This window comes from Oncorhynchus tshawytscha, unplaced genomic scaffold (assembly GCF_018296145.1).
Source record: "Oncorhynchus tshawytscha isolate Ot180627B unplaced genomic scaffold, Otsh_v2.0 Un_scaffold_1528_pilon_pilon, whole genome shotgun sequence".
Lineage (NCBI taxonomy): Eukaryota > Metazoa > Chordata > Actinopteri > Salmoniformes > Salmonidae > Oncorhynchus > Oncorhynchus tshawytscha.
This window is the reverse complement of record NW_024609832.1, coordinates 249,620-321,708: the sequence shown is the minus strand read 5'-3', so window position 1 is coordinate 321,708 and position 72,089 is coordinate 249,620. Positions and strand designations below refer to the sequence as shown.

At 41.7% G+C, this 72,089-nt stretch overlaps 3 protein-coding genes across 11 annotated transcripts; 2 read left to right on the top strand and 1 right to left on the bottom strand.

Moving 5' to 3' along the window:
- The first annotated feature begins 11,953 nt into the window (after window positions 1-11,953).
- On the top strand, window positions 11,954-26,835 carry LOC112255135. Of its 6 annotated transcripts, none has more exons than XM_042319540.1 (8): window positions 11,954-12,084; window positions 22,328-22,458; window positions 22,539-22,813; window positions 22,938-23,178; window positions 23,492-23,588; window positions 23,820-24,053; window positions 24,622-24,797; window positions 26,192-26,835. In XM_042319540.1, exons 2-8 carry the CDS (start codon window positions 22,376-22,378, stop codon window positions 26,421-26,423), a joined length of 1,338 nt encoding a protein of 445 aa, XP_042175474.1. In that variant the 5' UTR covers window positions 11,954-12,084; window positions 22,328-22,375; the 3' UTR covers window positions 26,424-26,835. The 6 variants fall into 6 exon arrangements, with proteins under 6 accessions (XP_042175474.1, XP_042175477.1, XP_042175475.1 ...); XM_042319543.1 differs by having other exon boundaries at window positions 11,964-12,084; window positions 22,367-22,458; XM_042319541.1 differs by lacking the exon at window positions 11,954-12,084 and adding an exon at window positions 12,124-12,314 and having other exon boundaries at window positions 22,367-22,458.
- Window positions 26,836-37,869: 11,034 nt separating this feature from the next.
- LOC112235118 (programmed cell death protein 10-B) lies at window positions 37,870-46,790 on the bottom strand. Of its 2 annotated transcripts, none has more exons than XM_024403511.2 (9): window positions 46,693-46,790; window positions 45,736-45,943; window positions 42,024-42,077; window positions 41,759-41,876; window positions 41,533-41,659; window positions 41,356-41,434; window positions 40,637-40,719; window positions 39,939-40,020; window positions 37,870-38,366 (listed from the first exon to the last, which is right to left on the bottom strand). In XM_024403511.2, the coding sequence occupies exons 2-8, from the start codon at window positions 45,823-45,825 to the stop codon at window positions 39,939-39,941; spliced, it is 633 nt and encodes a 210-aa protein (XP_024259279.1). In that variant the 5' UTR covers window positions 45,826-45,943; window positions 46,693-46,790; the 3' UTR covers window positions 37,870-38,366. The 2 variants fall into 2 exon arrangements, with proteins under 2 accessions (XP_024259279.1, XP_024259280.1); XM_024403512.2 differs by having other exon boundaries at window positions 45,736-45,978; window positions 46,693-46,765.
- An 11,089-nt stretch (window positions 46,791-57,879) lies between these two features.
- Window positions 57,880-67,101, top strand: LOC112235117 (inositol-3-phosphate synthase 1-A). 3 transcript variants are annotated; one of them, XM_042319536.1, is made up of 11 exons: window positions 57,880-58,155; window positions 63,316-63,438; window positions 63,535-63,696; window positions 64,401-64,449; window positions 64,858-65,051; window positions 65,188-65,337; window positions 65,438-65,653; window positions 65,911-66,075; window positions 66,268-66,381; window positions 66,496-66,713; window positions 66,884-67,101. In XM_042319536.1, the coding sequence occupies exons 2-11, from the start codon at window positions 63,325-63,327 to the stop codon at window positions 67,071-67,073; spliced, it is 1,572 nt and encodes a 523-aa protein (XP_042175470.1). In that variant the 5' UTR covers window positions 57,880-58,155; window positions 63,316-63,324; the 3' UTR covers window positions 67,074-67,101. The 3 variants fall into 3 exon arrangements, with proteins under 3 accessions (XP_042175470.1, XP_042175468.1, XP_042175469.1); XM_042319534.1 differs by having other exon boundaries at window positions 64,401-64,533; XM_042319535.1 differs by lacking the exon at window positions 57,880-58,155 and adding an exon at window positions 62,803-62,821 and having other exon boundaries at window positions 64,401-64,533.
- Window positions 67,102-72,089: the final 4,988 nt, after the last annotated feature.

Genomic DNA, 72,089 nt, shown 5'->3' with positions numbered 1-72,089 from the left:
TTGCGGTAGGAATCTGGAGATATGGGGAAAATAAGTCCGATTTGCTCTGGTTTGAGTTGCGCTGTGCAGACTGGTGAGAGTTGTCCGGGCTAAAGGTAGCCAATGACTGCTAGCAGTGGCTAGCTGACTACTAGCTAGTAGCTAGTTAGCTGGCTAGCTTCTGTTGGGGGGTTCCGGTTCAGAGGATGGATCAGCAGGGCTCCGTGTGGTTAACCAGGCCAATTGGCAAAATAGGTATAGTGGCCAAAGAATTTATCTGATGGGCCTCTTAAGCTAACAGTCTGATGTGCTCTAGACAGCTAGTGGGCCGCAGCTAGCAGGCTTGCGGTTGGGCATTCAGGGGAGTCAGTTGAAAAACCCCTCGGGCGGAAATACGTCGGTAGTCCAGTAGTGATGGGTCGACGGGGGTCCAGGTATTGTAGCCCAAGGAGTGGCTGATGGGCCTCTTCGGCAAGCTGGGAGATGGGCCTAGCAGATGGGCCTAGCAATGGCTAACTGCTACTACTAGCTAGTAGCCAGTTAGCTGGCTAGCTTTTGATGGGGGTTCTGGTTCTTAAGTATAAAAAATATCAGGTCTGTACCACATTGGGTGAGGCGGGTTGCAGGAGAGTATAATGCAACTCCTCTAGACGAGTCTCCTCTACTTCGCTCAGGAATTCTTTCATAGAGAGGGAAATATTATTAGATACAAATGTAAGTGATCAGATACATCATGCAACATGTCTACAATTGAACATTTCAGGTTTTAATAGTTATTACTGCTATCACACACACTGATGAATCAGTCTTGCCTTACGATGACATTGCAAGTGCAGCTATTGTCCTCCCCCTTAGAGCCAAGGTAACTTATGACTTGTGGTCACCATCCAACCCTGCCTACAATAAGTTTCCTACTTAATATTCTCTTACTGTATACCTGTAGCTATGTTGCATATTAATGATATATTATGCATAGCTGCAACAGTTCTCAGCATATTATGTAGGACGGTACACACTATTCAACCATGGTCCTGTAGAGCCGTTGGGTAAGCAGGGTTGAGGTTAAGCCTATCCCTTACAAGCCCTCCAGTGTTAGTCCTCATAGTGTTAGACCTCATAGTTTTAGCTGGAACAAAAGCCTGCACACCCTGTGGCTCTCCAGGAACAGAGTTGGTGACCAATGTCCTACATGCCAAGACAGGTCAGGAAAGCCTGATCCCTACTAACCAAAGTATAGGCAGGCCTACTATACTCTATAGCAGATTTAGTCTCTTGTTATTGTGGTGTTGGCCTTAAAACCACTCAAACGCCCATAAATGCAGTGTTGATGTGGACCTGTGCTCAGAGCCCAGGGTCTTGGTCCATTGGCACGAATCCCTGAAACCCAAATCAACCCCTAGCACCTGGGAACTTGTGTGCATCTGGCAGTATTGGATAGGTGTAAGCAATATGTAGCGCCATCTTGACCTCTGACAGGCCAGGTGAGATTCAGGAAATGTTCTGTGTGTGATGTGCTGTTTTTGTATTTTTACATTGGTATTGGTACACTGGATTTATTTTAGTTTAGCTGGCTGACTAAGATTTTGAGACAATCTATTTATCTATCTATCTATAGTAATTTTTCACGGTCCATTCTCATCCATGATGTCTTGCTGCTTGTGTCGCATCTAGTAAAAAAATATACTTACTTAAAATATAATACATTTTACCATCCGAATGTCACACACACACAATCCATGTCTCAATTGTCTGAAGGTTTAAAAATCCTTCTTTAACCTTCCCTTCATCTACACTAATTGAAGTGGATTTAACAAGTGACATCAATAAGGGATCATAGCTTTCACCTGGTCAGTCTATGTCATGGAAAGAGCAGGTGTTCATAATGTTTTGTACACTCAGTGTATATTCTGGCAACATAAATAATGTTTTCTTTTGGAATGGACCCGATATTCAGGTTCTCTCGGTTTACAGATAAGCCATTTAACAGACGCACTTATCCAGAGCTATTTACAGGAGAAATTAGGGTTAAGTGCCTTGCTCAAGGGAACATCGACAGACTTTTCATCTAGTTGGCTCTGGGATTTGTACCAGCAACCTTTGTTTACCAACGCTCAGAAACGCTAGGCAACCTGTCACCCCCTCATCTTTCACACCTCTATATGCAAATATGTGAAAGAACAGGTTTCTTTGTGTGTGTGTGTGTGTGTGTGCGTGTGCTTGCATGTGTGCGTGAGTGCGTCTTTTTTCAAGAGATCTTTTTTCCTAAGTAAACAGATTTGATCTGAGATAAAAACAGAATGACAGAGTGCTATAGAGAGAAAGACACAGTGAGACGGTTGATGAACTCATCTCTCATCTCAGCTCGCTGGTCACCATAGCATCTCCCACCTGTAGCACATGCTCCAGCAGGTATATCTCTCTAGTCACCCCCAAAAGCAATTCTTTCTTTGGCCGCCTGTCCTTCCAGTTCTCTGCTGCCAATGACTGGAACGAACTACAAAAATCTCTGAAACTGGAAACACTTATCTCCCTCACTAGCTTTAAGCACCAACTGTCAGAGCAGCTCACAGATTACTGCACCTGTACATAGCCCACCTATAATTTAGTCCAAACAACTACCTCTTTCCCTACTGTATTTAATTAATTAATTTATTTTGCTCCTTTGCACCACATTATTTTTATTTCTACTTTGCACATTCTTCCACTGAAAATCTACCATTCCAGTGTTTTACTTGCTATATTGTATTTACTTTGCTACCATGGCCTTTTTTGCCTTTACCTCCCTCATCTCACCTCATTTGCTCACATCGTTTATAGACTTGTTTCTACTGTATTATTGACTGTATGTTTGTTTTACTCCATGTGTAACTCTGTGTCGTTGTATCTGTCGAACTGCTTTGCTTTATCTTGGCCAGGTCACAATTGTAAATGAGAACTTGTTCTCAACTTGCCTACCTGGTTAAATAAAGGTGTTCTCAACTTGCCTACCTGGTTAAATAAAGGTGTTCTCAACTAGCCTACCTGGTTAAATAAAGGTGAAATAAAAACATGTATAAATAAAATGAAGGTAAGACTTCATACTCATCATTACAATAATGCCATGGTGCCCAAATGGTAAATCAGTGGTGCTATATAAACTCAGCATAAAAAGAAACATCCTCTCACTGTCAACTGCTTTTATTTTCAGCAAACTTAACATGTGTAAATATTTGTATGAACATAACAAGATTCAACAACTGAGACATAAACTGAACAAGTTCCACAGACAAATGGAATAGTGTGTCCCTGAACAAAGGGATGGTCAAAATCAAAAGTAACAGTCAGTATCTGGTGTGGCCACCAGCTTCATTAAGTACTGCAGTGCATCTCCTCCTCATGGAATGGACCAGATTTGCCAGTTCTTGCTGTGAGATGTTACCCCACTCTTCCTGCAAATTCTCGGACATTTCTGAGGGGAATGGCCCTAGCCCGCACCCACAGGTCCCAGACATGCTCGATGGGATTGAGATCCGGGCTCTTCGCTGGCCATGGCAGAACACTGCCATTCCTGTTTTGCAGCAAATCACACACAGAACGAGTATGGCTTGTGGTATTGTCATGCTGGAGGGTCATGTCAGGATGAGCCTGCAGGAAGGGTACCACATGAGGGAGGAGGATGTATTCCTTGTAACGCACAGCGCTGAGATTGCCTGCAATGACAACAAACGCAGTCCGATGATGCTGTGACACACCGCCCCAGACCATGACAGACCCTGCACCTCCAAATCGATCCCACTCCAGAGTGCCGGCCTCGGTGTAACACTCATTCCTTCGACAATAAACACAAATCCGACCATCATCCCTGGTGAGAAAAAAACGTGACTCGTCAGAGAAGAGCACTTTTTGCCAGTCCTGTCTGGTCCAGCGACGGTGGGTTTGTGCCCATAGGCGACGTTGTTGCCAGTGATGTCTGGTGAGGACCTTCCTTACAACAGGCCAACAAGCCCTGTCCAGCCTCTCTCAGCCTATTGCGGACAGTATGAGCACTAATGGAGGGATTGTGCATTCCTGGTGTAACTCGGGCTGTTGCCATCCTGTACCTGTCCCGCAGGTGTGATGTTCAGATGTACTGACCCTGTGCAGGTGTTGTTACACGTGGTCTGTCACTGCGAGGACGATCAGCTGTCCGTCCTGCATCCCTGTACCGCTGTCTTAGGAGTCTCACAGTACGGACATTGCAAATTATTGCCCTGGCCACATCTGTAGTCCTCATGCCTCCTTGCAGCATGCCTAAGGCACATTCACACAGATGTGTAGGGTCCCTGTGCATCTTTCATTTGGGGTTTTTCAGAGTCAGTAGAAAGGCCTCTTTAGTGTCCTAAGTTTTCATAACTGTGACCTTAATTGCCTACCGTCTGTAAGCTGTTAGTGTCTTAACGTCCGTTCCACAGGTGCATGTTCATTATTTGTTTATGGTTCATTGAACAAGCATGGGAAACAGTGTTTAAACCCTTTACAATGGAGATCTGAGAAGTTATTTGGATTTTTACGAATTATGTTTGAAAGATAGGGTCCTGAAAAAGGGACGTTTCTTTTTTTGCTGAGTTTAGATGCTACAGCTGCTTGCTACAGCTGCTTGCTATAGCTGCTTGCTATAGCTGCTTGCTACAGCTGCTTGCTACAGCTGCTTGCTATAGCTGCTTGCTATAGCTGCTTGCTACAGCTGCTTGCTATAGCTGCTTGCTACAGCTGCTTGCTACAGCTGCTTGCTACAGCTGCTTGCTACAGCTGCTTGCTATAGCTGCTTGCTACAGCTGCTTGCAATAGCTGCTTGCTACAGCTGCTTGCTATAGCTGCTTGCTACAGCTGCTTGCTACAGCTGCTTGCTATAGCTGCTGCTTGCAGCAATATTTTTTAAAGGTATTTGCATATTTTACTGAACAGATGGCAGCAGGGAAACGTTGTGTCAGTAGTTGACCCGGATTCTAACCGACACCAACACCGTAGACGTGTGCCAGAAGCCACTAGACATCATGTCACTAGCTTTGTTTCCATTAACTTGTTCAGTGCATTTCTTTGGACATTTAGAACGTTTGCATAGAAAATAGATGTGACAATTGCCTGCTAGGGTGCGTTTCCATTTGACTACAGTATCTTGTGTCCATAAAAACAGCTGAACGTAATGATGTCACACCACTTTTTTGGCAAAAACACAACAGTATCAAATAAAGTGTTTCCATTACCCATTTAGACAAATTGAGCATTAATACATTTGGCGACAGCCTGTATGTCCTCCAACCTACTGTATCTGTTTCATGTCTCAGGTGTAGCCAATGAAAGCCAGCATGTATAGAATGCAATAATGAACTCATATTTGCCATAAAACATCCCCACAGCATGATGCTGCCACCACCATGCCTCACCGTAAGGATGGTGCCAGGTTTGCTCCAGACGTGATGCTTGGCATTCAGGCCAAGAGTTCAATCTTGGTTTCATCTGAGCAGAAAATCTTGTTTCTCAAAATCTTATCTGAAAGTCTTTAGGTGCCTTTTGGCAGACTCCAAGTGGTCTGTCATGTGCTTTTTGCTGAGGAGTGGCTTCCGTCTGGCCACTCTACCATAAAGGCCTGATTGGTGGAGTGCTGCAGAGATGGTTGTTCTTCTGAAAGGTTCTCCCATCTCCACAGAAGAACTCTTTAGCTCTGTCAGAGTTACCACCGGGCTATTGGTCACCTCCCTGACCAAGGCTCTTCTCCCCCAATTGCTCAGTTTGGCCGGGCGGCCAGCTCTAGGACGAGTCTTGGTGGTTCCAAACTTCTTCCATTTAAGAATGATTGAGGCCACTGTGTTCTTGGAGACCTTCAATGCTGCAGACATTTTTTGGTACCCTTCCCCAGATCTGTGCCTCAACACAATCCTGTCTTGGAGCTCTAAGGACAATTCCTTAAACCTCATGGCTTGGTCTTGCTCTGACATGCACTGTCAACTGTAGGACCTTATATAGACAGGTGTGTGCCTTTCCAAATCATGTCCAATCAATTGAATTTAACAGAGGTGGACTCCATTCAAGTTGTAGAAACATCTCAAGGATGTTTGATGGAAACAGGATGCACCTGAGCTCAATTTCGAGTCTCATAGCAAAGGGTCTGAATACTTATGTAAATAAGGTATTTCTGGTTTTTATTTTTTATTAATTTGCAAACATTTAGGCCCGTGACCTAAAAAAAATGAGGAAAATAATGTTCCTCTGGTTTTTGCCTGCCATATCAGTTTTGTTATACGCACAGACGTTATTTTAACAGTTTTCGAAACGGTGTTTTCGGTCAGAGTGTTTTCTATCCAATGCTACCAAGTATATGCATATGCTAGCTTCTGGGCCTGAATAACAGGCAGTTTACTTTGGGCATGTCAGTCATCCGAAATTACGAACAATGACCAGTATGCTAATGAAGTTAAGTATATTTTAGCAATTACATTTACTTTTGATACTTAAGTATATTTAAAACCAGATAGACTTTTACTCAAGTAGTATTTTACTGGGTCTTTCACTTTTACTTGAGTCATTTTCTATTAAGGTATCTTTACTTTTACTCAATGTCACGTATACTCTGGCGCTCGAGGTCACCCGTCTGCTTATTATTACGCACACCTGTCACCATCGTTACACGCACCAGCGCCTTATCAGACTCACCTGGACTCCATCACCTTCCTGATTACCTTCCCTATAACTGTCACTCCCTTTGGTTCTTTCCTAAAGCATTATTGACTCTGTTCATGTTTCATGTCTGTACGCTTTTTGTGGTTCTTGTTTTGTTCCATGTTCGTTTATTTATTAAATTATTCACTCCTTGTACTTGCTTTCCGACTCCCAGCATACATGTTACAGAATAACGCCTCACCAAAGGGGAGCATCGGAGTGTTTTTTGTTTTGTAGGTGACGTCTGGTCCGGGTTCCCATGCCTCAGCAGAAGCGATCGGCCCAGTCCTGGTCCCTGGTCGGCATCCTGTGGCTGGAGCCGCACGTCAAGGAGAGGGTACTGTCACATATACTCCCACTCCGGAACTCAAGGTCGCCAGTCTGCTTATTACGCACACTTGTCACCATTGTTACACGCACCCTGCCTCATTAGACTCACCTGGACTCCATCACCTTCGTATAACTGTCACTCCCTTTGGGTCTTTCCCAGGTGTTATTGACTCTGTTTTAGTTTCATGTCTGTATGCTTTTCGTGTTTCTTGCTTTCCAAGTTTATTTATTAATTAAATTATTCACTCCTTGGACTTGCTTCCTGACTCCCAGCGTACACATTACACTCAAGTATGAGAATTGAGTACTTATTCCACCACTGCTTGTGTTGTGTCTCTGGCTATCATTAAATGCGAAGACTTATTTTATCAAATCAATTCTCTGTAATTATTGTTATGTGATTAAACTAATCATGTACATTTTCCGAATATAACTCTTCAGATATTTTAATATCTGATCAATTAGACTTCTATTAATGAATTATTCTTTACCTTACGTCAGTCTCATTTTAAACGTCATAGAATTCTTGGTAATCTACACGCAAACAGCCTAAACCATGAATCATCCATACACCAATTGGCTTAATCATTTATTTACTAACTAACTAAATAATCACAGAAATACATAAACAAACAAACCGTATGTATTGGTTACTAACAATGATAGGGAAGATCCCCTAGTGGGCTAAGTCGATATGACAGCTTGGTGGACAATGGAAAGGGGGTGTGGACTGAGAAAGAAGCGGGAAAGACAAAATTGCTTCACTACACACAGTGGATAATTATATTATTGAAATGCTAATCCTTTGCACATGATCGGCCGCTCATTTGGGAAAAATTGCAATAAATATATTTATGCCCATATGTCGTTGTTGTCTTCTCTGTTGGAATCGGCGGTCCGTCTGCTGGAGAGTCAGTTCATCAGAGAGTCTCTGGTTACTTCCCCAGAAGTTACAATATCTTTCGTGGTTGTAGCTTTATCAGCGGCTCTGGATTGTGTCTGTTATAATGGATACGTCAGGCGTCCATTGTTCTTAGGATAGATGTTTCGGGGGTTGTCGGTATTCTCATCCTAGGTTTACATCATTTCTAGCTACAGTCTAGTAATTTTATTTAAGATTTTCTCTTATTCTGTAGGGATCGTTTAAAACTCAAAACAGATCATGAAAAAGGCAGTTTTTAAAAAACTTTTAGAATATTTTCAATTCACTAAGTACAACACACAAAATCACAGAGTGACTTTTTCACCAAACCTAATCAGTGTTTAATCTAGAAATACATTTCATATAAAGGTATTGCCTTTCACAATGCTCAAAATAATTGTCATATAATCGTCTTCTCATTTGTTTAAATACATTTGACTATCACTTAATCCAACTGTGCTTAATGGTTAATCACTTAACTGTTTGGTGAATCTATAGATTGTGAACTGGTTTGTATACTACCGTAATACAGATTTTGAGTACTGCAGAAATAAAAAGTGTTTGTAAAGTATAAACATCTAAATTACATACATGATACAAGATAACCATACATAATGACTACTCAATATTGCTTATTGATTTCACATAGTGGTAACCACAATTGGTCACCATATAAAAGGGTGTGTGAACTTTGCATATTCTTTCAACATGGAACAGGATAGACAGCAAGGGAGAGAAAGATATCAAAAATCTTGTAGACAAGGGGCCCGTCAGAAAGGTGGGTATGGGCCCCATCAAAGAGGTCAAAGAGGTGGGTATGAGCCCCATTAAAGAGGTCAAAGATGTGGGCATGGGCCGCATCAAAGAGGTCAAAGAGGTGGGTATGAGCCCCATTAAAGAGGTCAAAGATGTGGGCATGGGCCCCATCAAAGAGGTCAAAGATGTGGGCATGGGCCCGGTCAAAGAGGTGGGTATGGGCCCCATCAAAGAGGTCAAAGAGGTGGGTATGAGCCCCATTAAAGAGGTCAAAGATGTGGGCATGGGCCCCATCAAAGAGGTCAAAGAGGTGGGTATGAGCCCCATTAAAGAGGTCAAAGATGTGGGCATGGGCCCCATCAAAGAGGTCAAAGATGTGGGCATGGGCCCGGTCAAAGAGGTGGGCATGGGCCCCATCAAAGAGGTCAAAGATGTGGCCATGGGCCCCATCAAAGAGGTCAAAGATGTGGGTATGAGCCCCATCAAAGATGTCAAATATGTGGGTATGAGCCCCATTAGAGAGGTCAAAGAGGTGGGTATGAGCCCCATTATAGAGGTCAAAGATGTGGGTATGGGCCCCATTAGAGAGGTCAAAGAGGTCAAAGACGTGGGCATGGGCACCGTCAAAGAGGTGGACATTAGAAAGAGGGAGGCAGACGGTAGGGAACTGATACTCTGAATGATCGGCTATGAAAAGACCACTGACATTTACTCCTGAAGTGCTGACCTGTTGCACCCTCTACAACCACTGCAATTATTATTATTTGACCCTGCTGGTCATCTATGAACATTTGAACATCTTGGCCATGTTCTGTTATAATCTCCACCCGACACAGCCAGAAGAGGACTGGCCACCCGTCATAGCCTGGTTCCTCTCTAGGTTTCTTCCTAGGTTCCGGCCTTTCTAGGGAGTTTTTCCTAGCCACCGTGCTTCTACACCTGCATTGCTTGCTGTTTGTGGTTTTAGGCTGGGTTTCTGTACAGCACTTTGTGACATCAGCTGATGTAAGAAGGGTTTTCTAAATACATTTGATTGATTGATTGAGTGTTGTGTCTAATGAAGTCCGGGCCATTGTTGTTGACCATGTGGTAAACAGAGGCCTTACCATGGCAGAGGCTGCCCGACTAGTTCATTCCAATCTGAAAAGATCAACTGTCAATTACATCATAAAAACATTTTGCCAAAAGAAACAGTACGTCTGCAGGATATGCACTATGCTTTACCATTACATTTACAGTAAATTACATATTGTAATGCATGTAAGTTCAGAAAACATGTAACAGTACTCTTACAGTGTGATCTATTGACAGTACACTCTGTTGTACCCTCAAAATGGACAGAAAACCCCATGGTGGAGGCCGTGGCTGTGTGCTGACCAACGAGCAGGAGAGGGTGGAAATGATGAGAACCAGAAATGACATCTGGCTGTCAAAAAATAAAGCAGGCCATTGAGGAGAACAATGACACCTTTGCCAATGTGGCATCCATCAGCGTACCAACAATCGGCCACCTTATGAAGTGGCACCAGGTGTACCTGCGTGTCCATTTCACTTTTGATTATACATCAGATAGATATTATGAAAATTATAGACTTTCTGTCAATGTTGTTGAGTAATGTAAGTGTATTGCCTAATGTGAAAAATGTGTAATCTACTGTAATTTACTGTTCTCTAGCATATTACTTTCAGAACTTCTAAGGGCGATTTGAAACACATATCCTGCATTGTTTGCTCTTGGATTGTTGGATTAACTGATAGTTAAAATGACTAAATTGAAAAGATATCATGTTGTGTTTTGGTGATGATTGATCAAGACAAAGGAGATGATTGTGGACTACAGGAAAAGAGGATCGAGCACGCCCCCATTCTCATAAACGGCTGCAGTGGAGCAGGCCGAGAGCTTCAAGTTCCTTGGTGTCCACATCACCAACAAACTAACATGGTCCAAGCACACCAAGACAGTCGTAAAGCGGGCACGACAAAACCCATTCCCCCTCAGGAGACTGAAAAGGTTTGTCATTGGTCCTCAGATCCTCAAAAGGTTCTACAACTGTATCATCCTGACTGGTTGCATCACTGCCTGGTATGGCAACTGCTCGGCCTCCGACCGCAAGGCACAACAGAGGGAAGTGCGAACGGCCCAGTGTATCACTGGGGCTAAGCTTCCTGCCATTCAGGACCTCTATACCAGGCAGTGTCAGAGGAAGGCCCTAAAAATTGTCAAAGACTCCAGCCACCCTAGTCATTGACTGTTCTCTCTGCTACCGCATGGCAAGCGATACCGGAGCGCCAAGTCTAGGTCCAAGAGGCTTCTAAACAGCTTCTACCCCCAAGCCATAAGACTCCTGAACATCTAGTCAAATTCACTAAGTGCCACACCAGTGCCAATCTCTGTTGTCATCTATGCATAGTCACTAACAACTCTACCTACATGTACATACTACCTCAACTAACCGGTGTCCCCGCACATTGACTCTGTACCGGCACCCCCCTGTATATATTATTTTTTACTTGCTGCTCTTTAATTACTTGTTACTTGTTATATCTCTTATTTTTATCCATATGTTTTTAAACTGCACTGTCGGTTAGGGGCTCGTAAGTAACATTTCACTGTAAGGTCTACAATAAAATTTGATTTGATTATACCAATGTTCTCATTACATTTCACAATAAACGTATATTTTGAATCAATGTGTGTGTGGTAGAGATGTTTACAATCTAAATGCACAATGACAGGTTTTGAATGAAAGACTGGCTGCGTTACAAGTGTAACCCGTTTGGAGTTTGTGAAAATGTACCACATACTTGTGAAAATAGTACCAAAGCAATTAAAACAAACTGTAGCGTTAGTGCGTGTGTGTGTGTGTGTGTGCGTGTGTGTTTGCGTACGTAGGCGTGTGCTGTTCATCAGCATTGAAACTGGCATTACTGTCTCAAGTTCACCTGACAGACAGACAAATGGACAGGCAGACAGACAGCATTAGCCTAGGCTACGACAAGACAGACAATTATGAGAGCTTGGGAACAGGAAGTTCTATCTGCAAAAAGATGATTCTGAGGAGGTTCTGAACACTCATTGGTTTGAATGGTGTCAGTAATTTGCATATTTTGAAATGAACATGAATTGTGGTATTAATATAGGTAGAGAACATTGAACAGAACAAGGCTATGTCAATGACTACACTTACACCTGAATGCAGATAGAACCCTATAGCCTCAAACTCTACAAACTGGTTCTACCAGCAAAGATGTGCTGTGGGACAGGTTTTTCCTCTTGGCAACAAGCGCCAGTTTGCGATGTATAGGGGGAAACACCCATATGAGATGTCCTTTCCAGGCTCTAGGCTTCCTCAACATTGTGTAAATGAAGTGTATTTCTCCAATTACAGTACAGCTTCCACCATCGGCAGTGTGACGCACAGGTGAGTGAGAGAGAGAGAGAGAGAGACAGAGAAAGAAAGACAGAGAGAGAAATAAAGAAAGACAGAGAGAGGCTACTGTCGCATCCTGTAGTAGGCTATGATATCCACACCATTTCCATGGTCTGGCTGCATCTGGTGGATTTGACTAAACAATTTGAAATTTGAATCTATTTACACATCACTACCTTTTTGTGGATACAATTTGGTCCTTTTCCTGGACTTACGCACAGGTATATTCAGTGCCTTCTTGAAATTGATTGATGTTGGTGCCAGAAATGTATACGATTTTCTAAAAACCATGAACAACTGGCTTCTAGCTGTTTTCAAGAGATTGTTAAATACATTGTATAACTATTTGATTTGAATAACATTACCTCTAGAATTGCATAGTCAGAACTACCAGACAGTTCTGATTATTCCACATTTATCTCTATCATCAGAGTTATACAGCAAGTCACTGTTTATCTCTATCATCAGAGTTATACAGCTAGTAACTGTTTATCTCTATCATCACAGTTATACAGCTAGTAACTGTTTATCTCTATCATCAGAGTTATACAGCTAGTAACTGTTTATCTCTATCATCAGAGTTATACAGCTAGTAACTGTTTATCTCTATCATCAGAGTTATACAGCTAGTAACTGTTTATCTCTATCATCAGAGTTATACAGCTAGTAACTGTTTATCTCTATCATCAGAGTTATACAGCTAGTAACTGTTTATCTCTATCATCAGAGTTATACAGCTAGTAACTGTTTATCTCTATCATCAGAGTTATACAGCTAGTAACTGTTTATCTCTATCATCAGAGTTATACAGCTAGTAACTGTTTATCTCTATCATCAGAGTTATACAGCTAGTAACTGTTTATCTCTATCATCAGAGTTATACAGCTAGTAACTGTTTATCTCTATCATCAGAGTTATACAGCTAGTAACTGTTTATCTCGATCATCAGAGTTATACAGCTAGTAACTGTTTATCTCTATCATCAGAGTTATACAGCAAGTCACTGTTTATCTCTATCATCAGAGTTATACAGCTAGTAACTGTTTATCTCTATCATCAGAGTTATACAGCTAGTAACTGTTTATCTCTATCATCAGAGTTATACAGCTAGTAACTGTTTATCTCTATCATCAGAGTTATACAGCTAGTAACTGTTTATCTCTATCATCAGAGTTATACAGCAAGTCACTGCATGCTTTTCATGATCAGTAAACATCAGTTGATCATGTATTTTCAGATATACGTGATAGTAACCTATTCATTTGACATGAGCTACCTAGCTAGCTAAGCAAACAACGTGTCATTTAGCGTAGATTAGGTTGATGGAAAGAGATTGACATTGGCAAATCCGTGTCCTGGTAAAGATGTTAATCAGAACTACTGTCATCACCACCACATTCAGAACACGGCTGCCAGGATCTTGATAAGAAACTGAATGGTGTTGTAATGTATTTGTTCGTCAACATCCTTTCTTGAATTGAAAAGTAATCCAAGAAGTAATCATTTAGATTTTCAAACGTATCTGTAATCTGATTACAATATGTTTTGCTGATAACATACCTGTTTACAGTTACAGTTTGTAACTGATTACAGTTATATTTTGTAACTGATTACAGTTACAGTCCAAGTGATATTCGTGTTGGGAGGGTCTTTCCAATTCGGCATTCTTGATGGGTGGCCAATATCTGGTGGGTTGAAGAGTTCCTCCTGGAGTGGCAGATGTGGGGTGGTGGAGTCTTTTAAAATAATTTTGTGGGTTTTTGAGAGTCTCTGGATACAATGTTTTCAGAAAGTATTCAGACCCTTTGACTTTTTCCACATTTTGTTACGTTACAGCCTTGTTAAAAAATTATTCAATAAAACAGTTCTCAATCTACACACAATACCCCCTAATGACAAAGCAAAACCAGATTTTTAGAAATGTTTGAAAATGTATTAAAAGTAAAAAACAAAGTATTTTGATCAAAAATTGATTCAAAAAACATATTTTTGAAGAAATGTTTTAAAAAAGGTATAATTTTAGTGAATTATATAATACATATGACTGGAGTTATGTCACACATGCAGCTAACACAGGCATGGAAATGTCTGCTCTACCCAAAATTACAAACAATTAATTGCAGCATTACCACAAAAATGGAAGAGGCAAGTAGAAGGGGAAAAAAGTAAGGAACTTGTATGTCGGCCCTGTATTAAAGAACATAAATGGTTAAAGAAAAGTGTGATAAATAAAAACATACACCAATTTCATTTAAGGATAAAAAAACTGATCGCTGTGCCATATAAATTGCTAAATAGTTGGGAAGAGATTTTTGATGTACCCATTCCATGGCACATGGTTTATGAATTGATATGCAAAACGCCGGATTCAACATTTCAAATGTATCAATTGAAATTACTATACAAAATTATTGCAACCAATAGAATGTTATATATATGGGGGATACAATCTTCCCAGCTCTGCAGATTCTGCTGTGAGGAGGCAGAGTCATTAGATCATTTATTTTGGTGTTGTCCATATGTAGCTCATTTTTGGTCACAGGTCAAGGAATGGCTGAAGAATTGCAACATTTGCCTAGAACTAACGCTGTAGATAGCAATACTGGGTGATTTGAAAAGTCATAGTCAATCAATCAAAAATATAATGATTATTTTTGCAAAAAATTGTATTTTTAATTTACAATCTGTAGAAGTTGAATAGAGCTGAAGGGTGGGACTAATAACAAGACAACCAATGTAAAACAAAGTGCTTCTGTTAAATGTATATCGGTTCGGAACTTTTGTGAAATAGCACAGTTACAAATAGAAAACAAACTGGATGGACATCAGAAATAGAGGAAAGACTAAAAACAAACTAAATATAACTATTGTACAATAGATTGTGTCTGTAAAATGTGTATAAGATGAATAAACTGAAAGTAAAAACTGAAGTGTTTATTAGTTTACTCCAATTGGGGGAAGGGTGGTAGGATTTGCGGGGAATAATAATAAAGGTATATTCTTACAAAGGTATGTATGTCTATATAGGTATGTGCATGTATATATGTGCATACAGTATGTATGCATGCGTGTATGCATATGGATATATTTACCAAACAAATATATTTTAAAAAATATTTAAAAAATATATATAATAAATAAATAAACATTTAAAAACTGAAAGTATTCAGACGCTTTACTCAGTACTTTGTTGAAGCACCTTTGGTAGCGAATACAGCATTAAGTCTTCTTGGGTATGACACTACAAGCTGAGCACACCTGTATTTGGGGAGTTTCTCCCATTCTTCTCTGCAGATCCTCTCAAGCTCTGTCAGGTTGGATGGGGAGCGTCGCTGCACAGCTATTTTCAGGTCTCTCCAGAGATGTTCGATCAGGTTCAAGTCTGGGCTCTGGCTGGGCCACTCAAGGACATTCAGAGACTAGTCCCGAAGCCACAACAGAGTTGTCTTGGCTGTGTGCTTCGTCCCAGTCTGAGGTCCTGAGCACTCTGGGGTAGGTTTTCCTCAAGGATCTCTCTGTACTTTGCTCCGTTCATCTTTCCCTCGATCCTGACTAGTCTCCCAGTCCCTGCCTCTGAAAAACATCCACACAGGATGATACTGCAACCACCATGCTTTTACCGTAGGGATGGGGCCAGGTTTCCTCCAGACGTGACACTTGGCATTCAGGCCAAGAGTTCAATCTTGGTTTCATCAGATCAGAGAATCTTGTTTCTCATGGTCTGAGAGTCCTTTAGGTGCCTTTTGGCAAACTCCAAGCGGGCTGTCATGTGCATTTTATTGAGGAGTGGATTCCGTCTGGCCACTCTACCATAAAGGCCTGATTGGTGGAGTGCTGCAGAGATGGTTGTCCTTCTGGAAGGTACTCTGATCTCCACAGAGGAACTCTGGAGCTCTGTCAGAGTGACCATCGGGTTCTTGGTCACCTCCCTGACCAAGGCCCTTCTCCACTGATTTCTCAGTTTGGCTGGGCGGCCATCTCTAGGAAGAGTCTTGGTTGTTGCAAACTTCTTCCATTTAAGAAAAATGATGGAGGCCACTGTGTTCTTGGGGACAATCAATGCTGCAGAAATGTTTTTCCCACACTGTCAACTGTGGGACCGTATATAGACAGGTGTGTTCCTTTCCAAATCATGTCCAATCAATTGAATTTACCACAGGTGGACTCCAATCAAGTTGTAGAAACATCTCAGGGATGATCAATGGAAACAGGATGCACCTGAGGTCATAGCAAAGGGTCTGAATATTTATGTAAATAAGGTATTTCGTTTTTAAAAAACTGTATGTACATTTAAATAATTTCTAAAAACCTGTTTTCAATTTGATTTGTCATTATGGGGTAGTGTTTAACGAATACATTTTTATTTTACCAGGTAAGTTGACTGAGAACACATTCTCATTTACAGCAACAACCTGGGGAATAGTTACAGGGGAGATGAATGAGCCAATTGTAAGCTGGGGATGATTAGGTGGCCATGATGGTATGAGGGACCGCTTGGGAATTTAGCCAGGACACCGGGGTTAACACCCTACCCTTACGATAAGTGCCAAATGATCTTTAATGACCGCAGACACCCATTTAGGAGATGAGGTGGTTCTAGGTTTGACTATGGTGGCAGTGCTCCCTGTAGAGCCAGCTAGTTAGGAGATGAGGTGGTTCTAGGTTTGACTATGGTGGCAGTGCTCTCTGTAGAGCCAGCTAGTTTGGAGATGAGGTGGTTCTAGGTTTGACTATGGTGGCAGTGCTCTCTGTAGAGCCAGCTAGTTAGGAGATGAGGTGGTTCTAGGTTTGACTATGGTGGCAGTGCTCTCTGTAGAGCCAGCTAGTTTGGAGATGAGGTGGTTCTAGGTTTGACTATGGTGGCAGTGCTCTCTGTAGAGCCAGCTAGTTAGGAGATGAGGTGGTTCTAGGTTTGACTATGGTGGCAGTGCTCTCCAGCTCTGTAGAGCCAGCTAGATGAGGTGGTTCTAGAGAGTAGATGAGGTGGTTCTAGCCAGCTAGTTTGGAGATGAGGTGGTTCTAGGTTTGACTATGGTGGCAGTGCTCTCTGTAGAGCCAGCTAGTTAGGAGATGAGGTGGTTCTAGGTTTGACTATGGTGGCAGTGCTCTCTGTAGAGCCAGCTAGTTAGGAGATGAGGTGGTTCTAGGTTTGACTATGGTGGCAGTGCTCTCTGTAGATCCAGCTAGTTAGGAGATGAGGTGGTTCTAGGTTTGACTATGGTGGCAGTGCTCTCTGTAGAGCTAGCTAGTTAGGAGATGAGGTGGTTCTAGGTTTGACTATGGTGGCAGTGCTCTCTGTAGAGCCAGCTAGTTTGGAGATGAGGTTGTTCCTGGTTTTCACAGCCGATGAAGCCCTGTCTCCTGCAGAGTGTCAGTCAGTGTCTGTAGCCTTGGTGATGACTGTTGACATGTGGGAAATACATATTTGATCTGTACTGTATTTAGTTCAGCAGGCTGCTATAATGGGATATTGGAATGGAATAGGCCTACCAAAAAAGTGCAAACTCTAATTTACACTAATTCAAGCACAGATTGACATATGCATTGCAAGCCTGGGTAGGGAGATTATGAATAGGATAGGATAGAATATGAATTGGATAGGATAGGATATTAATTGGATAGAATATGAATAGGATAGGATAGGATAGGATATGAATAGGATAGGATAGAATATGAATAGGATAGGATAGGATAGGATAGGATATGATAGGATAGGATAGGATAGGATAGGATATGAATAGGATAGGATAGAATATGAATAGGATAGGATAGAATATGAATTGGATAGGATAGAATATGAATAGGATAGGATAGAATATGAATAGGATAGGATAGGATAGAATATGAATAGGATAGGATAGGATATGAATAGGATAGGATAGAATATGAATAGGATAGAATATGAATAGGATAGAATATGAATAGGATAGGATAGGATAGAATATGAATAGGATAGGATAGGATAGAATATGAATAGGATAGGATAGAATATGAATAGGATAGGATAGAATATGAATAGGATAGAATATGAATAGGATAGAATATGAATTGGATAGGATAGAATATGAATAGGATAGGATAGAATATGAATTGGATAGGATAGAATATGAATAGGATAGAATATGAATAGGATAGAATATGAATAGGATAGAATATAAATAGGATAGGATAGGATAGAGTATGAATAGGATAGGATAGGATAGGATATGAATTGGATAGGATAGGATATAATATGAATTGGATGAAGTAACCGGCAGGTAGCTAGTGCACGCAGGATGAGTGGCAGAGGGGCGGGGAATCTTTTTTCAAGATTCCTTCGTTTCTGATAAATTATGTACTTTGACGGACAATTCGTTGCATTTCTATTACAAGAGAGAAAAGAGGCAAACAATTATATACAAAATAATTAGTAAAAAAAAACTGCTACCAATAAAAAGCACACTTTTTTCATAGGAGGGAAAAAGTGCAGGTGCCCCAGCACCTCTATGGCTCTATCTGTACACCTGCGTGTGTGTAGTAAGCACAGAGACGGAAGAGGAAGAGAGACATCCCACACCCTCATCGGTCAACTAAGCAGACCAGACCTAGCTGCTTATGCATTGGTGCCTATGCGAGAGCCACCCCATTAATTAAGCAGACCAGAATGGACAATGTGTTTTATATGATAAACAGCCTAAGTGGGACATCTTCATTTATCGACCATCTTTGGTAAGAGTACCTGGTCGTTGATCTCATCAGGTATCTTGCTGAGGATGTGTTTCAGAGCTCTGGCTTTCTCATTTAGGTCCTGAAACTCCTGCTCTGGCTTGTCCACAAAGAACTCTATACACACACCACAACAATAACTGCAATCAACCTCGGCACACACCTGTCACTTCCCCTCAAGGCAGTGGTTGATTTATTTTATTTGAGAGTTTAAGAAATACATACACACAGCACAAAAGTAGAAAGAGATAATACAAAGCCAATGTCTTACTTCCGGCGCCGACAGAGATGGCCGCCTCGCTTCGCGTTCCTAGGAAACTGTGCCGTATTTTGTTTTTTTATGTGTTATTTCTTACAATGTTACCCAAGGAAATCTTAGGTTTTATTACATACAGTCAGAAGGAACTATTGGATATAAGAGCAATGTCAACTCACTAACATTACGACCAGGAATACGACTTTCCCGAAGCGGATCGTCTGTTTGGCCCACCACCCAGGACAATGGATCGGATCCCAGCCGGCGACCCAAAACAACAGCGCCGTAGAAGGGGCAGACGGAGCGGTCTTCTGGTCAGGCTCAGTAGACGGGCACATTGCGCACCGCTCCCGCACATACTACTCGCCAATGTCCAGTCTCTTGACAACAAGGTAGACAAAATCCGAGGAAGAGTTGCCTTCTAGAGAGACATCAGAGACTGTAAAGTTCTTTGTTTCACGGAAACATGGCTCACTCGAGACATGATACCAGTCGGTACAGCCACCTGGTTTCTTCACGCATCGCGCCATCAGAAACAAGCATCTCTCTGGTAAGAAGAAGGGCGGGGGTGTATGCCTTATGATTAACGAGACGTGGTGTGATCATAACAACATAAAGGAACTCAAGTCCTTTTGTTCACCTGACTTAGAATTCCTCACAATCAAATGCCGACCGCATTATCTACCAAGAGAATTCTCTTCGATCATAATCACAGTCGTGTATATTCCCCCCCAAGCAGACACATCGACGGCCCTGAAAGAACTTCATTCGACTCTATGTAAACTGGAAACCTGATATGCTGAGGCTGCATTTATTGTAGATGGGGATTTTAACAAGGCTAATCTGAAATCAAGGCTCCCTAAATTCTATCAGCATATCGATTGCACAATCCGGGCTGGCAAAACCCTGGATCATTGTTATTCTATCTTCCGCGATGCATATAAGACCCTCCCCCGCCCTCCTTTTGGAAAAGCTGATCACGACTCCATTTTGTTGCTCCCAGCCTATAGACAGAGACCAAAACATGAAGCATCCGCGCTCAGGGTCGTTCAACGCTGGTCCGACCAATCGGATTCCACGCTTCAAGATTGCTTCGATCACGTAGACTGGAATATGTTACGCATAACGTCGACCAGAAACCGTGGATTGATGGCAGCATTCGTGCAAAACTGAAAGCTCAAACCACTGCTTTTAATCAGGGCAAGGTGACCGGAAACATGACCGAATACAAACAGTGTAGCTATTCCCTCCGCAAGGCAATCAAACAAGCTAATCGTCAGTATAGAGACAAAGTCGAGTTGCAATTCAACGGCTCAGGCACGAGAGGTATGTGGCAGGGTCTATAGTCAATCACGGAATACAAAAGAAAAACCAGCCCCGTCACGGACCACGATGTCTTGCTCCCAGACAGACTAAACAACTCCTTTGCTCGCTTTGAGGACAATACAGTGCCACTGACACTGCCCGCTACCAAAACCTGCGGGCTCTCCTTCACTGCAGCCAATGTGAGTAAAACATTTAAACGTGTTAACCCTCGCACGGCTGCAGGCCCAGACGGCATCCCCGGCCACGTCCCGAGAGCATGCGCAGACCAGCTGGCTGGGGTGTTTACGGACATATTCAATCAATCCTTATCCCAGTCTGCTGTTCCCACATGCTTCAAGAGGGCCACCATTGTTACTGTTCCCAAGAAAGCTAAGGTAACTGAGCTAAATGACTACTGCCCTGTAGCACCGTCATCATGAAGAGCTTTGAGAGACTAGTCAAGGACCATATCACCTCCACCCTACCTGACACCCTAGACCCACTCCAATTTGCTTACTGCCTCAATAGGTCCACAGACGACGCAATCGCAATCACACTGCACACTGCCCTAACCCATCTGGACAAGAGGAATACCTATGTAAGAATGCTGTTCATCGATTACAGCTCAGCATTTAACACCATAGTACCCTCCAAACCCATCATTAAGCTCGAGACCCTGGGTCTCGACCCCGCCCTGTGCAACTGGGTCCTGGACTTTCTGACGGGCCGCCCCCAGGTGGTGAGGGTAGGTAACAACATCTCCACCCCGCTGATCCTCAACACTGGGGCCCCACAAGGGTGCGTTCTCAGCCCTCTCCTGTACTCCCTGTTCACCCACGACTGCGTGGCCACGCACGCCTCCAACTCAATCATCAAGTTTGCAGACGACACTACAGTGGTAGGCTTGATTACCAACTACGACAAGACGGCCTACAGGGAGGAGGTGATGGCCCTCGGAGTGTGGTGTCAGGAAAATAACCTCACACTCAATGTCAACAAAACAAAGGAGATGATTGTGGACTTCAGTAAACAGCAGAGGGAACAGCCCCCTATCCACATTGACAGGACAGTAGTGGAGAGGATGGAAAGTTTTAAGTTCCTTGGCGTACACATCACAGACAAACTGAAATGGTCCACCCACACAGACAGCGTGGCGAAGAAGGAGCAGCAGCGCCTCTTCAACCTCAGGAGGCTGAAGAAATTCGGCTCGTCATCAAAAACACTCGCAAACTTTTACAGTTGCACAATCGAGAGCATCTTGTCGTGCTGTATCATCTCCTGGTATGGCAACTGCTCCGCCCACAACCGTAAGGCTCTCCAGAGGGTAGTGAGGTCTGCACAACACATCACCGGGGCAAACTACCTGCCCTCCATTACTCATCTCATATGTATATACTGTACTCTATACTATCTACTGCATCTTTCCTATGCCATTCGGCCACCACTTATATATTCTTATTCATTCCTTTACACTTGTGTGTATAAGGTAGTTGTTGTGAAATTGTTAGGTTAGATTACTTGTTAGATATTACTGCATGGTCGGAACTAGAAGCACAAGCATTTCGCTACACTCGCATTAACATCTGCTAACCATGTGTATGTGACAAATAAAATGTGATTTGATTTGATTTATTTCCATTGTGTCCCTTACTGTCGTTTCCATTCTGGTCCATGTGGATTTGATATGTTTTTCATGTCATACGTGCTCCCCTGCTGCAAAGCCACTATTGCCCTCTCTGGGACAAATAATGCTGAAAGTTGAACTTGAGGCCCATTGAGTGTCATTAGATACAGTATTTTGCATGTCATGCATGTCTTCATCTCACTCTAAGGATCAGAGGCTGCGTTTAAACAGGCAGCCCAATTCTGATCTTTTGCCCAGTTAAAACTATCAGAATTGGGCTGCATGTGTACACGTAGCCAGGAAGCAAGTGCGACTACATTATTAACTTTCCCTTCTCTTCAAAGGTCACCTCATTCTTCACCTTCTATAAACTACCTTCCTAGATCTGGCTCATGATGGTGAGGAGGCGTGCGTTCCCTCTACTGATAGCTTCTGCTCTGGCATTCATGGTCTACGTCATCTTGACATTACCCAGGTACCGTGTAGCCTCTGCCGTACAATTAAGAAACGTAATAAAAGTGCCAAAAGGAAAAAAATCTGTCCATGATTCCGCAGGTCACAGCCAGGCAACCACCAGGACCACCAGGACCACCAGGACCACCAGCACCTCTATCCACACCACATCTCTGACCAGTCCATCACGCCTGTCAACGACACCAAACACTTCATGGTGGGGGCCTACAAGGAACATCGTTTGGAGGGAAGCTCCATACGCATCATCAGTATCTTCAGACGAGACTCTGTCCAGCCTCTGTACTGTGTGTTCTACTGTGGGACTCACTGGGCTAATGGAATGAAGGCTGAAGTCCAGATGCACTCTGATCACTTTGGTACCTGCTATTTGGTTTTAGCCCTGCACTGACACACCAGAATCAAAGAAATAAGGGGCTTGGTGATCCTCTGATTAGTTTGTGGATTTACATTTATGTGACTCTGTTCTGTATTGGGATGAAGGTTTCCGCTTCGTGACGACCGACGTCCTTTGTCCCAATGTTCCCGGCTGTAACCCGTCGCACGTGACCCTCGCCACACAAGCTGACACCGGGCTCGCTCAGAACCAAACCTTCCTCCGCATCCAGAACCGTGTGAAAAGGGAGGAAGAGAAGTTTCAGTTCAACTTCACTGTCTGTTGGTCCAATTTATTTGGCGATTATAACAACGTGCTTCAGGTCACCCAGACTCTGGAGATGTACAAGTGGGTATTGAGTGATGGATTGATTGATTAAATGGTTGATTGATTGATTAAATGGTTGGTTGGTTGATTGATTAAATGGTTGATTGATTGATTAAATGGTTGATTGATTGATTAAATGGTTGATTGATTGATTAAATGGTTGATTGATTGATTGATTCAATGGTTGGTTGATTGATTAAATGGTTGATTGATTGATTAAATGGTTGATTGATTGATTGATTCAATGGTTGGTTGATTGATTAAATGGTTGATTGATTGATTCAATGGTTGGTTGATTGATTAAATGGTTGATTGATTGATTGCTATGTTGCAGGCTGTTGGGAGTGCAGCATGTTGTGGTGTATAACACCAGCTGTGGATCAGACCTGGATAGACTGCTACAGAGTTACACACAGGACGGCTTTGTGGAGGTAAGAATGAACTGATTGGATGGATGGATACATAGATAGCTAGCAGTGAAGGCTGCTGAGGGGAGAACGGCTCATAATAATGGCTGGAACGGAGCAAATGGAATGACATCAAACACCTGGAAACCATGGAAACCATGTGTTTGATGTATTTGATACAACTCCACCTATTCCGCTCCAGTCATTACCACGAGCCCGTTCTCCCAAATTAACTGGCGGATTGATTGACTGCAGGTGGTGCCCTGGCCTATCGGCAAATACATGAACCCGTCCCGTGGGTGGCAGCCCAGTGAACATGGAGGGGACATCCACTACTATGGCCAGTTGACCACTCTGAATGACTGTGTCTACAGACAAATGTATCAGTCACGCTATGTACTGCTGAACGACATCGATGAGATTATAGCTCCATACCAGCATCAAACCCTGCCCCAGATGATGGATGTACTTCAGAGGCAAGACCCAAAGGTAGGGGGAGGACTCAGGGAAGTACTGTGAATGTGTGTTAATTAGGATCATTATGTGTGGAGTATGCATATGTTAGGCTGTTTACACAGGCATCCCAATTCAGATTTTCTTGCCAATTATTTGGCATATCTGACACCTGATATTTTCCCCAATGTGTACACAGCAATTACTGATCGTTGGTGTTTTTGTTTTTTTGACCAATCATATCTGATCTTGACACTTTTTAGAACTGAAAAGACCAATTATTGAAAAAAGATCAGAATTGGGCTGCTCGTGTAAACACAGCAATGGACTTCTGATTCCACATTCTTATGTGGTTCTCATCCTCAGTCTGGATGTTCAGATCAGAATTGTTGTTCTTGCACATGACCTGCCGTTACCAAGATAACCACCCCAACATTGACAGGAAATGAATGAGCATAGAGTTTGCGTGTAAATGTGCAAATCTGATATGGGTCAAAATACAATAAAGGTGTGGACAGTGAGAAAGATATATTGGATATGAAGGAAAAAAATCGGAATTCCTCCTCTCTTTTGCTTTCTCTCACTCAACCCTCCTTCTCCCCAGGCCGAAGTGTTCCTTATAGAGAACCACATCTTTCCTAAGTCCCATTTTGAGCCCAGTGGAAGGTTTGAACTGCCCCGCTGGAGAAATGTTCCAGGGATCAACATCATGGCGCACATCTACAGAGAGGAGCCAGACTATCGCATCTCCCACCCCTCCAAGATGATAGTACGGCCCAGGTTAGAATCTCCTACCTCTCCAAGAAGATAGTCCGGCCCAGGTTAGAACCTACCCCCCCCAAGATGATAGTATGGCCCAGAGTAGTATACTAAGAAGCTAGCTAGATATACTCAGGGTTTTCTAAAGCTAGTCAGCTTCAGTTAGGTTCACATTCCAGCTCAGGCTTCATCCCTATTATGACGTTGGGTATTGCTTGTCCTCCTGCTGTTCACTCTAGCAGACTTATAACTGCGCATGCATGTCGCACGTGGCTAGTCAAACTCCGAACTCTTCATTGAGACAATGCTGAAACATAAATCCATGGGCGAGTCAGCGCTACATTACATTTTTAACCAAATCAACATGAAATAAAAGCTATCTTGCAAATTCTGCAGGTTATGGTGTGAAAAGGGTCATAAGAAGTCTTTTATTATGTATCGTTCATGCCGTCTCAGGTGTGCTTATTAATGCACAAGCACCTTTTCTCCCCACTCTATAGATAAAATAATTATATAAAGTCATACAAAAGTTAAACTCTGCATGAAGTTTCAAATGCATCCTGTCATTACTAAATGTGTATTTAATATTACAACAACAAAGAATTACACCGAAAAAACACTACATTAATATTTAATCAGTGGTCCTCCTCAAATGAAAGGGATGATGGGAACCTGATCTCATTGGTCCTCAACTCACGGCTCAGATATTTCATTCAGGATGAGTAGCGTTAGCCCTGATTTAGCCTGCCCAGAAATGTACCTGGCTAAAAGGTGAGCCACATTTGAGTAAGTGGTTATCACATGTTGAACTCAACAGTTCGTAGTATAGGGCTCTGGTTAGAACTTACCAACCCTACAAGATGAAAGTAAGACCCAGGAAAGGATAGAATAGAGCAGATGTCAGTCTAACAACCCTTCTGTGTCTCTGACCCCAGGACAGTGGAGCAGACGTCGGTCCACTCTGTCTAACAACCCTTCTGTGTCTCTGACCCCAGGACAGTGCAGCAGACGTCGGTCCACTCTGTCTAACAACCCTTCTGTGTCTCTGACCCCAGGACAGTGGAGCAGACGTCGGTCCACTCAGTCTAACAACCCTTCTGTGTCTCTGACCCCAGGACAGTGGAGCAGATGTCGGTCCACTCTGTCTAACAACCCTTCTGTGTCTCTGACCCCAGGGCAGTGGAGCAGACGTCGGTCCACTCTGTCTAACAACCTTTCTGTGTCTCTGACCCCAGGGCAGTGGAGCAGACGTCGGTCCACTCTGTCTAACAACCCTTCTGTGTCTCTGACCCCAGGACAGTGGAGCAGACGTCGGTCCACTCTGTCTAACAACCCTTCTGTGTCTCTGACCCCAGGACAGTGGAGCAGACGTCGGTCCACTCTGTCTAACAACCCTTCTGTGTCTCTGACCCCAGGGCAGTGGAGCAGACGTCGGTCCACTCTGTGCTGCGTAACTTCGGGCAGACAGTGAAGGTTCCTCCTAACGTGTGCCATATCATCCATGTCAGAGTTCCCCTACGAGGAGGACTGACCAAGGAGGAGCTGCATGAAGACAAGAGAGTCTGGGACTACGAGAGACAACTGGTGCCTAATGTAGATAAAGCACTGGAGCAAGCAGGACTACTAATCGAAGGAAGGAAGGAGTAGTCAGAGATGGAAGAGGAAGCAAGACATTTTTTTTTCTGGTTTATATACGATCAATGAACTCAGCAGACAAGAACTAGCTGCTATCGCATTGGTGCCTACGGGACCAATGTCCCCGATTGCAGTTTAGACTACCAAAATCCAGCAATGGCTGATGAATTGGAATATTTACCTGGAGATAACTCTGCAGATAGCACTGTTCGGTGATTTAAAAAGTCCTAGTCAATCAATGAATAATATAATAAAACTTCTAGCAAAATGTTTATCTTTCATTTACAATCTGTAGAAACTATGAGAATAAAACGGTTCAGAACTTTTGTAAAATATCACCGCACAGTTGAAAAATATATTGCAAGTAGAAATCCAATATGGATGGTGTTAAGAGATAGATGGGAAGGGTTGAGTGGAGCTGAAGGGTAGGACTAATAACAACAACAAGATAACTAATGTCAAATATACTGTGTCTGTAAAATGTATATAGGTTAAGAACTTTTGTGGAACAGAGTTTAAAAAAATATATGGCAAATAAAAATCCAACAGGATTGTCTTCAGTTGAAGTCGGAAGTTTACATATACCTTAGCCAAATACATTTAAACTCTGTTTTTCACAATTCCTGACATTTAATCCTAGTAAAAATTATGGTTTTAGGTCAGTTAGGATCACCACTTTATTTTAAGAATGAAATGTCAGAATACGAGTAGAGTGATTTATTTAAGCTTTTATTTCTTTCACCATACTCCCAGTGGGTCAGAAGTTTACATACACTCAATTAGTATTTGGTTGCATTGCCTTTAAATTGTTTAACTTGGGTCAAACGTTTCAGGTAGCCTCCCACAAGCTTCCCACAATAAGTTGGGTGAATTGTGGCCCATTCCTCCTGACAGAGCTGGTGTAACTGAGTCAGGTTTGTAGGCCTCCTTGCTCGCAAACACTTTTTCAGTTCTGCACATACATTTTCTATATGCTTGAGGTCAGGGCTTTGTGATGGCCACTCCAATACCTTGACTTTGTTGTACTTAAGCGATTTTGCCACAACTTTGGAAATATGCTTGGGGTCATTGTCCATTTGGAAGACCCATTTGCAACCAAGTTTTAACTTCCTGACTGATGTCTTAATATGTTGCTTCAATATATCCACATAATTTTCCATCCTCATGATGCTATTTATTTTATGAAGTGCACCAGTCCCTCCTGCAACAAAGCACCCCCACAACATGATGCTGCCACCCCCGTGCTTCACAGTTGGGATGGTGTTTTTCGGCTTGCAAGCTTCCCCCTGTTTCCTCCAAACATAATGATGGTTATGGCCAAACAGTTCTATTTTTGTTTCATCAGACCAGAGGACATTTTTCCAAAAAGTACGATCTTTGTCCCCATGTGCAGTTGCAAAACGTAGTCTGGCTTTTCTATGGCGGTTTTGGAGCAGTGGCTTCTTCCTTGCTGAGCGGCCTTTCAGGTTATGTCGATATAGGACTCGTTTACTGTGGATATAGATAGTTTTGTACCTGTTTCCTCCAGCATCTTCACAAGGTCCTTTGTTGTTGTTCTGGGATTGATCTGCACTTTTCGCACCAAAGTACGTTCATCTCTAGGAGACAGAACGCGTCTCCTACCTGAGCGGTATGATGGCTGTGTGGTCCCATGGTGTTTATACTTGCGTGCTATTGTTTGTACAGATGGATGTGGTACCTTCAGGCATTTGGAAATTGCTCCCAAGGATGAACCAGACTTGTGGAGGTCTACAATATTTTCTGAGGTCTTGGCTGATTTCAATTGATTTTCCCATGATGACAAGCAAAGAGGCACTGAGTTTGAAGGTAGGCCTTGAAATACATCCACGGGTATACCTCCAATTGACTCAAATTTGGTCAATTAGCCTATCAGAAGCTTCCTAAGCCATGATAAGCCTGTAATTTTCCAAGCTGTTTAAAGGCATGGCTTGGCTGGCTGTCAACTTAGTGTATGTAAACCTCTAACCCACTGTTATAAGTGAAATAATCTGTCTGTAATTGTTGGAAAAATTACTTGTGTCATGCCAAAGTAGATGTCCTAACCGACTTGCCAAAACTATAGTTTGATGATAAGAAATTTGTGGAGTGGATGAAAAACGAGTTTGAATGACTCCATAAGTGTATGTAAACCTCCGACTTCAACTGTAGATGGGAGGGGTGGAGTGTAGCAGAAGGATAGAAGTAAAAAGAAACAAAGATTGTGTTCGTAAAATGTATCCACAGGTTTCCTGGCGAGGTTACTGGGGAAACGATTATGGGCGGCACTTCCGGCAGAAGTAGCGAAGTACTGAGTAGATTTTAGATGCCAACTGGGATAAGCAATAAGATATTCACTCGCTAGATCATGAAATGTTATGGAGCTCAGGGACAACATGTGCTGTTCGTGGTTGACACAGACACAACTTAATGATTGGCTTAAATTGGAGTGCTTCGACCATAAACCAAAAACTAAATCAGAATGTTCCTGTCAGAGATAGTACAGTTTCCATCACCAAATGACGATGAAGCAAAAATAAATTGTCTCAAAAACAGAACATTTTGGGGGGGGCTTTTTAAAATTTGTTTGTTCGTTTCACTTTGTTGATAAGACACCAATGCAGGATAATTAATCTCTTTAATTTCTACCAGCCACTTTTTCATATATATATATATATATATATATATCTGCCACTTATGAAATCTATATTAAACGCTTTATAATTGTAAACACTGAGTCAGTGGTAGGATGACATTAGAAATATGAGACATATAGTGGAACCTTAATCCATGATTATTCTTCATTTATAAAAAATATTAATAGTTTGTTTAACACTTTTTTTGGTTACTACATGATTCCATGTGTTATTTCATAGTTTTGATGTCTTCACTATTTAAAAAATTCAAGAAAAACTCGAATGAGTAGGTGTCCAAGCTTTTGACTGGTACTGTATATACACAAGATTTTCTGGTCTGAAACCAAGATTGAACTCTTTGGCCTGAATGCCAAGCGTCACGTCTGGAGGAAACCTGGCACTGTCCCTAAGGTGAAGCATGGTGGTGGCAGCATCATGCTGTGGGGGATGTTTTTCAGCAGCAGGGACTGGGAGACTAGTCGGGATCGAGGCAAAGATGAACAGAGCAAAGTACAAAGAGATCCTTGATGAAAACCTGCTCCAGAGCACTCAGGACCTCAGACTGGGGCAAGGTTCACCGTCCAACAGGACAATGACCCTAAGCACACAGCCAAGACATCGCAGGAGTGGCTTCGGGACAAGTCTTTGAATGTCCTTGAGTGGCCCAGCCAGAGCCCGGACTTGAACCCGATCAAACATCTCCGGAGAGACCTGAAAATAGCTGTGCAGCAACGCTCCCTATCCAACCTGACAGAGCTTGAGAGGATTTGCAGAGAAGAATGGGAGAAACTCCCCAAATACAGCTATGCCAAGATTGTAGCGTCATACCCAAGAAGACTTGATGCTGTAATTGCTGCCAAAGGTGCTTCAATAAAGTACTGAGTAAAAGGTCTGGATACTTATGTAAATGTGATATTATATTTTTAAATTTTTAATAAATTAGCAAACATTTCTCAACCTGTTTTGTCATTATGGGGTATTGTGTGTCTGAATACTTTCCGAACACTATATATTTACAAAAAATATATATGGGGGATTGGAAATGATGCAGGCAATTACGTTGATGAAAGCTACAATCTATCTGCAACATTAAAGCTGATCTACCCCTAAAAGGATTTTTAAAAACTGAGGAGGGGTAATCTATTTCAGTGTTTTAAGTATTTCAAAAGGACCATATCATTAGTGTGCCTGCAGGTGGAAAAAGTATACTTAAAGGTAGACTCAGCTAAATGGCATTGCCTCAAGCAGCACCACAGATATTGAAATGCAAGACTTCGCTCTCACACATTCACATACAGTATCTGCGCATGTGAATGGGTTTGCTTCATGCTGTTACAGTGTGGTAGCAATGGAACCAAACTGGCAGAGAAATGTTGCCCCATGGTTCAACGCTCGTAGTTGTTGCGGAAATTGACCCACTTTGCAGTTTACTTGGGGTGGATAAGTAGGCATATTACGCAAAAGTCTAGCAACCCAAAGGTTTTGTGTATGAATCTCATCATGGACAACTTTAGCATTCTAGCTAATCAATAATTTTTCAACTACTTACTACTTTTTAGCAACTTTGTAACTACTTGGCATGCTAGCGAACCCTTCCCTTAACCGTAACCCTTTTAGCTAAACCTTCCCATAACCCTAACCTTAACTCTTTAACCTAAATCCTAACCTTAACCCCTAACTTAGCTAACTTTAGCCATCTAGCTAACATTAGTGTTAGCCACCTAGCTAACGTTGGCCACAACAAATTGGAAACCGTAACCTATGATATGTTTTTGCACATTCATAACATGTTGTTCATTTTACGAATTCCTAACATATTGTAATGTATTGTATGAATTGCAATTTCTTATATACTGTATTAATTGCATTTCATAACATCTACAAATTGTAATGCGTAAGATATCATATAAAATGGATGATGGACATCCACAAATTAATACATACCATATGAAACGTAACATATCATACTAAATGTGTCTTAGACTTACTTACAGAAAAATACTAAATGTTCTGAGACCAGGTTGTGTTACAGGGAAACTGTGTTATTCTGTTCATTGGACAACAGAGAGTTCAAAGCCTGAGCGACAGGGGTGTGCGCCTATCATTTAAATTAAGTTGATTAGATTAGACTCTTGGTGTGTTTTCCTATCTTCTTTAAACTACCAAACGGCACAGAAATGTTCATTCAGGTTGGGCGTGAGTTTCTGCTTGACTTTGGTTAAGGACAGTGAATTTGTTCATACTTTGTTTGCAAACTCCTGTGTGTATCACACACACAGTTTTTTCTCTTAGATCATTTTGATCAGAAGACACGTGTAACCATGTTGAGTCTTACACTACATGCGTAAAAGTATCTGGACACCTGCTCCTCAAACATCTCATTCAAAATGTATGTGTATTGAAGCGTGATTTATCACTCCAGAGAACACATTTCCACTGTTCCAGAGTCCAGTGGCCGTGAGCTTTACACCGCTCTAGCCAACGCTTGGCATTACACATGGTGATCTTAGGCTTGTGTGCGGCTGCTCGGCCATGGAAACCCATTTCATGAACCTCCCGACTAACAGTTATTGTGCTGACATTGCTTCCAGAGGCAGTTTGGAACTCGGTGGTGAGTGCTGCAACCAAGGACAGACAATTGTTACACACTACGCACTTCAGCACTTGGCGGTCTTGTTCTGTGAGCTTGTGTGGCATACCACTTCTCGGCTGAGCCGTTGTTGCTCCTAGACGTTTCCACTTCACAATAACAGCACTTACAGATGACTGGCGCAGCTCTAGCAGGGTAGAAATTTGACGAACCAACTTGTTGAAAAGGTGGCATCCTATGACGGTGCCACATTGAAAGTCACTGAGCTCCAATATAGGCTATGGTGATCGCATGGCTGTGTGCTTGATTTTATACACCTGTCAGCAACAGGTGTGGCTGAAATAGCCGAATCCACAAATTTGAAGGGGTGTTACTGTGTTATTCTGTAATGTCACATTTATTTCATGTACACTGTAATTGAGTGTTAATTATTTAGTGACTAATACATCCTATTAGTTGAATTGAGTAAATCCATTCCACATTTTAGAGGAATTATTTGATTGACTATTTAGTAGGTCTATCGGTAGTTGTTATTAGGGTCTCTCTATAAATAATAGGGCCAATGTGTGACATTGGGATTAACATTTCTAAATGGTTTGAAACAAGATCAAAAGGATTTTCATGTTTCAAATTATCCCATTACTCCACCTATACAACAACGCAGGACTAGGACTATACATCCTGTAAGTAGCCCATTTCTCCACCTATACAACAACACAGGACTAGGACTATACATCCTTTAAGTAGCCCATTACTCCACCTATACAACAACACAGGACTAGGACTATACATCCTTTAAGTAGCCCATTACTCCACCTATACAACAACGCAGGACTAGGACTATACATCCTGTAAGTAGCCCATTTCTCCACCTATACAACAACACAGGACTAGGACTATACATCCTTTAAGTAGCCCATTACTCCACCTATACAACAACGCAGTACTAGGACTATACATCCTGTAAGTAGCCCATTACTCCACCTATACAACAATGCAGGACTAGGACTATACATCCTGTAAGTAGCCCATTACTCCACCTATACAACAACACAGGACTAGGACTATACATCCTGTAGCCCATTACTAGCCCATTACTAGGACTATACATCCTGTAAGTACCCATTACTCCACCTATACAACAACACAGGACTAGGACTATACATCCTGTAAGTAGCCCATTACTCCACCTATACAACAACACAGGACTAGGACTATACATCCTGTAAGTAGCACATTACTCCACCTATACAACAATAGGACTAGGACTATACATCCTGTAAGTGGCCCATTACTCCACCTATACAACAACACAGGACTAGGACTATACATCCTGTAAGTAGCCCATTACTCCACCTATACAACAACGCAGGACTAGGACTATACATCCTGTAAGTAGCCCATTACTCCACCTATACAACAACACAGGACTAGGACTATACATCCTGTAAGTAGCCCATTACTCCACCTATACAACAACACAGGACTAGGACTATACATCCTGTAAGTAGCCCATTACTCCACCTATACAATAACACAGGACTATACATCCTGTAAGTAGCCCATTACTCCACCTATACAACAACACAGGACTAGGACTATACATCCTGTAAGTAGCCCATTACTCCACCTATACAACAACACAGGACTAGGACTATACATCCTGTAAGTAGCCCATTACTCCACCTATACAACAATAGGACTAGGACTATACATCCTGTAAGTGGCCCATTACTCCACCTATACAACAACACAGGACTAGGACTATACATCCTGTAAGTAGCCCATTACTCCACCTATACAACAACACAGGACTAGGACTATACATCCTGTAAGTAGCCCATTTCTCCACCTATACAACAACACAGGACTAGGACTATACATCCTTTAAGTAGCCCATTACTCCACCTATACAACAACGCAGTACTAGGACTATACATCCTGTAAGTAGCCCATTACTCCACCTATACAACAATGCAGGACTAGGACTATACATCCTGTAAGTAGCCCATTACTCCACCTATACAACAACACAGGACTAGGACTATACATCCTGTAAGTAGCCCATTACTCCACCTATACAACAACACAGGACTAGGACTATACATCCTGTAAGTAGCCCATTACTCCACCTATACAACAACACAGGACTAGGACTATACATCCTGTAAGTAGCCCATTACTCCACCTATACAACAACACAGGACTAGGACTATACATCCTGTAAGTAGCCCATTACTCCACCTATACAACAATAGGACTAGGACTATACATCCTGTAAGTGGCCCATTACTCCACCTATACAACAACACAGGACTAGGACTATACATCCTGTAAGTAGCCCATTACTCCACCTATACAACAACACAGGACTAGGACTATACATCCTGTAAGTAGCCCATTACTCCACCTATACAATAACACAGGACTATACATCCTGTAAGTAGCCCATTACTCCACCTATACAACAACACAGGACTAGGACTATACATCCTGTAAGTAGGGTTCATTCAGACACTGGCAAGTCTAATTCAAGGACGTTCAGGGACGCTTTCAAGCACTTCATTTTAATTTTAGAGGACCTCAATGTTATGCAATTGTATAATTGATCTGCTAATAGAGCAGTAACACACCAGCGCACGACTTTTCTGGAGAAAAAAAGAACATTGCCAGCGCTGCAGACAGATATTTGGTCTGCTAATACAGGACTTGGAAAGGACCAGTGCACTACTTTGGGAAGAAAATGTTTTATATTTCCCTAGTCTCTCATCCAAGAGTCTATTTGGGATTCAGCACCCCTACTTCCCATGGCTATGTAGATATTAGATCCAATGTGGATCCAGGCACCACTGTCTTCACCAGTTTAAGGAATGAGACACCAAAATATCCTGGACATTCCTCGACAACACCTTTAAATGCGCTTTCACAACAGCTGTTCGTCACTTGACTGTCATTCAGAAAATTGCCTTCTGGATCAGATGATGATGTGTGAAAATATCACGGCATAACTAATCAGCTGGACACCAAATGTGCTTCCAACAAGTATTATGCATAATCATTGAAGAACCACGTTATTGACAATATCGATTTAGGTTTTAAGTATCAAGGTAAGGTGACTCTTTCGGGTTAGAGGCTTTCGACCTTGCAATTAAATACATCATTTTGGATTTGTGTGCCTATGAAAACTGTTTTCACGCCATAAGATAAGGAGACACAAAATGTTATGTAGTTACGCTGCATTTCTGCTATCTCTATATAAAAACTATCCAACAGCTAGATCCAGGATTATTACAAGGTTCAAGTTCAATGTATAATTTAACTGATTGTGTAATATATTATATAATGACAACTTACCCTACCATAAATGCAAGGACAGAAAGTAATATTTTGTCACATGATTTTGGACAAATCCGTCAAGACACCAACCATGATAGTGTGTGAAACAGGTTTTAAATCAACTCATGAATTTGACTGAATATAGCTATGATGCCCCCTTCTATCTTCATGTAATGACATTTTTTAAAAAAGATCAATGACTTATCAACATCTGTAACAAGTTGTCCAGTGTAGGAAATCCTCCCTGGTACCCTAGTACATAGAAAGACCCATTTACACTATACACATAGCTTTAACCCAGGTCTGGTTCCACCAATACAATCCTTTCAGAAATACACAAGTGATTATGCTTGGTTCCACCTTGACATCCCTGATCTACTTGCCTCAATAAATTAAATGCTAGAACATTGGTCACCAGGATTAGCAATTTGTAACTAGCCTCTTCATACTTGCATAAAGGTGTGAGATAGACACATGTTCATTATAGTCATAATGAGTTGTGATGCCATGGTCGCTGCCTTGACTAAGAGCCTCCAGAGAAGTACAGTACCTGTTGCATTTATTCGCATGATAATGAAGTCAGATTGATGAATGTAGTTTATATTCAACCTCATTTTCATTCAAATACAGTAGATCCAAAGTGTACTCTATTTTCATGTGGTGAAAAGTGTACTGCAGTATACTTCATGAGCATACACTTGATTTTCATATCTCAATAAGTGTACTTCAGTATAATTACAAAAAGTATACTTTTCATGTCTTCAAAAAAGGTCTTTAGTATACTTACAATAAATGAACTAGAATATCATGTACTTCAAAGTACTAGATTTTCATGTAACGAGTGTTTGCAAAAAGCAAGACCACACTATAAATGACATACTTATTATTGTTCTCAATAAGGAAGTAGTTACCTTATATTTCCTGAAAGTTATACCTGCCAGCCAGTAAACAAAAAAGCTCTTCAATGAGGAAATACTTTCCAATATTCAGCTACTTGTCTTTTCAAATAAAAGTATATCTGAATACTTACTTTAAAATGTGAAAGTAATTGAGATATTTTAATTAGTAATTTAACCCAGGTCTGGTTCCACCAATACAATCCTTTCAGAAATACACAAGTGATTAGAGGAGAGGGGTTAGGGGCTAAGCACTAGATCTCTGGAACAGAAAATGGAACAAGTTTAGTTTTTATGATGATGCAACTGTCTGTGTAAACAGACAATCAAACACTATCTGATGTACTCCATTCATGGAAAATCCCATGGGGTAAATCCCAGTAGTTTAAAAAAAAATATCTTCTTGTCTCCCCCTAAACACAAACTGCATAATTAGGAAATGATTTATTGAACATTTGCCACCAGACATACAGTATCAGTTAAATATAGACAGCTTCAACCTGGAGCCGTTTCTATCCCTTCATCTTTAAACATCAGGGACAGACTCCTTTTACAAACCCTCCTCTCTCCTCAGTCATGCTCTCTGTAGCTACACACACAGACAGTGTGAGAATGTTACTTTTTGAATCCCAAATCGATCCCTCCCTAGTCCGCCCCTACCCCAAAGTCTTTTGGTTTTCTGTCTTCTAATAGAGAGTAGAATACGGGTGCATCTCAATAATCAAACAAGGTTTCCTCTCCTCACACCGGTCCTTTCCTCTGCACTCATCTGTAAAGACTGGACAGGTGAAAGGTCATACCCAGTAGGGTTAGAACATCATATTGCTTTCTCGTAAGAGAGGGAGACACTTGAGATGCACAGTAGGTAGTGAAAGCAGTTTCCGTTCTGAAAGCATGATTAAGAGGCTAAATTGCCCCTAAACACTGACACAGGGTCAGATACAGTGAGCTCAAAAAGTATTGGAACAGTGAATTTTTGCTGCCATTGTCATTTTGGCTCTGTACTGCAGCACTTTGGATTTGAAATTATATAACGCCTATGAGATTAAAGTGCAGACTGTCATAGAATACACTTCTACATTGATGTGGATGCTACCATGATTATGGATAATTCTGAATTGCATCGTGAATAATGATGAGTGAGAAAGTTACAGATGCACAAATATCATACCCCTAAAACATGCTAACCTCTCACCATTACAATAACAGGGGACGTTAGCATATTTTAGGGAGGGAGGGGGGTGATATGTGTCTAACTTTCTCATATCATTATTCACAATTTATTCAGGATTATCCATAATCATGGTAGCATCCATATTAATGTAGGAGAGTTTAGAAACATTTTATTCTTATTTACACTAAAACTCACCACAAAATGACAATACAATATTTACCATTGATTTCTATTGGGCACAAAATAATCTAAAACACAACCAAAACAAACGGCAAATGCATTCAACAAATGTGTAGTCACAAGCTTGATGTAGTCATTGTGTGATATATGGGACCAAATACTTTTTACTACTTTAATACACAAGTGAATTTGTATGAAATACTTTTGGTCCCCTAAAATGGGAGGACTACGTACAGAAAATGCTGTAATTTCTAAACAATTCACCCGATATGGATGAAAATACCCTCAAAATAAAGCCGACAGTCTGCACTTTAACCCCATAGTCATTGTATAATTTCAAATCCAAAATGCTAGAGTACACAGTCAAAACAACAAAAAATGAAATACTTTTGGAGCTAACTGTATTCTTCATCCCAGTAACAGGTAAAGTTAGAATTGGGGAAAGGTAATCTGATCCTAGATATGTGGTTAGGGGCAACTTCTACCTTGAGACTAATGTAAAGTAATCACATGAATATATATTATCAAAAATGGCAATTAGTCTGACAAATGCCTCGTCTCCTCTACTTCTAACAAGACCAGGTGTGTGTTCAACAAGTAGGGTCAGGAAGATACCTGTATCATTAATAACATGGCAAGAAACAAAAAGCTCATTTTACATCTTTAGATAAACAGCCCTAATATTAGAAACAAATATCATTATCTTGTCACATTGATTTAATTTCTAAGATAAAGCACAGAATATTTTACATACAGCAAGATTTTATAGGACCAAAGAAAAATTGAAAATATTGTCATACTGTTATCGTCACAGCCTGATCAACAAGACTGTCCCAAAACTTTAAAATGCTGATTCACACAATTAAACAGTAGCTAGGGATAACTAAAAAAGCTATCACATATGCTGAAGTTCTTCAGCTAGCTTTTGGCCATTAAAACATTCACTAACGTTAGCTAACAGTTTAAAAGCTGACGTATTTCACTGCTAACATCAGCCTTGTTGAACGCACCACAAGGGTATAAATTAAAACTGTCCGGTCAAAATCAAGCCTCTATTGTACATTTAAATCTGGTAGAAGGTGCTCTCCGATCATATGCCATTTTTGCTGCTTTGTTGGAAGATTGGATGGCCTCTCCAAGGAAAGCCTACACACACGTTCAGACAAAGACACAAACACAGGAGACATAGATTAGAAATCACTGGCCACTTTAAGAAATGGATCACTAGCCACTTGAATAATGTTCCGTATCTAGCATTACTCATCTCATATGTATAAACCGCACTCTTCTACTGTATCTTAGTCACTTTTAAATTGTGTTTACAAAGTGCATCACCCATTTCATATGTATATACTGTATTGTATTCTAGACTACACCCCTGTGTCACAACTCCCGCCGAAGTTGGCTCCCCTGCCTGTTGGGGCGGTGCTCGGCGGTCATCGTCACCAGCCTACTAGCCGCCACCGATCCCCTTTTCCCTTAGTTTAGTCTTATGAGTTGCACCTGTTCCTGTTTTCTTGATTTGCTTTCCTATTTAAACTTGTGTAGCCTGCCCTTGTTTGTGGGGGATTAATTTTAGTTCACGTCTTGTATCGGAGGCGTTGTTGTGCTCCGGACCGTTGCCACCCTGTGTTCTGGGTTGGACTGTGTTTTCCGCCCTGTGTTTTGGGCATGACCATTTTGTGCCGGATTAAAGTGCATTTCTCCGTGAACCCTCTGCTCTCTGTGCCTGATTCCTACATTCCCCTCCTTGTCAGCCGTGACACACTGACTGTCAAACAGCCATCTCCAGCACATCAGAGGCTGCTGCCTATAAACAGATTAGGAATCACTGGCAATTTTTAAGGAAATTAAACACCAGCCACTTTAATCAAGGACGTAAAGTCTCTCCGAATCTTGCATTATTAATCTCATATGCGTAAACTGTACTATTCTGCGGTATCTTAAGTCACTTTAATTGTTTGTAAATATTGCATCACCCATCTCATATGTATATACTGTATATACTATGCCACTGTAGCTTAGTCCAATGCTGCTCTGACATATGTATATATATTCTTAATCCATTTCTTACTCAGATTTACATGTATTTTGGGCATATCTTGTGAAACTGTTAGATGTGTTACTGCACTGTTGGATCTAGAAGCACAAGCATTTCGCTACACCCGCAATAACATCTGCTTAACACGTGTATGGGACTAATAAAATTTGATTTGAAGAGAGGGGAGACTGTCAGTGGACATAGAGTAGCACCAGCATAATAAACAATCTCCCACCATAGAGTTAGTTAGAGATCTCAATTTTGTATCTGTCCCATTATGGCTTCTGTGACAGCCTCAATGGCACTGCCTGTGCTATCTCCATTTTGAAGTAGTCAATTTTCTTCTTTGTTGTGTTTTTAAAAAAGCATAACTTTATAATGGTGAATTACCGCCACCTGCAGTACTGGAGTCCTGAACCAAATATTTTGCGTCATTCATTTATTGTGGCCACTAGATGGCAGTGATACAGCTTAAAGCCATTTACAAACTGGGTAACCCAATTTGAAGAAGCAGCCAATGCTCTGCTCATTCATTGGCTGATACCTCCCAACCCATAGGAATAGCCACTCACTTGTCTACTTTAAAATTATGGAAGCCCTCAATGGCAATGTTCATGCAACAACAGGTTATATCCAACTAGAACTCTCTAACTATGTCTCACACACTCCTATTGTACCTATATGACAGTCTTGAAGGTCTGCAGAATGAGGTTGGTTTGGTGGATCAGTCTGTTCGCACTGATGAACACGTTGATCGCCCTGGAAACAAGGATGGTTCATTTATATTGTTATTTAACGACTGCAAATAAAACAAAAACGCAATGTCATCAAAACAGTTGTTCAAAATAGCCCTGACATTTCAAACCTGATTAAATAATTGGTTTCTCATGGTCATCGTAAAATAAACAGTAAGAACATTCCCACTACAAATATTATTAGTATTAATGTACACTGAACAAAATATAAAACCAACATGCAACAATTTCAAAGATTTTACTGAGTTCCAGTTCATATAAGGCAGTGGTCACCAACCGGTCGATGGTGCAATTGGCGGTGCACTTGATTCAGAAGGATGGATTATTTTGGCAAAAGAGAAATGCTCACTAACAGGGATATAAACAAATTTGTGCACAACATTTGAGAGAAATGCGCTTTTTGTGCATATGGAACATTTCTAGGACCTTCTATTTTAGCTTATGTAACATGGGACCAACACTTTATATATTGCGTTTACATTTTTGTTCAGTGTATTTTTGCTGTGGGTTTAGTAAGTGGTTTTGTGAAGAAAAAAAATCCCCCAATCACAATTCACTGCTTTCGATAAGCATATACCCATCTATTCAGCTTCCTTATGAATCTACTCTACATGACTCACTTTCCATCTTTGAAGTATGTTTTGAGGGTGTCGCTGAAGCTTTTGGAGTATTTGACAAACTCCTTCTTCTGGTGCTCAAGAGCCTGGACAAACAGAATAGACAGACAGATGTGAACATCGCCTTCACAATGATATGAGCTCTACTTGCAGCCATTGATCACATTAAATATAAGGAAGAAACACACTGAGTGTACAAAACATTAGGAGCACCTTCCGAATATTGAGTTGCAAACCCTTTTGCCCTCAGAACAGCCTCAATTCGTCGGGGTATGGTCTCTACAAGAATGTCGAAAGTATTCAACAGGGACGATGGCCCATGTTGACTCCAATGCTTCCCACAGTTTGTGTCAAGTTGACTGGATGTCCTTTGGGTGGTGGACCATTCTTGATACACACAGGAAACTATTGAGCGTGAAAAACCCAGCAGAGTTGCAGTTCTTGACACACTCAAATCTGTGCGCCTTCTACCATACCATACCCTGGTTAAAAGCACATCAACATTTTTTCTTACCCATTCACCCTCAGAATGGCGCACACACACAATCCATGTCCTTCTTTAACCCGTCTCCTCCTATTCGTCTACACTGATTTAAGTCCATTTAACAAGTGACATCAATAAGGGATCATAACTTTTCACCTGGATTAACCTGCTCAGTCTATGCCATGGAAAGAGCCGTTTTGTCCACTCAGTGTATATTCCACATCTCTGTGTGTCTTACCCTACGGTTCTGGTAGTGGTATTTCTTAAAGACGTTATTAACTGTATCCAGGAGCTCCTTTATAGCACTGGCGATGTCTCTATGGAAAAGAACAACCAACACCAATCAAGAAGCAGGATGTCAAGGGCATGCTCATGAAGGTGTGTGTGTTAGTGTATACTGTGTGCGTGTACTCACTTAATTGTCTGTAGGAAGCGTACCCTGTCGTTGATCTCATCAGGTATCTTACTGAGGATGTGTTTCAGAGCTCTGGATTTCTCATTTAGGTCCTGAAACTCCTGCTCTGGCCTGTCCACTAAGAACTCTACACACACACAGGGAATAGGATATAGGAGTATATTTTAATAAACAACTATAAACATACTGAATCTCTTGTAATCAGATGCTTAGTGCTGGTACACACCTTCCACGTCATCTGCAGCCATGCGCAGCAGAGACTCTGTGTAGTTTATCTGAACGTTTTTCTTCTCCAGAATTTTCATTATGATGTCCTGAGTTAGGCCTGGGTTCTCCCTCTCTGCCTAGCAACACCAACACACAATTACACCTGTTGATTATTCAAGCTGCCCATCCTTGCGACCAGAGCCCAGCGGTTATGTAAGGGCAAAGGTCATACGTTTATGAGGTAAGGGGTTAGATGTCAGGGATCGTGTGTTTGTGTGTCTTACCTTGATGAAGGCTGCCCTCAGTGTCTGGGCAGCTGACAAGTTGATCCTCTCCAGCTGCCAAACCAACACACACACACATCGTTAGAGGCTGACAAGAACAAACACACTCATCCAGGGTTCGACATACAAGGCTGCCTGCTGGTGCGGGGAGGTTTTGGAAGCCCACTGGGCCAGTCAATCATCCACACCAGTGGCCCGCTTGGGTCAGTGAGAAAAATATTAATATATTGTTATTTTCAATCAAGGCTATATACAGTGCCTTGCGAAAGTATTCGGCCCCCTTGAACTTTGCAACCTTTTGCCACATTTCAGGCTTCAAACATAAAGATATAAAACTGTATTTTTTTGTGAAGAATCAACAACAAGTGGGACACAATCATGAAGTGGAACGACATTTATTGGATATTTCAAACCTTTTTAACAAATCAAAAACTGAAAAATTGGGCGTGCAAAATTATTCAGCCCCCTTAAGTTAATACTTTGTAGCGCCACCTTTTGCTGCGATTACAGCTGTAAGTCGCTTGGGGTATGTCTCTATCAGTTTTGTGGCAAAAGGTCGCAAAGTTCATGGGGGCCACAATACTTTCGCAAGGCACTGTAATTGATGAAAAAACAGGAATTCCTGAAGCTGCTAGTTCGTTATATACACACAGCCTCATTTGAGTGGAATCGTCTGTCGGGCAGCAAGAGTGCGCAGCTCTCAACTGTCCTGATTCTTTTGCAACAGACACCATTTATTCCAAACGCTCTTCAACGTAAAAGCTGTTGGGTTCTTAAACGGAAGTTGTACCATAGTCCCATGTACCAACACCACAGTCGCCTCCAAACTCATCACCAAGCTCACGACCCTGGGACTAAACATCTGCCTCTGCAATTGGATCCTGGACTTCCTGATGGGCCACCCCCAAGTGGTGAGTGTAGGCAACAACACATCCGGCACGCTGATCATCAACACGGGGGCCCCTCAGGGGTGTGTGCTTTGTCCCCACCTGTACACCCTGCGTGGACGTGCATGACTCTAACATCATCATCAAGTTTGCTGACAACACAACGGTGGTACAACTGATCACCGACAACGATGACGCAGCCTATAGGGAGGAGGCAAAGAGACCTGACAGCATGGTGCCAGGACAAAAACCTCTCCCCCAATGTCAGCAAGACAAAGGAGCTGACCGTGGACAACAGGAAACGGAGGGGTGAGTACGCCCCCATCCACAGACGGGGCTGTAGTCGAGCAGGTCGAGAGCTTCAAGTTCCTCAGTGTCTAAATCACTAAGGAATGATCATGGTCCACACACACCCACACAGTTGTGAAAAGGGCATGACAGCACCTGCCCTCAGGAGGCTGAAAAAATGTGGCCTGGACCATTGAGAGCATCTTGACAGGCTGCAACACCGCTTGGTACGGCAACTGCAAGGCACCTGATCTACACAGGGTGGTGAGTATGGCCCAGTACATTACTGGGGCCAAGCTTCCTGCCATCCAGGACCTCTATACCAGGCGGTGTCAGAGGAAGGCCCTAAAAATTGTCAAAGACTCAAGCCACCCTGGTCATAGACTGTTCTCTCTGCTACCATACACAAGCGGTACCAGAGTGCCAAGTCTTGGTTCAAAAGGCTTCCTAACAGCTTCTACCCCCAAGCCATAAGACTCCTGAGCAGCTAATCAAAGGGCTACCCCTCTTTTACGCTGCTGCTACTCTCTGTTTATTATCTATGCATAGTCACTTTAACTCTACCTACATGTACATATGACCTAAATTACCTCGACTAACCGGTGCCCCCCGTATATTGACTCTGTACCGGTAACCCCCTGTATATAGCCTCTCTTGTTATTTTACTTTATTTTCTATTTTTTACTTAACACATTTTTATTTTTTAAACTTCTTAAAGCATTTTTGGGTAAGGGCTTGTAAGTAAGCATTTCAATATAAGGTCTACACAATGATTCTCTACCCTATACTTGCTTGTTTTGTCACAAACTGAAATTAGGCGAACTATTCGAATTTTAGCAACCAGGAAATGGCGGGGAGATTTCTGCATAGTGTACCGTTAACTCCCCATTGTTGGAAAAGAAAGAACCCCTAAGTAAGAATTTCACTTTTAGTCAGTGGTGTAAAGTTACTTAAGTAAAAATACTTTGAAGCACTACTTAAGTAGTTTTTGGGGGTATCTGTACATTACTATTTTTGACAACTTTTACACTATTACACTACTACTTTTACAACTTTTACACTACATTCCTGAAGAAAATGAGGTATGGAGTAAAAAGTACATGTTCCCTGACACCCAAAAGTACTCGTTACATTTTGACAGGAAAATGGTCCAATTCACCCACTTATCAAGAAAGCATCCCTGGTGCCTCTGATCTGGCGGACTCACTAAACACAAATGCTTTGTTTGTTAAATTAATATCTAAGTCTTGGAGTGTGCCCCTGGCTATCAGTAAATGTTAAAAATATATAAAAAAAATAATATGCTGAGCCATACTCACCACCCTTTTGCATAATATAAGGACTTTGAAATTATTAATACCTTTACTTTTGATACATAAGTATATTTTAGCAATTCCGTTTACTTTTAATACTGAAGTATATTTAAAACCAAATACTTTTAAACTTTAACTCAATTAGTATTTTAATGGTTGACTTTCACTCAAGTTATTTTCTATTAAGGTATCTTTACTTTTACTGAAGTATGACTTTTCAGTACTTTTTCCACCACTGCTTTTAGTCTACACCTGTTGTTTACCAATCATCTGACAAATACAATTTGATTTGTATGGTTTCCACGTATTGCCATTCCAATCTGAATAGTTTGCGAATGTTTGGCACAAGCCTGCTACGTTAGGTTAAGCACAAGCTGCACATCTATAAATGATAACTTTGTCCATGCTCTAAAGTGGAGTGAAGTCCACAGGGTTCCATATTTCAACTTCTTCCAGCCACTCATTTTTTTTTAAATGAGAGACACGACTGAACTACAACTTCCGTTTAAGAATAAAATGGAAATCCACAGCATTTGGAGTAAACGGTTTCTGTTGCGAAACGTTTTCCAACTAGCACGTGAAAAATAATTGTTGTGGACTTAGAACATCCCATTTTTTTTGTTTTTCTGTAAGAAAAAGTGTGATTTAGAGAGTGGAAACCAGAAAACACTATAGGAAAACTCGGAAAAACAAAACCTTGAAAACAGAATTCAGCGTAATGTAATGAAACAGAAGGAAGCAGGTCTCGAACCCTCGACCTTCTTGCCCGGCGCACTATCGACTGTGCCGCAAAAGCATGCTCGTGCGGCAGGGTCGATTTCCGAGCGTATAAACTCAGGGTCGTTACAGTAAGATAAAACAGATTTTAAAGGGCCTTAGAACTGACTGTTCAAAATCACCAACAAGAACACCCTTTTTGAGATTGCGCAAGTTTTATTTTTCCCCTCAAAACAATCAATGTAAATATTACATTGTCAAGTTAAAATTGTATTATTTGTGTATTGAGAGTAGGTTATAGGCTATACGCTAACTTGCTCAGCCCGCAAATTTAAAACAAACCACCTGATATTTAAATGATGCACGCATCATCCACTATCCTTTGAGATCTTGGCCCCGGCCAGTATGTTTTTCATTTGGACCAGTAGCTTTCAGGTCGCACTGGCTCGGAGTGTTACTTGAACATTTACCTGAATCTATATTAGACAAAACACTCACACACATTACCTCGTTAAAAACTGGGTACATGACAGCGTAAAGCGTCATGGAGACCATGGAGTTTGTCTCGGTTTCAATCCTCATCTCTTCCATGGTCATCCTCCAAGGAGGTGCAGAGAATACACACTCACTTTTTCCTCTCTTTCTCTTTCACTCTCTCTCACACACACACACACAGAGAGAGAGAAGCTCCAAGAGTCCCCAGAGTGACAAGAGCCTAGAGAGAGAGAGAGAGAGAGAGAGATTTGTGCCCTGTTGCCACAAGGGCAACCAGTGAAAAACATTGTAAATACAACCCATATTTATGCTTATTTATTTTCCCTTCTGTACTTTAACTATTTGCACATCATTTTAACACTTTACATAGCTATAATATGACATTTGAAATGTCTCTATTCCTTTGAAACTTTTGTGAGTAATGTTTACTGTTCATTTGATTGTTTATTTCACGTTTGTTTATTATCCATTTCACTTGCTTTGGCAATGTAAACATATGTTTCCCCTGCCAATAAAGCCATTTGAATTGAATAGAGAGAACTTTGTCTATGTTGTCATGTAGACAGACCTAAGGCGTTATTAACTTCCTCTTCTACTGTGACATGATTAGCTACTGTACACAAGAACGTTACCATGTAAGTTAACGTTAAACATGTTCGGTTCCTAAGAAGCTAGCTAACTTAACTGTCACACATGCTCGCTAACATTAGTTACCAAAGTTTGGTAACTAACTACATAGCTAGTTTGCAGATTATATGTCAATTTAGGCGGACCTTTAACTGTGAAAATCACCAAGGAATATAGCTAACATTAACTAGCTAACGTCACCCATCAGTATCATGCTCTACTGGTGCTAATACGTTAGTTACGCTTGAGCAACTCGAAAATGTGTGGCTAATGCACTGTCATTCAGTAGAGATAAGTCTAACGGTCAAATGGTGGTTATCTTAACTAATCACAGATAGTTACCTTTCTTGTCACCGTTCTAATAGCGAGAATGTCTGGTTAGCTGTGTTGTTATCATCAACTTCTCCTTCAACTTCCGGGTCACGGAATTTTGGAAACGCTCTAAATAAAAGTCCCCAACATAATAGTAGAAAAGTGTCAATAACTTCAATTATTCATGATACATTAAAAATAATTGTCGAAACATGAACAATGATTCATATTTTTTCAAATTTAAGTGACATTTGCATTAAATGTTCCAAGGTCGAATAAATGCCCACAATGAAAATCATTGTGCATTTTGCATACAGCATACAATGACATTCTACACGATTCTGTGCTTCCAACTTTGTGGCAACAATTTGGGGGAAGCCCTTTCCTGTTTCAACATGACCATGCCACCGTGCACAAAGCGAGGTCCATACAGAAATGGTTTGTCGAGATCGGTGTGGAAAAACTTGACTGGCCTGCACAGAGTCCTGACTTCAACCCCATCAAACACCTTCGGAATTAATTAGAATGCCGACTGCGAGCCAGGCCTAATCTCCCAACATCAGTGCCCAACCTCACAAATGCTCTTGTAGCTGAATGGAAGCAAGTCCTCGCAGCAATGTCCCAACTTCTAGTGGAAAGACTTCCCATAAGAGTGGAGGCTGTTATGGCAGCAAAGGGGGACCAACTCCATATTAATGCCCATGATTTTAGAATGAGATGTTTGACCAGCAGGTGCCCACATACTTTCGGTCATGTAGTGTGTCTAATGTATGGTGTCATTTCATAGTGGTCTGAATAATATGGAGTGTTGCTGGCCTTTTACTGTGGTCAAACTGCTTAAAATGGAACCACTGGACACTGTATGGTACAAATATTGCACTGTGCAGGCAAAGCAATCAAATCGCACAACGTAAAGACTTGTGTCCAATGAGAGGCTGTAGAGAGGCTGCTCAATGTGTGTGTGTGTGTGTGTGTGTGTGTGTGTGTGTGTGTGTGTGTGTGTGTGTGTGTGTGTGTGTGTGTGTGTGTGTGTGTGTGTGTGTGTGTGTGTGTGTGTGTGTTGGTGTGTGTTGGTGTTTGTTGCTTGGTTGCTCCTCTGGTGTCGCATGGGTATGTGTTTTAAATGGAAGCCAGTCTGTTTCTGCTGATTTACTTTCTCTTTTCTCTCTCATCCAGTCCTCTTTGTTCTAGACAGAAGACACTGTCTTTTTCCCCACTGCTCTCTCTCCCTATGCTGAGCCACTTGAAAAAGACCATTGGTCAGTGGTTTCAATAGACTACTCTGGTAGCCTACTAATAAATGTTTGGCTATTTTTGTATTTATCCCAACTTCTGCCCTTTAACTAATTACCAATATGTCGACTTTGACTACACTGTGTTATATTTCCTGTCTGCCCTCAGGCACAGATCTAGGATCAGATAACCTTATGAGTATAATTTTAATTACAGATGCAAAGGTCTACACCAGGGTATTATTTGGCCCCCCAAGTTCTGAGCAAAAAAATCAAGATGTTTTTTTAAAATGTTCATTGTTGGATATACAAAAAAAAAATGTAAAAACACATGAAAATCAGCTTCAAGTGATTTTAATTTGGAAAATGTGTTCGCAAGTATTCACATGAATAATAGAGACACGTGTGTCACGTTCGTCATAACGAGGAGACCAAAGTGCAGCGTGATAAGCAAACATTCTGACCTAACCAAAATAATAAAGAAAACAAAGATAACTAAAGTCAGGGCGTGGCAACGTGATCATAAACAAATGTAAGCAAGGTTTTGAAAGTATTATGTTTTTATTCCAATATTATATCTGTTTGGGCTTATTATTTGTAATTATGTTCAGGCCCCCCAACTATCCGCTCAAGAAACAATTGGCCCACGGCTGAATCTAGTTGATGATCTCTACACCACGCAATCTAGTTGATGATCTCTACACCACGCAATCTAGTTGATGATCTCTACACCACGCAATCTAGTTGATGATCTCTACACCACGCAATCTAGTTGATGATCTCTACACCACGTAATCTAGTTGATGATCTCTACACCACGCAATCTAGTTGATGATCTCTACACCACGCAATCTAGTTGATGATCTCTACACCACGTAATCTAGTTAATGATCTCTACACCACGCAATCTAGTTGATGATCTCTACACCACACAATCTAGTTGATGATCTCTACACCACGCAATCTAGTTGATGATCTCTACACCACGTAATCTAGTTAATGATGATCTCTCTACACCACACAATCTAGTTGATGATCTCTACACCACGCAATCTAGTTGATGATCTCTACACCACGTAATCTAGTTGATGATCTCTACACCACACAATCTAGTTGATGATCTCTACACCACACAATCTAGTTGATGATCTCTACACCACGCAATCTAGTTGATGATCTCTACACCATGCAATCTAGTTGATGATCTCTACACCACGCAATCTAGTTGATGATCTCTACACCACGCAATCTAGTTGATGATCTCTACACCATGCAATCTAGTTGATGATCTCTACACCACGCAATCTAGTTGATGATCTCTACACCACGTAATCAAGTTGATGATCTCTACACCATGCAATCTAGTTGATGATCTCTACACCATGCAATCTAGTTGATGATCTCTACACCATGCAATCTAGTTGATCATCTCTACATCACGCAATCTCTACACCACGTAATCTAGTTGATGAGCTCTACACCATGCAATCTAGTTGATGATCTCTACACCACGCAATCTAGTTGATGATCTCTACACCATGCAATCTAGTTGATCATCTCTACACCACGCAATCTAGTTGATGATCTCTACACCACGTAATCTAGTTGATCATCTTTACACCACGCAATCTAGTTGATCATCTCTACACCACGCAATCTAGTTGATGATCTGTACACCACGCAGTCTAGTTGATGATCTCTACACCACGTAATCTAGCTGATGATCTCTACACCACGCAATCTAGTTGATGATCTCCGCTGGCCTACACATTGCAACTCTGCATACAGCTAGTTCAGCCCTGTTTATTTTTGTCAAATCACAGTTGTTGTCGGGACAAGAACTGCGAGGCCATTAAACCATATGACCCGATTAGAAAAATAATCTGGTTCCATGAAAACCTTTTTTTTTGCATCTGATTTATTACTATGTCATACACTACCACCAGGGAAGGGAAAGAGGATCACTGATCAGTTGTACAACTGAATGCATTCAACCGAAATGTGCCTTCCCCATTTAACCCAACCCCTCTGGTGCAGGGGGCTGCCTTAATCAACATCCACTGCACAGATGTTGTGGGTGTTAACTGCCTTGCTCAAGGCCAGAACAGCCGTTTTTTCCACCTTGCCAGCTCAGGGAGTCAAACAAGCAACCTTTCGGTTACTGTCCCAATGCTCTAACCGCTAGGCTACCTGCTACTTCCAGAGGTAGTGGTCGAGATTAGGCTGTAGCTCAGTGGGCTAACATAGAGCCTCTTCACACTTACTCCAATTTTCATCAAAATACCGTCTGCTACACATATTACTAAAACGTAAACTTGCTACATCTTGACCGCTACTTTTGGAAGAAGCGCAGGACACTCGACAGTTGCCGCCCTTGAAGCAGGACAATGTGAACAGAATTGTCTCATTGAGCCAACATTTCTACAGTTTAAATGGTAATAGTTTTAGAAACAGCTGAAATGCACAGACATGTTCCTAATATTTGAGACTTGTTTTACTGAATTTGTAGTGTGAAGAGGCTCTATGTTAGCCCACTGAGCTACAGCCTAGACATTTTTAGGGAGGTTACTCATCATCATATGAGCCTGGTTAGCGAAGGTGAGTGAAGGACAGAGTGTCTGGTCAGACCACATGTTGTCAGGGTGTGGTTGAGAGGCAGTAGGGAGGTGACTGGTTTGTCTAGTTTGCACACAGGATGGGCTGTGGTGGACGTGGACCTCAGTGGTGTGTGTGTGTGTGTGTGTGTGTGTGTAGGTAGGTAGGTAGGTTGGTTGGAATTATGTTGAATATAATAAGAAACTACAAATGAACAAAAATAGAAACGCAACATGCAATACTTTAAAAACAGTTACAGTTCAAAGAAAGAAATCAGTCAATTGAAATAAATTATTTAGGCGCTAATCTATGGATTTCACATCTCTGGGAATACAGATATGCATCTGTTGGTCACAGATACCTTAAGAAAAAAGGTAGGGGTGTGGATCAGAAAACCAGCCAGCATATGGTGTGACCACCATTTACATAATGCAGCGTGACATCTCCTTCGCATAGAGTTGATCAGGTTGTTGATTGTGGCCTGCGGAATGTTGTCCCACTCCTCTTCAATGGCTGTGCGAAGTTGCTGAATATTGGCAGGAACTGGAACATGCTGTCATACACATCGATCCAGAGTATCCCAAACAGGCTCAATGGGTGACATGTCTGGTGAGTGTGCAGGCCATGGAAGAACTGGGACATTTTCAGCATCCGGGAATTGTGTACAGATCCTTGCGACATGGGGCCGTGTATTATCATGCTGAAACAGGAGGTCATGGTGGCAGATGAATTGCACAATAATGGGCCACTGTATCTCATCACGGTATCTCTGTGCATTCAAAGTGCAATCGATAAAATGTAATCGTGTTCGTTGTCCATAGCTTATGCCTTGCCATACCATAACCCCACAACCACCATGGGCACTCTATTCAAAACGTTGACATCAGTAAACTGCTCGCCCACATGACAATACACACAATGTCTGCGTATCTAAAACCGTGATTTATCTGTGAAGAGTGGCCATCGAAGGTGAGCATTTGCCCACTGAAGTTGGTTACAACGCCGAACTGCAGTCAGGTCAAGACCCTGGTGAGGACAACAAGCACACAGATGAGCTTCCGTGAGATGGTTTCTGACAGTTTGTGTAAAAATTCTTTGGTTGTGCAAACCCACTGTTTCATCAGCTGTCCGGGTGGCTAGTCTCAGCCGATCCTGCAGGTGAAGAAGCAGGATGTGGCGTTCCTGTGGAACTACTGGGCTGACGTACTGCCAAATTCTCTAAAACGACGTTGGAGGCGGCTTATGGTAGAGAAATTAACATAAAATTTTCTGGCAACAGCTCTGGAGAAATGCTCACTAACAGTGATGTAAACAAATTTGTGCACAAAATGTTGTGTGTATGACAAACTTCTGGGATCTTTTATTTCAGCTCATAAAACATGGCACCAACACTTTATTTGTTGCGTTTATATTTTTGTTCAGAGTACATTCATTATTAATCTGACTTCATTATTATGTGAATGCTGTAGGCCCATAAGCATTTCCAACGTATCTATCCATGCGAGCCTTGCTTCACCACTGAATACTATTAAGAGGCTAAGAGACAAAATAACTAACATCTTATGTCCTAGCATTAAATGATTGAGTTGACCTTAGCTCAGAGCTGCACAATTAGAGGCCAAGCATGTGGGATGTGTAGTGTGAATAACACTTACTATTAGACCATTCACCAAATAATAATACAAAGAATATTAGCTTGTCACGTCTAATCAAGGTGGGTGGAATCAGGCGCAGAGAGCAGATAGCGATATAAAGTTTATTCTCCGGTGAACAAAACAAACACGGTCAACCCAAACACACACAGGGTGAAATTATCCAACACAGGATAACAGACTAACCGGAGAATAAGAAACACAATAACACCGACAGACGAAAATGAATGACAAAATAAACAATCCCGCACAAAACAAGGGTGGGACAACCTACATTATATACAGACACTAATTAACTAAACAACACACAGGTGAAACCAATCAGACAAAACCAACAGATACACGAAAAGGGATCGGTAGTGGCTAGTAGGACGGTGACGACGACCGCCGAGCACCGCCTGAACGGGCAGGAGAGTCAACCTCGGCGGAAGTCGTGACATAGCTTCTCTGAAATATGAGGACTACGGTTTCGTATCCATTTAAAAGTAATCCGATTTATTACAGTTATGCAATTAGAATACAATCATCAAATGGTACACACCATACCACGTCTTTAACTTCAAAAGATACAAACAAATCTAAAAGTCTATAGGCTAAGTTTAAAAAAACACACTATAGTGTAATGGAACGCTACACTAGGAGATTGGTCTACAATGTTTCAGTTTTTAATGTCACGTGCACAAGTGCAGTGAAATGTCTTTCTTGCGAGCTCTAAACCCAACAATGCAGTAATCAATAGCAATGTAATACTAAAAATAACATAAGGTAGTACAAAATAACACACGAGAAATAGAACTAAGAAGAACACTAGAAAGTAAATAAGCATACTATGTATATACAGGGTCAGTCAGTTCCAGTACCATATTTACAATGTGCCGGGACACAGGAGTGATAGAGGTATATATGTATAGGGGTAAGGGGACTAAGCATCAGGATATACAGTCCCGTTTAAAAGTATTTGCCCCCTTTTGGATTTTCTCTGTTTATGCATATTTTTTATACGGAACGTTATCAGATCTTCAACCAAAACCTAATATTAGATAAAGGGAACCTGAGTTAACAAATGTTTTTTTAAATTATACTTATTTTAATTATTTAATGAACAAAGTTATGTAACACCCAATCCCCCTTACACTCAATAACTGGTTGTGCCACCTTTAGCTGCAATGAGTGAAACCAAATGCTTCCTGTAGTTGTTGATCAGTCTGACATCTCTGTGGAGGAATTTTGGCCCACTCTTGCATGCAGAACTGATTTAACTCTACGCCATTTGTGGGTTTTCAAGCATGAACTGCTCATTTCATGTTCTGCCACAACATCTCAATTGGGATTAGGTCTGAACTTTCACTAGGCGATTCCAAAACGTACAATTTGTTGCTTTTTTGCCATTTTCATGTGGACTTGATTGTGTGTTTTGGATCATTGTCTTGCTGCATGACCCAGCTGTGCTTCAGCTTCCGCTCACAGACAGATGGCCTGACATTCTCCTGCAGAATTTTCTGATACAGAGCAGAATTCATGCTTCTGTTAGGTTCTAATTCTCAGAGTAAAAAACTCAGCAGGCATTATGGAAGCTTAACCAGGTTTATTCTTCCCAGAGGATCAATACAGCTGCATTAGACAAAACATGTTTCCACCACCACCAGTATGTATACTGTCACGGCTTTCTTCCTGGGAAGGAGAGGCGGACCAAAACGCAGCGTGGTTATAGTTCATGGTAATTTAATAAGAAAACTCAAACATGAACAAACTACAATAACAATAAACATGAAAACCGTAACAGTCCTAACTGGTGCATAAAACACAAAGACAGGAAACAATCACCCACAAAATACCCAAAGAATATGGCTGCCTAAATATGGCTCCCAATCAGAGACAACGATAAACACCTGCCTCTGATTGAGAACCAATCCAGGCAACCATAGACTTACCTAGACACCTAAAAGAACACAACCCCATAAATCTTCAAAAAACCCTAGACAAGACAAAACACATAAATCACCCATGTCACACCCTTAGGCACTCCTCCTTCTCTCCAATCCTTACATCTTTAATGGTTTGACAGGAAGACGAAGTGATGGGGTAATAAACCATTCCTTCTCCCTTAAGGTGATCTGACCTGACCTCAACACCCTTGATGCCTAATCCAAAGATATCCACCTGTATCACCTATAGCAATCCTGTGACTTCCTCCCATCTACCCAGCACATTCCAAAGCTAGTCTGGGTCCTACAGATAACCATTAACTTCTGATGTAAAAACCAGTATCTATCACCCCTCAGAGACTATAGTTTTACTTCTGATGTATCATGTCTCTAGAATAGCAATGTTCAAAGTTTAACCAGGAATCCAACAGTTCCTTCTATTAAGGCAAGTTGTTCAGGTCCTGGGGCAGCAAAGCATCCCCAAAGCATCCCACTACCACCACCATGCTTGACCGTTGGTGTGAGGTTCTTACTGTGGATGCAGTGTTTGGTTTTCGCAAGGCATAATGGGACCCATGTCGTCCAAGAAGTTTACTCAAGTTTGCCAAAAAAGCACCTGGAAGCACCTGGATGATCATCAAGACGCTTGGAAGAATGTTCTATGGACAGATGATTCAAAAGTATAACTTTTTGGATGACATGGGTCCCATTATTCCTGGCGAAAACCAAACACTGCGTAGCTCTTTATGCATTTTTGAAGCAATCCAAACATGACAATTTAATTCACACAATAACATTAATTTCGTCGATTTCACGTTTTCATCTGTCTTCACACCTCACAGGGGTCTGTGAGAACATCCCTTCCTGTAGAAGGCCACCGACAAGGTGTGTTTGACCCCTGTGATACCCCACAAACAGTAACGACTTTAGCATGTAAATCTTGGTGGGGCAAACTCACAAAAAATGTTTTAGATGCATGCCAGCAAAGCCACTACACAATACATTAATTGGACACTAATGTTGACAAACGGTGCCCACAAAATTTCAGGCCTACATGAAAATGTCCCAACAGCAAAGTCCCAAAAGCAATCCCAACATCTTACCATTGCTACACCTGGCTATCAGCTGAGCCTTGTCTGGCAGCGAAACAGTTCATTCAGCCTCATTTGCAACCTTTAAAAAAACATAGCTGATATGGCTGACTTGCTTAAACAAATGTGGTTTCTACTTACAATTGAGATGTGCAAACTATGGTATAAGGGGACGACAAGCGGATAAGAGGTCCGTAATTTCGACTAAGACATTAATGAACTAGCTAGGACGAACATAGCCAATATAACTATTTGTTCAGCACTTTTGAAATGTACAGCGACAGAATTCAGAACATGGGCCATTCATACAGTATTGTCCCTGTACACCAAGTCAGAATCCGTAGGGTAAATAAAAGAGGCATATAAGCAGACAATGAAAGCTCTTACAATATTCAATGATTACATTTCTCTAGAACAGGCTATAGGCTACATCTGCACCACCAAGTCAGAACAGTAAGCTAAATTATGAAGGGAAAAGGGACCAAATTATTAGGGTGAGGCACATGGGCTACTAACAGCTTACTACCCAACATGTACTTAGCATTACTTTCTTAGCTACAGTATACATGTCTCCCTGGCATATTACGTCATTTATGCAGCAGCATACAATACATTTTTGGACTCACCTTGTTTTGCTGGACTCACTTGAACAGGAAGGTGGCGCGGCGGGCCTTCGTGGGCAAATTTTGTCATCAAACTTTGTCATCAAAGTCTGGCTTCTCTGGATTTATGGTGCATTCAAGACAACTGGGAACTCAGAAAAAAAACCAAGGTTGAATCATGACGTTAGTGTTCTTCAGGTCGGAGCTCTAGCTCCGATTTGAGAATTTCGAGTTGGATGATCAATTCAAAACTTGTTTTCCCAGTCGGAGTTCATTTTTTCCCCGAGTTCCCAGTTGTCTTGAATTTACTGAAGTCTGAGATGACCCATTTCGGAGTTTCCAGTTGTTTTGAACGCAGCAGAAGTCATGCTGGATTGACAGCATGGCTAATGTTGATTGTTTATCCTTTTAAGCTTGGAAAAGAGACCTTTAAACCCAGACTTGGACCACACATCCACTCCACTGAATAGTAGGCTAGTGATTGCTTTGTAATGCTCGCAGCCACTGATTCCTTCCAAACCACTCATTGTTGAATTTGAGATTTCCAACTTGTTGTGTAATGTTTATGTCCACTGGCCGATGAGCACCAATACATTTTATCTATAATTTCTCAACATAATTTATTTTCATATGACAAGGTTTGAAAAGGATTTGCCAGTATATTGTTGACTTGATTCATGATGATGACCGCTAGCTTGCAGGTAAGATTTTGAAAGTGTGATGTTAACATGATCAGTCCAATCAAAACTACCGTACATATAACGTAATTTGGCATAATTTTATCTGTGGCCAATGGCCTTGAGCCTTCTTGGATGGGCACTTCTAACGTGACTATAACAGCACCCAGGTGGCTTGAATTTTCGAGCTCTCCCCGGCAGATATTGCGGTAACGTAGTGTCCCCATGAGTGACAAAACACTGAGCCAATCACGGCACAACTAGAGAACATTACAAACCCCTAGGCTCCATATTTTTCCGCTGGCTGCCCCACCACCACAGAAAGCACTGAGCTTGGCTGAAACACCTGCATGTTGGAGGTGACATACTTTCTTTTTCTTTTTTAAGTTGATTGCCAACTGAAATGTGACACGGAATAATGCCAAAATAACATGCAAAACAGGCAACACAAAATAAACAGGTGGGTCTCTGCCTGCCCTGAATGACGGGTTGCCACTGCCTACAAATGGTCAGCTATTCAAATAATGTCTTACATCGTGATTTAGTCATCAGGCTGGGCCTCCGGGCGGCTTCACCTTCTCTCATTCTATCATAACTACACCATCAATGCTTCGAGAGTGATGGTAACAAACTATTTGATTCACATCAGCTTAACATTATTATCAATCACATGTATTTATAACGCCCTTCTTACATCAGCTGATGTCACCAAGTGCTGTACAGAAACCCAGCCTAAAACCCCAAACGGCAAGCAATGCAGGTGTAGAAGCGCAGTGGCTAGGAAAAACAATAGAAAGGCCAGAACCTAGGAAGAAACCTAGAGAGGAACCAGGCTATGACGGGTGGCCAGTCCTCTTCTGGCTGTGCCGGGTGGAGATTATAACAGAACATGGCCAAAATGTTCAAACGTTCATAGATGACCAGCATGGTCAAATAATAATAAGGAGTAATCAGGAGTAAATGTCAGGTGGCTTTTCATAGCCGATCATTCAGAGTATCTCTACCGCTCCTGCTGAGAGTTGAAAACAGCAGGTCTGGGACAGGTAGCACGTCTGGTGAACAGGTCAGGGTTCCATAGACGCAGGCAGAACAGTTGAAACTGGAGGAGCATGACCAGGTGACACCGTGATTTGATTGTGAAATAGAAAAAAAGCACAACATTGTCAGAATCACTGATCAATAAATCCTATTGATCAGAGTGTAATAGGAGTAATATATATTAAATAATTATGAGATATCCCTTATTAAGTATTACTTTCCATAAAGCACAAGTCAACTGCTGAAACGTTAGGACTTCTTGACTTGTATGACATAATAATGTGGTATGTCTATATTTTCCTAATAGCAAGACTAGTCTTAATTTTACTGGCGTGTACATATATGTAAATGTCAGGGATTTTGCATAGACACTCCTCTGCCTACTAGTAGCCAGTCCGGCTCTGCCACTAAGCTATCTATAAATGAACGGGGCTCTACTGGATATCCTCCTGCACTCACAACGGCAATTTTGGAACATCCCATCTTCATGTCACTTCGGCTCACTTGACGAATTGAAGAGGTCGGGCTGCGCTTGAGAACAAGCGATTTAATAGGTTATTAGTTGAAATATAAAAGAAAAATCGAAACAAGCAAGCTATCAAATCAACGAATAACCGTCCGTAACCTATCATTGTTGTTTAGAAGAGAAAATTAAATCTCCTGACTCCAACGTATTCCACGGTAAGTAGGCTAAAGTGCGTAGGCTTTAAGTGCGTACTAGGCTTTTTTTTACTACCAAAGTGAATTCCCACTGTCAAAGTTCCGCAATAGGAGTTACGGTGCTGATATCTGTGCATACATAGGCTACTCTTCAGAAATGTGTTTTGTAGGCGTCACGGATTAGCCTGAAACTCCTTGTCATGTTTTCACAATCTAACGGTAATTCTGTACAGTGTATTAACATCAACTCGCTTGCCAAGTCTGACCAGTTGAGGATTTCTAATTTTCAGCCATCAATTTCCTTTGTTTCCTGTAGCCTATTGTCACTGGATCGATTGCTTTCATTTTACGCTGGCGACTCAAACCCAATCTTGCTTTTGCCATTAGTTTTTCCCCGTTAACGTTTAGTAATGACCTGTCAAACACACTCCAGTAATGGCTGAAATAGGCTCAAAGCAATACAATGTTTTTGCATCTCAGGCGATTTTGGCGATTGCCCAAACCCGCATTCGAACCCTGGCCCAGCGACTATCAAGCCAACACTTAAACTGCTAGGTCAAGAGATCTGAACCTTTTGACAAGGTGGCTAGGTATTGGTTAAGGTTGCTATTTTACTTGCTGTCCCCACGCCTCTCTATACCAGTGGTTCCCAACCTTTTTCGGTTTCCAAACCACCAAACTGAATTTTTCTCTGCCCGGATTACCCCTGAAGTACCCCCTCATGTGCATTTTACCAGTATGTCTATGGTCTCCTCTTCTCAACTATCCTCTGTGGAAAAGCCAAGTACCCCCAGGGGTCCTACTACCCCTGGTGGGGAACCAATGCTCTATATCAAGTCCCTCCCCACTGGGCAGAAACTGGTTGAATCAACATTGTTTCCACTTAATTTCAACAAAAATAAATGAATGTTATGATGTTGAATCAATGTGGAAACTGGATTGCATTGCGTTTGCAAAAAGTAATCAATGTAAGGGAATTTCATGTTTTTTTCACACAATAAAAAAAAAAAAAAAACGAAATCCAATGTCATGGTGACATGTTCTGGTGATTTCATGTTAGTTGACAACTCAACCAAATGTTAATCAAAAATAGACATTGAACTGTATGTACCCAGTTGGTCACATCTACATGCCTCTGCAAGGGCGTCATTCCCACATCTGTCACCAACTTCACCTCGGACACAGCGACTGTCAAACAACCACTTTAACCGTTAGGCCAAGAGATCTGAACCTATGTAGGCTATAGATGGGTGTAATTTAGAGCCAGGCGGGGAAAAAATGATTATAAGGGGAATTATAATGGTAGGCCTGATCACCGACAACGATGAGACAGCCTATAGGAAGGAGGTCAGAGACCTGACCGTGTGGTGCAATGACAACAACCTCTCCCTCAACATGATCAAGACAAAGGAGATGATTGTGGACTACAGGAAAAGGAGGACCGAGCACACCCCATTCTCATCGATCGGGCTGTAGTGGAGCAGGTTGAGAGCGTTATGTTCCCTGGCGTCCGCATCACCAACAAACTAACATGGTCCAAGCACACCAAGACAGATGACAAAACCTATTCCCCCTTAGGAGACTGAAAAGATTTGGCATGGGTCCTTAGATCCTCAGAAGGTATTACAGCTGCCCCTTCGAGAGCATCCTGACGGCTTGCATCACTGCCTGGTATGGCAATTGCTCGGCCTCCGACCGCAAGGCACTACAGAGGGTAGTGCGTACGGCCCAGTACATCACCGGGGCCAAGCTTTCTGCCATCCAGGACCTCTATACCAGGCGGTGTCAGAGGAAGACCCTAAAAATTGCCAAAAACTCCAGCCACCCATGTCATACACTGTTCTCTCTGCTACCGCACGGCAAGCGGTACCGGAGCGCCAAGTCTAGGTCCAAGAGGCTTCTAAACATATTCTACCCCTAAGCCATAAGACTCCTGAACAGCTAATGAAATGTCTACCCAGACTATTGCTCCCCCCTCCCCGTATCGGTACCCCCTGTATATAGCCCCGCTATTGTTACAGTGCCTTGCGAAAGTATTCGGCCCCCTTGAACTTTGCGACCTTTTGCCACATTTCAGGCTTCAAACATAAAGATATAAAACTGTATTTTTTTGTGAAGAATCAACAACAAGTGGGACACAATCATGAAGTGGAACGACATTTATTGGATATTTCAAACTTTTTAAACAAATCAAAAACTGAAAAATTGGGCGTGCAAAATTATTCAGCCCCCTTAAGTTAATACTTTGTGGCGCCACCTTTTGCTGCGATTACAGCTGTAAGTCGCTTGGGGTATGTCTCTTATCAGTTTTGCACATCGAGAGACTGAAATGTTTTCCTATTCCTCCTTGCAAAACAGCTCGAGCTCAGTGAGGTTGGATGGAGAGCATTTGTGAACAGCAGTTTTCAGTTCTTTCCACAGATTCTCGATTGGATTCAGGTCTGGACTTTGACTTGGCCATTCTAACACCTGGATATGTTTATTTTTGAACCATTCCATCGTAGATTTTGCTTTATGTTTTGGATCATTGTCTTGTTGGAAGACAAATCTCCATCCCAGTCTCAGGTCTTTTGCAGACTCCATCAGGTTTTCTTCCAGAATGGTCCTGTATTTGGCTCCATCCATCTTCCCATCAATTTTAACCATCTTCCCTGTCCCTGCTGAAGAAAAGCAGGCCCAAACCATGATGCTGCCACCACCATGTTTGACAGTGGGGATGGTGTGTTCAGGGTGATGGGCTGTGTTGCTTTTACGCCAAACATAACGTTTTGCATTGTTGCCAAAAAGTTCAATTTTGGTTTCATCTGACCAGAGCACCTTCTTCCACATGTTTGATGTGTCTCCCAGGTGGCTTGTGGCAAACTTTAAACAACACTTTTTATGGATATCTTTAAGAAATGGCTTTCTTCTTGCCACTCTTCCATAAAGGCCAGATTTGTGCAATATACGACTGATTGTTGTCCTATGGACAGAGTCTCCCACCTCAGCTGTAGATCTCTGCAGTTCATCCAGAGTGATCATGGGCCTCTTGGCTGCATCTCTGATCAGTCTTCTCCTTGTATGAGCTGAAAGTTTAGAGGGACGGCCAGGTCTTGGTACATTTGCAGTGGTCTGATACTCCTTCCATTTCAATATTATCGTTTGCACAGTGCTCCTTGGGATGTTTAAAGCTTGGGAAATCTTTTTGTATCCAAATCCGGCTTTAAACTTCTTCACAACAGTATCACGGACCTGCCTGGTGTGTTCCTTGTTCTTCATGATGCTCTCTGCGCTTTTAACGGACCTCTGAGACTATCACAGTGCAGGTGCATTTATACGGAGACTTGATTACACAGAGGTGGATTGTATTTATCATCATTAGTCATTTAGGTCAACATTGGATCATTCAGAGATCCTCACTGAACTTCTGGAGAGAGTTTGCTGCACTGAAAGTAAAGGGGCTGAATAATTTTGCACGCCCAATTTTTCAATTTTTGATTTGTTAAAAAAGTTTGAAATATCCAATAAATGTCGTTCCACTTCATGATTGTGTCCCACTTGTTGTTGATTCTTCACAAACAAATACAGTTTTATATCTTTATGTTTGAAGCCTGAAATGTGGCAAAATGCCGCAAAGTTCAAGGGGGCCGAATACTTTCGCAAGGCACTGTATTTACTGTGTTGTCTAATTATTTGTCACGCTTCTCTTAATTTTGGATTGGACTGCATTGTTGGTTAAGGGCTTGTAAGTAAGCTTTTCTCTGTAAGGTCTACCTACACCTGTTCTATTTGGAGCATGTGACAAATAAAATTAGATTTGAAGCCCCAATACAATTCTGAAGTTGGGCCTACATCCACAGTGTGATTTCAACTGATTTTGCTGTATATTCTAAAATTAATTAATTATTGTCTTTTGTTGAAATAACGACATTCCAACCATGTTCACCATTATCCAGTCCAATTGTGGCATGATTCCACTATTTATCAGTTTGCATCAGTTTCAATGCAGGACTTTTATTTTGAAGGCGAACCGCTGATTTGAGTATTGATGCTAAACGCTACTGTTGTTGACTTTACAGTCGTGGCGTTTCACTATCGGAAGTGCGGAGTTCCGACTGAGACTTTTTTTTGGGGGGCCTCTTTCTTTTTAAATTTTTTACAAATATTTTTATTATTAACAACAAATCAATACATAAAGCACATGAGAGAACACAAGCATACATAGATTACAAACAATGGACAATCGCGCTAGGAGTTCCGACTGAGACGTTTCACTTGAACGACCCTCCAAGTCGTAATTCAAATGAGAATCGCTGAGAAAATGTTGTTACTCCAGTTGTGATGTTTCACCACTGACGTTTCATCTTTTCAACCAAAAGATGATGACAAATACGCTTTTGACAATTAGCCTCTAAACGTATCAATGTGGATAATGTAGATAGTTTGACCATATTGTCAATGTTAAGCGAGCTAGCTAACTTTTTTTATTTGCATCGTTAGCTACCTTATCAATTTATTCAGTCTATATGTAGCCGATGTGAAATGGCTAGCCAGTTAGCGCTAGTAGGGTTTCAATCGGTGACGTCACTTGCTCTGAGACCTTCAAGTAGTGGTTCCCCTTGCTCTGCAAGGGCCGCGCCTTTTGTGGAGCGATGCTTCGAGGGTGACTGACGTGTGCAGAGCGTCCCAGGTTCGCGCCCAAGTCCGGGTGAGGGGACGGGCGTAAAGTCTATACTGTTACATATACTTATTTTTCAAATTGTAATATTTTTTTAACTATATTTGTGGCTATGGAATCCTGACCTGTTCACCGGAGGTGCTACCTGTCCCAGACCTATTATTTCACCATGCTGGTCATTTATGAACATTTGAACATCTTGGCCATGTTCTGTTATAATCTCCACCCGGCACAGCCAGAAGAGGACTGGCCACCCCTCATAGCCTGGTTTCTTCCTAGGTTTTGGCCTTTCTAGGGAGTTTTTCCTAGCCAACGTGCTTCAACACCTGCATTGCTTGCTGTTTGGGGTTTTAGGCTGGGTTTCTGTACAGCACTTTGAGATATCAGCTGATGTACGAAGGGCTATATAAATTGATTTGATTTAAAATAAATAAATTAAGCCAAAGAACTGTCCCCTAACTGTCCTGTTGCACTCTTTCACTCTCTTTTTGTCTCTATGCCTCTCTCTGTCACTCTCTCTCTAGCCTGCAGTCATGACCGAGAACATTCGTATCAACAATCCCAATGTGAAGTACACAGATACACACATCGAGGCTCAGTACTGCTACCATACTACTGCTGTACGCAGGGACGGAGACACACTCACAGTAAGTTTCTCTCTCTCACACAAACACACACACACACACACCAGCATCACCTATCTAATTTCTAACTGTGTAAATCTCTCCACTCCACCCCTCCAGGTGACCCCGTCCGTTAGTGAGCTTGAGTTCCGTACTGAGCGACATGTCCCCAGGCTGGGGGTGATGCTAGTTGGCTGGGGAGGAAACAATGGGACCACCGTCACCGCTGCTGTACTGGCCAACAGACTGGGACTCACCTGGAGAACCAAAACTGGAGAACAGGTAAGGTGGTGTGTGTGTCGTTGATCCTACTTTGTGACCGTTTTATAGCATATTTTCAAAAGACATGTTTCTCTTCTGATGCAGAGCACAGTGATGGGTTCACACACACACACACACACACACACACACACACACTGATATGATGGGTTTAGTGGAGTTTTAACATTGACTGACACACTAACGTTTACAACACAGGCAGTCCTTTATATGGGCATCATTACTTCCCCAAATGTGTCCTTTTTTTTCCTGTTTGAAAAAATTCCTCAAATCATTCTTCATTTAATGCAGATATTCAAAGTTGGGGTCGCGGGGGGAATTGCAGTGGGCTAGCCAAAACAAATTTAAAAGTCAACATTATTGTATAGGATAATATAAAATGTTTTTGAGAAAGATCCTTTAAAAAATAATTGAGTACATTTAATTTATTGTTTTTCTTAATTTTGATAAGAGAGATAAAAATGTAGTGAATCGAAGGTTACTTGTTGATGTACAAATCCAAATGTAATTTTTTTAATGTAAGGTTGACATTAGATTTCAGGTGGGGTCGGCTGAAATTCTGGCGGGAAAAGAAGGAGTCCCTGTAGAAAACGTTTGAATACCACTGATTTAGTGTGTTGTTATTATTCAAGACTTGTTATTTATTTTTGTTCTGTGTCTATTTTATTACCCTCTCCCCCTTTTCGAACCCCCCTCCCCCTTCCCAGAAAGCCAACTACTATGGTTCCCTCTTCCAGTCCTCAACTGTGTGTTTAGGTGAGGGGCCAGATGGAAAGGAAGTTAACATTCCGTTCCGTGACCTCCTACCCATGATGCACCCTAATGATATCGTCTTTGATGGTAAAGGAGTATGTGTGTATGTAATAAGAGAAGGAATGCTGACCCTAGGTCAGTTCTTCAGGGGCCACTTTGGAGAAGGAAAAGTTAAAAGTCTCCATGTGGACTGTCTGTCTGTCAGGCTCGTTATTTAACCTCCTGTTTAACCTCCTCCATTATTCAGCACTGCCCTGGAGGCAGAGGTAGAGTACACACCTCTGGTCCTCTAGTCTAACTGGTCCTCTATGTTCTTTTGGGCCTGTCTGACGGGTTTTCTTTTAAGAGACATTAGGCTTGTAAAACTTTAGCTAGCTAATTAAATAAAGAGAGAGAGTGTGTGTGTGTCAGGCTGGGACATCTCATCCATGGATCTGGGCAGTGCGATGGAGAGAGCCGAGGTCCTTGATTGGTCCCTCCAGGAGAAGCTCCGCCCACACATGAGCCACCTCCGACCCCGGGCCTCCATCTATATCCCAGAATTCATAGCTGCCAACCAGGCGGGCCGAGCAGACAACGTTCTGAAAGGGACCATGGCTGAACAGGTACGCTCAATCCCAAGTAGTGTGTGTGTGTGCCTCGTACACCCTGTCCCCTAACCCTTTAGCTCTTACCCCATATACCCTAGACCCTATGTGTCTCTGGGTGTCTGAGTAGTGATTCTTCTCTCTCTCCCTGCAGGTGGAGCAGATCAGAGCAGACATTCAGGACTTCCGGCATTCAAGCGGCGTGGACAAGGTCATCGTTTTGTGGACGGCCAACACCGAACGTTTCTGTGACCTCACAGCCGGGGTCAACGACACGGCCAAGAATCTCCTGGCTGCCATACAGGTAGAGATCTGACGGATCTATTCTATCTATACTATTATGTCTGTCTCGCTCTCGCCTTCTCTCTCTCTTACTCTCTCTCTCTACTCTCTGTCTCTATCAGTCAGGTGGGGAGGTGTCTCCCTCTACTTTGTTTGCTGTAGCCAGTATCCTGGAGGGCTGTGCCTACATTAACGGTTCTCCCCAGAACACGTTTGTCCCTGGGGCGATAGAGCTGGCTGTGGAAAGAAACGTGTTCATAGCAGGAGACGACTTCAAGTCTGGTCAGACAAAGATCAAGTCAGTCCTGGTCGACTTCCTCATCAGTGCTGGGATCAAGGTGAGAGGTCGACCCAGTCCATTTGATGTTTCATTCACTTCAATAGGACTTCTGTTCTGTGAACAGTTCCAGTTCCACTTTTACAATGACAAAGTACATAATTATACAATTACTAAGTTATTCTAAAATGACTATACAACATGTTAAAACACTGTTATTACAACAATTGTACCCAGGTAAAAGGGCAATTTCATGTGTGTAACACTAGGTTAATACCAGACTGTAAAATAACGTGTTGCCGTCTGTTGCCATGACAGCCCACCTCCATTGTCAGCTACAATCACCTTGGCAACAACGATGGTATGAACCTCTCAGCACCGCAGCAGTTCCGCTCCAAGGAGATCTCCAAGAGCAATGTGGTGGATGACATGGTCAACTCCAACCCTATACTGTACCACAATGGGGAGAAACCTGACCACTGTGTAAGTCTGTGTGTGTGTGTGTGTGTAACACAGAGAAACCTGATCTGAATTAAGAGTTGAATGTGTGTTTTTTCATACCTGGTAGATATCAATAGCACTGCATTTTGTTTTACTAAGTGGCAGAAAGTATCCGTAGTTTTTCTTGAGAAATAGTTGATTCTGTTGTCTTGCTGTGTGTGTGTGTGTGTGTAGGTGGTGATTAAGTATGTACCGTATGTGGGGGACAGTAAGAGGGCGATGGATGAATACACCTCTGAGATCATGATGGGAGGAACCAACACTATCGCAATGCACAACACCTGTGAGGTGAGTCTCTCACTCACTCACTCACTCACTCACTCACTCACTCACTCACTCACTCACTCACTCACACCTACACCTCAACCTGATTTTTTTCTAACAAAAGGTCTCTCTCTCCAGGATTCTCTGCTAGCCAGTCCTATCATCCTGGACCTGGTCCTCCTCACAGAGTTGTGTCAGCGTGTATGTGTTCGGCCCCAAGGATCAGAGACCTTCCAGTCCTTCCACAGTGTCCTGGCTATCCTCTCCTTCATGTGTAAAGCTCCCCTCGTCCCCCCTGGGGCCCCGCTGGTCAATGCCTACTTCAGACAGAGAGCCTGCATTGAGAACATCATGAGGTCAGAACACCTACCACCCTGTCTTGTTAGGGATTTGTCTTAGTGGTCACCAATCATAATGTTTGTTACTGAACTTCCCGTCGCTCTTGTCCAATAATAATGTTGTACCGGTCTCTGTGGTTATATTCCTTCAGTTTTGCAACTGACTAGGTATCCCTTTTCCCTTTCAGAGCGTGCCTTGGTCTCCCCCCTCAGAACCACATGCACCTGGAGCACAAGCTGCAGAGGGGCTTCCTGCCTCGCCACGACAACCGTATCTACGACAATGTGGCTACCAAGAGGTTCCTAAGCAACGGTTACCACGCCTCCCAACAGAATGGTGTCTGCGCACACGTGGTGAAAGAGGCAACGATTGGATAATGGCTGCAGATTAGGTCTCTGTCATCACGGGGAAGATTCTAGAAGTGTCCACAGCCACAGAGAAACAATTACATCCATAGTTTAGTTTATTAGGACCCCCATTAGCTGTTGCACATGCAGCAGCCACTCTTCCACGGGTTACACACTATTACATATTTAGATACTTATATACAGTGCAGTTAAATTAGATCCATAGAAAGTTAGCCAAACTCTTTATACAGCATACTGTATAATGATCATGTTTTATTTGACCTATTTGTGTAAGATACATACAGTAGGAAACAACCTCTAGTTGGCTTTAACCATTGTCACTTTTGGACAACCAGTTTAATATTCTGTGGTTTTAGACTCTTATTGCTGATATACATACAAACTTAACCAACATTTGTTCCAATGATACAGTGGGGAGAACAAGTATTTGATACACTGCCGATTTTGCAGGTTTTCTTACTTACAAAGCATGTAGAGGTCTGTCATTTGTATCATAGGTACACTTCAACTGTGAGAGACGGCATCTAAAACACAAATCCAGAAAATGTATGATTTTTAAGTAAATAATTAGCATTTTATTGCATGACACATGACAAGTATTTGATACATCAGAAAAGCAGAACTTAATAGTTGGTACAGAAACCTTTGTTAGCAATTACAGAGATCATACGTTTCCTGTAGTTCTTGACCAGGTTTGCACACACTGCCGCAGGGATTTTGGCCCACTCCTCCATACAGACCTTCTCCAGATCTTTCAGGTTTCGGGGCTGTCGCTGGGCAATACGGATTTTCAGCTCCCTCCAAAGATTTTCTATTGGGTTCAGGTCTGGAGACTGGCTAGGCTACTCCAGGACCTTGAGATGCTTCTTACGGAGCCACTCCTTAGTTGCCCTGGCTCTGTGTTTTGGGTCGTTGTCATGCTGGAAGACCCAGCCACGACCCATCTTCAATGCTCTTACTGAGGGAAGGAGGTCGTTGGCCAAGATCTCGCGATACATGGCCCCATCCATCCTCCCCTCAATACGGTGCAGACGTCCAGTCCCCTTTGCAGAAAAGCATCCCCAAAGAATGATGTTTCCACCTCCATGCTTCACGGTTGGGATGGTGTTCTTGGGGTTGTACTCATCCTTCTTCTTCCAAACACGGCGAGTGGAGTTTAGACCAAAAAGCTATTTTTGTCTCATCAGACCACATGACCTTCTCCCATTCCTCCTCTGGATCACCCAGATGGTCATTGGCAAACTTCAGATAGTCCTGGACATGCGCTGGCTTGAGCAGGGGGACCTTGCGTGCGCTGCAGGATTTTAATCCATGACGAAGTAGTGTGTTACTAATGGTTCTCTTTGAGACTGTGGTCCCAGCTCTCTTCAGGTCATTGACCAGGTCCTGCCGTGTAGTTCTGGGCTGATCCCTCACCTTCCTCATGATCATTGATGCCCTATGAGGTGAGATCTTGCATGGAGCCCCAGACCGAGGGTGATTGACCATCATCTTGAACTTCTTCCATTTTCTAATAATTGCGCCAACAGTTGTTGCCTTCTCACCAAGCTGCTTGCCTATTGTCCTGTAGCCCATCCCAGCCTTGTGCAAGTCTACAATTTAACCCTGATGTCTTTACACAGCTCTCTGGTCTTGGCCATTGTGGAGAGGTTGGAGTCTGTTTGATCGAGTGTGTGGACAGGTGTCTTTCGTACAAGTAACGAGTTCAAACAGGTGCAGTTAATACAGGTAATGAGTGGAGAACAGGAGGGCTTCTTAAAGAAAAACTAACAGGTCTATGAGAGCTGGAATTCTTACTGGTTGGTAGGTGATCAAATACTTATGTCATGCAATAAAATGCAAATGAATTACTTAAAAATCATACAATGTGTTTTTCTGGATTTTGTTTTAGATTCCGTCTCTCACAGTTGAAGTGTACCTATGATGATAAAAAAAAATACAGACCTCTACATGCTTTGTAAGTAGGAAACACTGACGATTTTGCAGGTTATTGTTCTCCCCACTGTATGTTACATGCAATGTTACCCTACCATCCCTACCCTGATTGGAGTAAACTAACAGACTAACAATACTGCTACTTGCAGCTATTTTCGCACACATCTACGATGTCCGTATTTAAACAATTACACATATATTCCTAATTTCCCCTTTCTTCAAGTGATGGATTGTCACCCACAGCGGCCAATCCACCATTCCTTTTGATCTTAAATCCAACCCTCCAATGTCCACAGATTAACCCATCTTTCCCAGTATAATGACATTTTTATACTTCCTTTTGCAATACATTCCTCCATTTTACTATGCTGTCTTTTTGAGTGTCCTTGTAACATTTCTACTGATATTGCCCAAAAAATAAAGAGTATAATCATATTTCCCATTAACTGATCCTGTTTTTTCAGTTGTCTTAACAATACAGTTTGCATGTCCCTGATTTTATAACATAACAACCATACCTGGACCTGACTCCAAAAGTGAGCCACCAATAGACAGTACCAGAAAATATATCCTAGTGATTCTGCTTCCTCGTGGCAGTCTGCACAAGGCTGACTGCTCAATGTCCCATATATTGAGCATTATTTTTGTAGAAAGTATTTTTATGTAATAGTTTAAATTGAAACAAACGGATTGATGTCACTTGTTGTTTTATGTCAGTTCATAGACCCGATGCCAAGGTATTGGGACATCAAAAACTTGTTCCCAACTGACTAGAATTTTTACACAAGTATTGCTGTCAAACCTTTTGACTTCATTCATTCAATTTTTTAAGCTATTTTTTTTTTATGGGGGGAGACTAATTCTTTAATTTCTTGTTTGAGTAATTTTCTCTTCCAATTTTGTGGCAGAGCCACAATGCATTGTAATTTTTTATCGAGCATACACCTCCATATACTGTTAGCTGCTTGTGTGACAATTTGACCATTCCTGTTTACAATGACCTTCATAAACATTATCCCATTGTACATTTCTTCCCACCCCAAAATGTTTCTCTATCAGTACATTGGAGTTTAGCCATATTATTTGCTGTCATATTAGTTCTCCCTTTTCTGGAGGAGGAAAGTGAAAGACTTTAAAAAGGAGGATACTTTAAAACAGGGACCCATTGCCAATCAAATGAAAATGTTTAATATGCAAAGAGCCCACTCAAACACAGGATGGGCCTCGCTTAGTAGCTTGCTAGAAAACCAATTTGGATTTAGATACAATGGAGACTTTAAGAGAGAGGTTTAATGCCGTAATATTTAATAGTTTGAACCCTACAAACTCATGTTGGTTATATAAATATGCTCGTTTAACCTTTTCTGGTCTGCCATTCCAAATAATATGAAATATTTTTTGCCCCCATGATTTGAAAAAGGATTCTCCTGGAGACGGTAGAGCCATGGAATAAATATGTAAACTGCAATATCACGAGATAATTAATCAGGGTCATTTTCCCTTAATAGATAGGTGTTTGCCTTTCCACTGTTTTCAAGATTCTATCTATTTTGCTTTCGATCGAAGTTAATAGTTGCAAGATCGCTCAACTTTTCCAGGATATGTTACATCAAGCACAGGAACTTCACCATCCGCCCATGTAAATCGACAGACCACATGGCAATTTAAAGTTTGTATCTTTTAGAAACCCAATCCGTAATATAGTAGGGTTTTAGTCCAGAGAAAATTGAGAAATTATCCAGGTCCTCAATGAGGCCATTCAAGGTTGAAGATTGAGGACTTCAGAATTTGAGTCATCAGCATACATTGATACTTTCGTCTCTAGTCCCTTAACTTTAAGCCCTTTAATGTTAACAATTCAATGGCCATAATAAAATAGGTATGGTGACAGAAGGCAGCCTTGTTTTACGCCTCTTGACAATTCAAAGTTCTCAGAGAAGTAACGATTATTTGTTATTTCAGTAGTTCATAAAAACTTTATATCCCCATCTAAAAGGTATCAATTACCAACCATAGTTCATTATGTGTAATTAGGCCTTCACCAAAAACTGTCACAGATAGTTTAACATGATTTTTGGGGAGAAGGATATCACAAAATGTATCCTCAAGGGAGGTTGGAGAAACTTGACAAAATAACATTTGTTTAAAATATTTTACATCATCATTCAAAATCTCTGTTAGTGAGATAAAGATTTCTCCAGGTTTGTAAAACAATTGTAGGTTATTTTTGGTCGCAGTTCTATATTGAATGTTCGGGAAAAGTTGGTGCATTTTTTGCCATTCTCCATCCAATTTGCTGTTTTTTAGATAAATGAAACCTGATCATTCCTGAATAAGTTCCTCAAACTCCTTTTGTTTTGCGTCTGCGTTATTCAGTGCTTCAGTATTACATTAATTTACACTTGTGGATCCCAAACTTTTTATAGTCCCGTACCCCTTCAAGCATTCCACCTCCAGCTGAGTACCCCCTCTAGCACCACGGTCAGCGCACTCTCAAATGTTTTTTTGTTGTTGCCATCATTGTAAGCCTGCCACACGCACACACAAACTATACGATAGATTTATTAAACATAAGAATGAGTGTGAGTTTTTGTCACAACCTGCTCGTGGGAAGTGACAAAGAACTCTTATAGGACTATGGCACAAATAATGTAATGATAATAATTCATAATTTTGCTCTTTATTTAACAATCTTACATATAAAACATTATTTATTCATTGAAAATTGTGAATAACTCACAGGTTAATGAGAAGGGTGTGCTTGAAAGGATGTACATAACTCTGCAATGTTGGGTTGTATTGGAGATAATCTCAGTCTTAAATCATTTTCCACAAACAGTCTGTGCCTGTATTTAGTTTTCATGCTAGTGAGGGCCGAGAATCTGCTCTCACATAGGTATGTGGTTGCAAAGGGCATCAGTGTCTTAACAGCGCGATTTGACAAGGCAGGATACTCTGAGCGCAGCCCAATCCAGAAATCTGGCAGTGGCTTCTGATTAAATTTCATTATCACAGAACCACTTGTTGCAATTTTGATGAGGCTCTCTTGTTCAGATATGGGTAAGTGGACTGGAGGCAGGGCATCAAAGG

Excerpts from the sequence above, each read along its gene's own strand:
- LOC112255135 (XM_042319540.1), top strand. The coding sequence starts at position 22,376 with ATGATGGTGAGGAGGCGTGCGTTCCCTCTACTGATAGCTTCTGCTCTG. Across the intron at positions 24,054-24,621 it reads TTCAGAGGCAAGACCCAAAG|GCCGAAGTGTTCCTTATAGA; the intron begins GTAGGGGGAGGA and ends CCTTCTCCCCAG. Across the intron at positions 24,798-26,191 it reads AAGATGATAGTACGGCCCAG|GGCAGTGGAGCAGACGTCGG; the intron begins GTTAGAATCTCC and ends CTCTGACCCCAG.
- LOC112235117 (XM_042319534.1), top strand. The coding sequence starts at position 63,325 with ATGACCGAGAACATTCGTATCAACAATCCCAATGTGAAGTACACAGAT. Across the intron at positions 63,439-63,534 it reads GGGACGGAGACACACTCACA|GTGACCCCGTCCGTTAGTGA; the intron begins GTAAGTTTCTCT and ends CCACCCCTCCAG. Across the intron at positions 65,052-65,187 it reads AAGGGACCATGGCTGAACAG|GTGGAGCAGATCAGAGCAGA; the intron begins GTACGCTCAATC and ends CTCTCCCTGCAG.
- LOC112235118 (XM_024403511.2), bottom strand. The coding sequence starts at position 45,825 with ATGACCATGGAAGAGATGAGGATTGAAACCGAGACAAACTCCATGGTC. Across the intron at positions 42,078-45,735 it reads TGTACCCAGTTTTTAACGAG|CTGGAGAGGATCAACTTGTC; the intron begins GTAATGTGTGTG and ends TTGGTTTGGCAG. Across the intron at positions 40,720-41,355 it reads ACCACTACCAGAACCGTAGG|GCTCTTGAGCACCAGAAGAA; the intron begins GTAAGACACACA and ends CTGTTTGTCCAG.